This window comes from Gadus chalcogrammus, chromosome 19 (assembly GCF_026213295.1).
Source record: "Gadus chalcogrammus isolate NIFS_2021 chromosome 19, NIFS_Gcha_1.0, whole genome shotgun sequence".
NCBI lineage: Eukaryota > Metazoa > Chordata > Actinopteri > Gadiformes > Gadidae > Gadus > Gadus chalcogrammus.
Window position 1 is genome coordinate 14,201,574 of NC_079430.1, and position 70,206 is coordinate 14,271,779.

Sequence of the window (70,206 nt, forward strand, 5' to 3'; positions counted from 1 at the left end):
CATTTTGTCTTTTTCGTAAGGTTTTTCTTTTCTCTCTCCAAACAATAAAATGGCACACAAGGAAAATAACAAAGTATAGAAAATAAAATAAAATCTGGGCAGCAACTTTTTTGGTTTTGGTTTTTCGCGTTCTGATCGCACATTAGTCCTTTTAGTATGAGCATTACAGACGTACATATATATTCAATCATATAAATATGTATGAACAAAAATATACTAAAACTATTTTTGTTCCGATTACAAAAAAGATTAATGCCAAATGGAAGCTTACGCATATAAACTTCAATAACTTATAAAATAGATAATATATAAAAATGAAAAGGGAAAACTTTCATTCTTTCAGCGTCGTGGCTTTTTTTGTCCATTTTGATTTTTTTCAGCACTCCTATTTTTTAACTGCAAAATTTTTCATGACGATTCCTCGCTTGTCGGTTTCATGATTGCGTAGCACGGCTTTGTGCCAACAATCTAACGTATAAATACTAAGAAAATGTCATGTACAGTACCCGGTAACGCTCAAAACTACAAAATAAGTTAGTGTCAGGCAATTTTACAGGATATTTACAGTCTTGTTGAAGAGGAAGGTGTGTTAAGATGTATAAAGTGTGAGAGAGCACGAGCTTCGCTTTAGCAATGCGTTGATCCAGCTAGCTGAGAAGGGCGGCAAAGCGTGTCATTGTGTATGCTAACGACTAGCATAACTAGACTATTTTTACAGAAACGGGGCCCACAAAATAAAAATAAAAATCACATTTAGGTAGCTGTCGACGTGATTGACAGCATAAATTAATTGAGATGAAACTGTAAAAGAAAAAACTGAAAAAACACCCGAAGCTGGGACTGAAAAACAAAATGGCGCCCGCGGGCCGGGCGAGTTGTCAATGGCAACACAGCAAAATCCTGTCGGTCGAAGCGTCACTCATAGTGTGTTTTCCCTGGAATAGAGGATGGTCGAGGAGAGGTTAGGGGTGCCGGCGGGGGGGGGGGGGGGGGGGGGAGCAGAGGTACAGAGGTCGAGAGGTCAGATACAGTGGAGGCGGGGTTTGGGGGGGGGGGGGGGGGAGGGGGGGCAGTCTTTCGGCACAGTCGACAGTAAGGAAGTTGGTGGACACATTCGTTTAAGCAGCAGCCGAGGTCGGCGAGTGGTCGCAGTGCGTTTCTTTAGGAGTGTGTTCGGGTCGGAATGGCGGAGGGGGGGGGGGGGGGTCATATAAAACGCGTCGGTAAACATTTCATTATTAAAAGTCTTCTGTTGGGGGGGGTGGGGGTGGGGGGGGGGTAACAAGGAGCCGACACAAACGCCGGAAACCAAACCAACACCCCGCCCCTGTCTGATGACGTCACACAGTGACATCACCGGGCGCCGGGGCGATTGCATAACCTCTGGGGGGGTCTTGGTGGTCCGCTTCTAGAGTCCGGTCCTCAGAGTCCGGTTTCCCTGGTAGCCGATCCAGCTGTGCGTGCCGAGGGGGTCAACACGTGTGTGTGTGTGTGTGTGTCTGTGTCTGTGTCTGTGTGTGTGTGTGTGTCTGTGTGTCTGTGTGTGTGTGTGTGTGTGTGTGTTAGTCCACGTCACTCAGGTCGCTGGGGGGCGGGTCCTGGGTGATGTTCAGGTGGCTCATGGCCCGGCTGAACGCCACCTGCACCGCCTTGCGCACGCCGGAGCTCCGCCCCTCCATCAGCTTGATCTTGTCCACCGTCTTGTCCACGCCCAGCGGCACCATCTTGGATCTAGGAAGCCACTGCCTGCACACCACAACACACACGGGCCAATCAGAGGCCTTAGTCGACATGTTGGGCCTTGGCCAATCAGAGACCTCAGCCTACATGTTGGGCCTTTTAGTCTGATTACTGTCCTGTACTTTCACTGTGATACACACACTGGGATTACTAGTACATTTTACCAGAAATTACATGTAACCAAAAGCTGGTAAGGTTTACAGTGAATACAGAGACAGGTCATTAAGGAGCAGGTAGGGGTTAGGCTGTGAATACAGAGACAGGTCATTAAGGAGCAGGTAGGGGTTAGACAGTCAGTACAGAGACGGGTCATTAAGGGGCAGGTAGGGGTTAGACAGTCAGTACAGGGACCCCCCAGGAGAGAGAGGGAGAGAGAGAGCTCCATGCAAGGTCACCCACCAGCTGCGCTTGTTGTCGAAGAAGAGGACCAGGAAGAGCTTCTCCTCCGCCTTGTACTGCATCTGCTCCCCCACCCGCAGCACGTCCAGGGGGGGCGCTGGGATGGAGGCCCCGTTGTGCTGGCACGCCACCCGGGGCATGTGGGGGTCTATGATCTGAGAGAGGGCGAGAGAGAGGGGCGAGAGAGAGAGAGGGCGAGAGAGAGAGCGAGAGAGGCGAGGGCGAGGGCGAGGGCGAGGGCGAGGGCGAGGGCGAGAGAGAGAGCGAGAGCGAGAGCGCGAGAGAGAGAAAGCGCGCGAGAGAGCGCGAGAGAGAGAGCGCGAGAGAGGGGGGGGTAGAGAGAGAGAGAGAGAGAAAGAGAGCGAGAGCGAGAGAGCGCGAGAGCGCGAGAGGTAGTGGTAAAGAGAGGTAGAGGTAGAGAGAGGGAGAGGTAGAGAGAGAGAGAGAGGGGAGAAGAGAAAGAGAGGAGTTAGATGTCGGGTTGGGATGTCGTGGCTCATGTAATTCTCCTGAGCAACAGCTTGTGTCTCAGCCACATGAAAAGGCGTCGCACTTCGACATGAGGAAATCTAGCACCGCCATCTAGTGGTTATTTCAGCACACTGCATGGCCTCAGACCAACAAACTCCCTCCAGCGCTGTCACTCTGACAATTGATAGCTTGTGCTCATCTCAGACGGTAACAAGACGCTACGGTGGTCCTGTGTGCTAAAGTGGGGACGCTAGCTTCAGTTGGCCGGGCAAACAGCTTCTGGAGAATTCCGGTCGCGGCCAATCGCACGGGTCCAAAGGTCGGTGCAATAAAGGCGGCGCAAAAAGGTGGTGAAAAAAAGATGGTGCAAAAGAGATGGTGCAAACCGAAGAGGACAAATAGGTGGAGTTGAAGGGGGCGGGACGAAGCCTGTGAAGGAAGACGGTGAGTCAGGTTCTGGTCGGTGTGGGGTGACTCCATGAACAGGCTAGGGTATCATACCCTAGCCACGCTATGGGCTCACGGCAGAGGTTCAAGTGGCGTCAAGGTTGACGGAGGAAACACAGCGTCCGTTTCATGAGAGCAGCCTGCAGATGAGGGGGTTGGACATCTGGATCAGAGGACGCGGCGGGCCGTACTGCAGAAACATCAGCCCTGCTGTATCTGACTCTGATCCCACGTCAGGACGGGAAGGACCAGAACCCACGGGGCGAGTGCTGCTCACACCGCCCTGGAGAACATCGGCGTGGTCGCTGCTGCTATGGGGGGGGGGTCAGTACGGCTAGGAGGGTAGGAGGTAGGACACAAGGGTAGGGAGGTTAGTAGAGTAGGAGGTAGGACACAAGGGTAGGGAGGTTAGTAGAGTAGGAGGTAGGACACAAGGGTAGGGAGGTTAGTAGAGTAGGAGGTAGGACACAAGGGTAGGGAGGTTAGTAGAGTAGGAGGTAGGACACAAGGGTAGGGAGGTTAGTAGAGTAGGAGGTAGGACACAAGGGTAGGGAGGTTAGTAGAGTAGGAGGTAGGACACAAGGGTAGGGAGGTTAGTAGAGTAGGAGGTAGGACACAACAGGGTAGGGAGGTTAGTAGAGTAGGAGGTAGGACACGACATGGTAGGGAAGGAGGTAGGACTCAAGGGTAGGGAGGTTAGTGGAGTAGGAGGTAGGGCACAACAGGGTATGGAAGGAGGTAGGACTCACCAGGGGAGGGTAGGAGGTAGGACACGACAGGGTAGGGGGTTATTAGGGTAGGAGGTAGGACTCAAGGGTAGGGAGGTGAGTAGAGTAGTAGGTAGGAGACGACAGGGTAGGGAAGGAGGTAGGACTCACCAGGGCAGGCGGAAGGACACAAGGGTAGGGAGGTTAGTATATTAGGAGGTAGGACTCAAGGGTAGGGAGGTTAGTAGAGTAGGAGGTAGGACACCAGGGGGTAGGACACCAGGGGGTAGGAGGTAGGACACCAGAGGGCAGTAGGGTAGGAGGTAGGACACCAGGGGGTAGTAGGGTAGGAGGTAGGACACCAGGGGGTAGTAGGGTAGGAGGTAGGACACCAGGGGGTAGAAGGGTAGGACACCAGGGGGGGGTAGGGTAGGAGGTAGGACACCAGGGGGTAGGAGGTAGGACACCAGGGGGTGAGTAGGGCTAGGGCTGTAGGGCTGCAACAATTAGTCAACAATTAGTAATTGGTCGACTAATCAATTAATCGTTTAATTAAGTCATTCGTTGGAGTCCTTCATCAAGTGGGAACACCAACTGTTGGATGCTCGCTGCTTCACGGACTCAAACCCTCGACCCCGGGTCCATTCTTAAAATGAATACTTACAATTGATCGGGCCGCTGGTCAAGCTAAACCCGATAAACGTGCTAGTGCGCTGCAGCCCCAGGGGGTGGGGGGGTCGGGGGGTCGGGGTCGGGGTCAGGGGGGGGGGACTCACCAGGGCGGGGTAGGAGGGGTACCCGCTACACTTGGCCCACACTAGCGTCAGGGGCTCCAGCGCTACCGTGGCCGCGCTGGCGGGCATCCAGATACTGCTGTTCCCCACCTCTGGAGGACACACACACACACACACACACACACACACAGACACACACAGAGACAGACAGACAGACACACCTGTTAGGACGGCCACGCGCACACACAGGCACACACACGGCGGACTCTGAGCCCTAGGGGGGGGGAAGGCGGGCTGCGTCGGGAGGTTGCTAGTTCGATCCCCGGCTCGTCCAGGCTGAGTGTCGGGGTGTCTCTGAGCCAGGCGCCTTCGTGGTTGACTCCGCCTTCGGTGGGTGGATGTGTGCGTGAGTGGGTGGATGTTAGGCGATGGTGTAAAGCGCTTTGAGCGGCCGCTGGGTAGAAAAGCGTGGTGTAAATGCAGACCGTTTATATCATCTGTCCCTCCCTCCGAGAGGGAGGGGCAGGGTGGTCTCTGCGTGGGCGCGGGTTCAGCGCCCCTGGGTCCCATCAGCCCCTAGCAGGCATGCTGCCGCCGAGGACGTGTTGTGACTGAGGCTGGAGGTGTGTGTGTGTGTGTGTGTGTGTGTGTGTGTGTGTGTGTGTGTGTGTGTGTGTGTGTGTGTGTGTGTGTGTGTGTGTGTGTGTGTGTGTGTGTGTGTGTGTGTGTGTGTGTGTGAGACTGGAGGTGTGTGTGTGTGTGTGAGACTGGAGGTGTGTGTGTGTGTGTGAGACTGGAGGTGTGTGTGTGTGTGTGAGACTGGAGGTGTGTGTGTGTGTGTGTGACTGGAGGTGTGTGACTGGAGGTGTGTGTGTGTGTGTGTGTGTGACTGGAGGTGTGTGTGTGTGTGTGTGTGTGTGTGTGTGTGTGTGTGTGTGTGTGTGTGTGTGTGTGCGCGCGCGTGCGTGTCTGAGGCCAGAGGTGTGTGTGTGTGTGTGTGTGTGTGTGTGTGTGTGTGTGTGTGTGTGTGTGTGTGTGTGTGTGTGTGTGTGTGTGTGTGTGTGTGTGTGTGTGTGTGTGTGTGTGTGTGTGTGTGTGTGTGTGTGTGTGTGTGTGTGTCTGTGCACGTGTCAGGCCGGGCTGCGGGCGCCGCTCTACCTGCGGCGATGCGGGCAGCGCGGGCGTAGTTCCCCGTCTCGATGCAGGCGATCATCTGGCTCTTGTCGTCCAGCGTGTTGCGCCGCACCAGCGCCGGCTTGCCCTTCCCACACTGGGGGAGGGTCAGGGTGCCGCTGCAGAGCGGGGGGGGGGAGAGGAGGAGGTTATACCCTTGTAACTTATCTCATGTGTAACGACAGGGTTTATTCTCGGAGAGCAACATCACTTGTCCACAGGGGGGCGGTGTTGCACCAGTGGAGAAAGATAAACATAAACTAGGGATTTTAATAACTCAAATTTTTTCATGGTCGAATAATCAGTGGGTGGTATGAACGAAAAATCGATCATTCACAAAGGCAGCCATGGATCATCAGCAAGAAATCACTTAATATCTTAAACGCAAAAAAACAACTAGATGCTTAGTAGTTCCTGTCAAATCGTCTTTTGTGAAAAATGCGTTAAACTGTAATCAGAAAACGCGGTTATATGCTATATACCCTATAATATCTGTGGTATAAAGGCTGGGATGAATTTCAAATTATAAATATGTACACTTTGTGTTGAAATTATAGACCGTTGATAATCCCATTGAAACGAATGGCGCAGGGTCTTCAAAACGAGAGATGGTAAATTGTGAAAAATGAATTAAACTGTAATCAGACAACGCGGTTATATGCTATAGACCCTAGAGTATCTGTTGTATAAAGGCTGGGACGAATTTCGAATTATAAATATGTACAATGCATTACGTTAGCTCTCTGGCTCATAGCTGAGCGGACTAGAATACCTCCCGTTGCCAAGTCGTAGCTAAGGTCTGTCCTATTTGCTGGAGGAGTGAACAACGTTTCCGTTGCATAAGAAAGAACGTTATGGGAAGGTAATGATAGAGTACTAAAGTGTGACGTCACGTTTCCATAGCAACCAATTTTCGGTTCTACACAAACCAAATTAACAAGAGGAAATCTTGTTAATCTTGGTTTGTTTTACCAATGATGCAAGTAATATCGAGAATAGATTGTCTTCATATAAAAAAAAAAAAACGAAAGTAACGTCATCAAACTTTTCCTTTAATACCCCAGGGGAATACATGAAAGCCTCAACATGTCGATTGGCAGTGATTTTCACCTCTTGAAATTGATTTTCATTTTGAAAGAAACAACACATGGCAGCAATTGGAAACGCCATCTCTCGTTCTGTTGTTCAGAACTGAAAATCCGGTTGCCAGGACAACGTGAAGTTTTCACTTTAGTACTCTATTGTTCCAGGTATTAGTCAAACCCTCAGGCGTTACCAGGGAAACAAAGTTATGGCTTGGGAAAAATGTTAAAAATCAATTTTGACCATCGGGAACGAATAATCGAACATTCCGACCCATCCCTAACATAAACAGACTTACATGGAGGCTTGATGCAAACAGACAGACAGATAGGCCGAAATACAAGACAGATATACAGACCCTGGGGTGGACAGGAATAGACAGGAAGACAGACAGACAGGTAGACAGGCATGCATGCCGACAGGTACCTGGTGTATGACGACAGACAGGTACCGTATGCAGGCAGACAGACGGGCAGACAGGCATGTAGGCTTACAGAGAGATAAAGAGGCAGGTACCTGGTGCAGGCAGACAGGCTGCTACTAGAGGAGATGGACGACTCGGACGCCCAGCGTCTCCGTGGTTCCAGAGTCCTGGGGTTCCCCAGCTCCTTCTGTACCCCCTCCTGCTCCTCCACCTCCTCCTCCAGGAAACCGTTCGACAGACCTGAAGGAGAAACACCCACGGGTTAAAACACGCCCTGGAGTGAATACAACGGCAACAACATAAATATAAATCAATGTCCCATTGAGCATTTGATATCAATGTCCCAGTGAAAATAGCCATATTAAAATGAATGTCCCAGTGAACATATTAATATCAATGTCCCAGTGACCATAGCAATAACAATGTCCATGTGAACATAGTAATATCAATGTCCCAGTGACCATAGTGATATCAATTTCCCAGTGAACACAGTGATATCAACGTCCCAGTGAACACAGTGAGATCAACGTCCCAGTGAACACAGTGATATCAACGTCCCAGTGAACACAGTGATATCAACGTCCCAGTGAACACAGTGATATCAACGTCCCAGTGAACACAGTGATATCAACGTCCCAGTGAACACAGTGATATCAACGTCCCAGTGAACACAGTGATATCAACGTCCCAGTGAACACAGTGATATCAACGTCCCAGTGAACACAGTGATATCAACGTCCCAGTGAACACAGTGATATCAACGTCCCAGTGAACACAGTGATATCAACGTCCCAGTGAACACAGTGATATCAACGTCCCAGTGAACACAGTGATATCAACGTCCCAGTGAACACAGTGATATCAACGTCCCAGTGAACACAGTGATATCAACGTCCCAGTGAACACAGTGATATCAACGTCCCAGTGAACACAGTGATATCAACGTCCCAGTGAACACAGTGATATCAACGTCCCAGTGAACACAGTGATATCAACGTCCCAGTGAACACAGTGATATCAACGTCCCAGTGAACACAGTGATATCAACGTCCCAGTGAACACAGTGATATCAACGTCCCAGTGAACACAGTGATATCAACGTCCCAGTGAACACAGTGATATCAACGTCCCAGTGAACACAGTGATATCAACGTCCCAGTGAACACAGTGATATCACCGTCCCAGTGAACACAGTGATATCAACGTCCCAGTGAACACAGTGATATCAACGTCCCAGTGAACACAGTGATATCAACGTCCCAGTGAACACAGTGATATCAACGTCCCAGTGAACACAGTGATATCAACGTCCCAGTGAACACAGTGATATCAACGTCCCAGTGAACACAGTGATATCAACGTCCCAGTGAACACAGTGATATCAACGTCCCAGTGAACAGTGATATCAACGTCCCAGTGAACACACAGTGTTCTGTATCCAGGGACTTGGATATCTTTGTACAGAAGAACACATCAAACATCCCCATGGCCGTCTGCTTCTTACCTCTGTCGAGCCGTTTGACCGGCGACACCCCCTCTCCCTCATCGGCCGCCGTCGAGTCTTCCTCGCTCAGACGCCCGTCGACGCTCCTCCTCATCCTCCTCTTCCTCCCTTGCAGCAGGTTCTCCAGCCGCGGGATCACCACTGACAGGAAGGACTTGGCCCCAAGCTCCTCCCCTTCCACCACCTCCTCCTCCCCGATCCGCGGTACCCGCCCTGCCCCCTCTGCCGCCATCCCCCCTGGCCCCGCCTCCTTCCCTCCGTCGGCTCCTCCCCCTCCCCTTGCCACGCCCACCACAGCCACTCCCCTCTTGGACTTCCTGAAGAGGATGGCGGTGCGGCGACCGACCGCGCCGACGGGCTCGGCCAGCGTGGACGTCGCCACCACGCTGACCTCGCCCTCCAGCAAGGCATTCTGGGAGCCGGGCGAGGGCCGCGCGTGGCCGTTGAGGTGAGGAGCCTCGCCGTCGGGCTTTCCGCGTCTGATGTCGGGTACCCGGTCGTCGAGGGGACGGGGGGGCTCGCAGTTGAGGCGGGGCGCCTGGTCGTGGGGGAGGCTCTTGTGGGGGAGGGGGTTGGCCTTGTGTTTCAGAATGGGGGGGTCCTCGTTATGGAGGTGGTTGGCCTTGTGTTTCAGAATGGGGGGGTCCTCGTGGTGGAGGTGGTTGGCCTTGTTTCTGAGGTTGTGGGGTTCCACCTTGTAGAGGTGGTGGGCCTTGAGGTGGTGGGGGTCCTCGTGTTGGAGGTGGTGGGCCTTGTGTCTGAGGTTGTGGGGGTCCGCCGGGTGGAGGTGATGGGGGTCCTTGTGGTGGAGGTGGTCCGCCTTGTGTCTGAGGTTGTGGGGGTCCACCTGGTGGAGGTGGTGGGGGTCCTCTTGGTGGAGGTGGTGGGCCTTGTGTCTGAGGTGGTGGGGGTCCTCCGGGTGGAGGTGGTCCGCCTTGTGTCTGAGGTGGTGGGGGTCCTCGTGGTGGAGGTGGTGGGGGTCCTCTTGGTGGAGGTGGTGGGCCTTGTGTCTGAGGTGGTGGGGGTCCTCCGGGTGGAGGTGGTGGGCCTTGTGTCTGAGGTGGTGGGGGTCCTCCGGGTGGAGGTGGTGGGCCTTGTGTCTGAGGTGGTGGGGGTCCTCCGGGTGGGGGTGGTGGGCCTTGTGTCTGAGGTGGTGGGGGTCCTCCGGGTGGAGGTGGTGGGCCTTGTGTCTGAGGTTGTGGGGGTCCGCCTGGGGGAGGTGGTTGGAGCTGTGTTTGAGGCTGGGGGGGTCTTCGTGGTGGAGGCCGCAGGGGGCGGTGTGTTTAAGGCTGGGGGGGTCCTGCAGGTGGTTGGCGTTGTGTTTGAGGCTGGGGGCCTCCAGGTGACTGAGGTCACGGGGGCCGTCGTGGTTAAGGCTGGGCGCGTCCTCGGGTTGGAGGCCCGGAGCGCCCTTGTGTTTCAGCTTGGGGGGGTTCTTGCTGGGGTTCAGTTTGGGGGGGTCCTTGCGGTGGTGGTGGTGGTGGTGGAGGTGGTTGGCCTTGTGGTGGAGGAGGGGTCCGTCGTGGATGGATCTGAGGGTGGGGGGCCCGGGGTCTCCGTCCGGGTGGACCGGGGGGGGGCTGGAGTCCAGAGGCTCCAGCTTGGGGGGGAGAGACTTGTCCCCTGGAGACGAAGGAGGAAGCCGTCAGAGTCAGACCCAGAACACACAGCTCCTTTCACTGTTACAGTAGGAATCAGTCACTTGTGTTCATATTTAGGGGATTTAGCAGACGCTTTTATCCAAAGACTTACATCAAGTACATTTGTCAGAAGAAAGAGCAACAACAACATATCTGTCTGTGCAGTGCCATGCTTTAACAGTCCCTAGGTTAACCCATTCCCCGTACTCAACAAAGATAGCTAGGATAAGATGCTACACAATTCTAAGTACTATTTTTAAGGGTACGTACGCACAACATACAATACATGTTTAAGAGGGGCTTCGGGGCTCAGTTCCCAACAAGACAAGGTGGACCTCCAAGATGATTCTGACCCCAACACCATGTGATAACCGATTTAGTCAGAGTCTAACCTTGCCAGTAAAAAAGCATCAGATCATTTTTATGCCAAGAAAGTTTTTCAATAGTACAATGTCTTTGTCCAAGGCATGTATGCGTCTCATCTGCGGGTATAATGTGAGTACTATGGAGGCTGGGAGAGGACAGAAGTCGTCTTGTCCCTGATTTGACGTCCATCACATGACCACACGGACAGAACACACCCCGTCATGTGACTCTGCTAGCCTGCAGGCTAAATGCGGACTGAGCTCCAGCATGGCACATGGGACCTCAGGCATCATGTGACTACTGGAGTTTTTTAAAGGAAAAAAGGAGACATAAAATGTCTTCTGTGGCTGATGGCCGGTTTGAGTCTGCGTTTGGCTGTTACTCCGTAGAAATGAGAAACGTCAATGAATAATAACAGGTTAGTCGTTAAATAAACTAATAATTTAGTTTTTTCCTTTTTATCGGGATTGGTCATTCAGAACAGTGCCTCGGAGTACGCTCTCCTGCATGAGAGGCATCGCCGTGTTCCCCTTCTTAAAGAACCGCCGTTACCATGGTTACCTGAGGTTGTCTCATTGTTTGTGTTTCAGCAACTGATTCCTCAACCAGCCATGTTTCGGTAAGCGAGTCGGGCGTGTACCAAACTGATCCGAAAGCCAAAGACAGGTCGCCCAACCAGCTTAACGTGGCATTTGATTCAATAATTAATTAAACATTTGTTTTAATGAATCTGAACCGTTTTAGGAATGAAAAGGAAAATAATGTCCATCTAATTAAAAAATATATAAAAAAAGAATAACAACAGCGTAAGGGTTTTAAACGGAAATTGACAATCCAAAAAATGTACCAACTGTATTCGAGCCGGCTGAAACCAGAAGCCTGGATGGCTATCCATCTTATTAATCTCACCCAGGGTGGTTACTGTTGCTGGGTGACAGTATAGCTTCAATAAAGCAGGTCGCAGACCAGATGAGCCACCTCGCCTGGAGATGCGATCTGGGGTCTTGTTTTGTGTTTAATGTCACGGGTCGCAATGGATGGCGCCGCAATAATTGCCAAGGTTTGAACCATTGCAGTCAATCATAGAGTTGCTGTTAGGTGGTACCGGTGTGAGTGCTTTTTTGAAACACGACTCATTCTCGTTGTGATTTTGTACTACCAATTAGAATTAAACCAAAAAAGGTTGTTTTTAAATTTGGCAGTTTCAATGAAATTGCACCGCAGCAATAGCACTAGTGTACAGCAACCGAAGGAAGATCTGCACACTAATCTGGCTGACGGATTAGCAGATATATTACCATTTCACAGCCCGTTTGTTTTTGTTGACCCATGTGTTTTTAGAACACCTTTTGCTTTGACATGTTTTGAATCCACTTCAATGCGTTTTCGATAACGCTATCACCCTATGATGCAGCCAGGAAATGCAACATGCACAATTACGCAGGCAAGGCAAATAAATAAAAGAATGGTCCCTATTCAGTACCGCGCACTGCCAATGATGACCGCAGGCCAAATCCAACAGAAAAAAAACATTCCCTACTTTAATACCACCAGGTCTACGTTGACATTACAGACCACATGACCAAGGGCTATATGGTTGGACCAAACACGTGTATTATACTGCTTTTTTTAAGTCTTAAAACGGCTTGAAACCTTGTTTTTCCGATAACGTTTAAATGGTCAAACATGTGTTTGACCATGTGTAAAAATCCAAATGACCCATCTCACAACGTTTCCAGTGTGAAGTCTACACTTTAACGAGTACTCTTCTACAGAAAATCCCTTTAATCAGTTTGAACTCTTCAAAAATAAGGGCGAGGTTTGGCAACACGTCACTGACCAACAAGAACAGACTTGAAAGGCTGTGTAAGGTGGCCAGGCAAGTATGTGGTGGAAGTTCGGCCCAACTTTAAGATTAGCAGGTTTTCGCAAATGCTACCAGTATTCTGAACTGTCTTAACTTAACTGTCTTAACTTAACTGTCAGGGTCTTCCTAAGGAGTTGGAGCTACTACCCTCAGGTCGTCATTTGAAGGATCCGGCGAGGAGGAGCCAACTCTATACGTTCCTCCTTTTGTCCCAACTGCCATTTCTACCTTAAGTAGTAAATAATTTAATCCTATTAGGCCAAGGTCGTTGCACTACAAAAGTCATGTAGTCTGAACTACCGCCGTGTATTGCTGTTGATGTTATGGTGTTAGTATTCGAGGGCCAAATACAAAATCGGTAGACAGACACCCTATCGTAATTACTACTTATATTATTTCCCCAGAAGCCCCTAGCCAGCCATATCTTTCCAGTCCCAATTGATAGAACTTCACACCATGGTAGAGGGTGAACGAAAATGGCCCAGTAAAAAATTGGGCAATGGCTCTGTGCAGTGGAAATGTGAACTTTGAACAAGCATATCTCCTTAGCCCTTTGAGCTTCAGTTGGGAAACTTTGCCAACATGCGTCTCCTTATAATGAACACATTCGTCTCGAGAACATATGACTTCTTTCTGGATAGATTTTCCACCTTTTAGATTTTTGTGAAAAAAAGAAAACAATCATCATCAATGGTGGTGTTGTGAAAGGCACACGGGTCAAGATTCATTTCTCCAAAGATTTTCCACATTGGGCATAAGATATAGTGATCTACTCCAAAAAGGTAAAGCTTGGTGCTACCGTCATGGTAGAGAACACACGGTACGTACCATCGTCGTGGAGACAGTGGCCGTTGGTCTGCGCGGCTCTCAGGTGAGTCTTCCCCGCCTCGGGCTGAGGCGACGTCAACGACAAAGAGGTCGACGACGAAGACGAGGAGGACGAAGCAGAGGACGAGGACGAGGAGGCGTGGTGTTGGTGATGGTGATGGTGGGGGTGGTGGTGATGGTGGGGGTGGTGGTGGTGGTCGGGGAGCCCCCGGTGGAGGCTGGCCTCGCTGCGCACGTCGTTGATGGTCTTCTTCAGCAGCTTCAGCCGCTTGCTGCGCGACGGGCTGGACTTCATGGAGCAGGTGAGGTCCAGCTTCTCCAGCAGCTGCTGCAGCTGCTGCTCGGGGGACAGGCGAGCCCGGTTGGCCGGCACCAGAAGGCGATCCACTGGGGGGGAGGGGGGGGCAAAGAGAGGTCAAAGGTCGACATCGGACTGAACATGAGGTTACTAAACACTACTCTTCTGCGTTGACTTGGTGGAGCGCTGTTCAGGAACATCTTGTCTAGGTAAGATGTTCACCTGTCTCGTTTTACTCTTAGTGTTTGAGTTAAATCACCATTATGCATCTTCTTCATTAGATAATATCTAATGGTAAAGCACGCATGGAAGGTACTTAATAAATAGAGTTTCAAAATCTAGGAATTGATGGAGTCTAGAGCCATCTCTTTCTTCTCCACGGCGGAAGGATCCCAGATCCAGACAATCACAGTTTTACCCACAACAATCTATGGGCGTATGCTGATCTGCTGTAGTTACTAAATTAGCAGTAGTCTGCATTTCAAGCATGCACTTGACTGGATGCCTGGCATATCGTAGTGACTACAACTGAATGCCTGGACTCTCCTTAAGGTTAACCGACCAGCCTCCCATCAACAATTGAAATTTTTTTAACTGTATGAATGTATGCCAATTATGGCACCCATTGCACACACAGCGTTCCTTCTCAAGATTCTTTCCTTGCTGATTAAGGGAGATATTTTTCTTGCCCTCTGGAGGGCTAGGGTCATGGTGGTGTCCTAACTATATGGCCTGTTAAGCTTTACCTGTGACTAAGGAACACACAAATAAAATATAATTGACTTGAATTGGTGACTGCCTCCCAAACCCGGGAAACGGACTCTCAAATCTCCCGGACCGGGACGTGGCCTCACCTTCGTCCCAGGAGAAGGGTGGCGCCGGCTCCAGCTTGGGCGCCTCCGGCAGGTGGATCCCGGCGAGGGGGTCGAAGCCGATGCGCTCGGCGTCGCGTCGGGCCTTGCGGATCAGCACGCCGCCCTGGTCGCGCATGCGTACCGCGGCGCGGTGGAAGTACGAGTCCCGGGGGTTGTACTGCAGGCAGTTGGCCACCATGAGGTCGAAGTCGGCCTGAAAGTGGTCCAGGCCGCCGTACGCCTGCGCCTCCACGCGCCGGGCCATGGTGGAGAAGTCCATGGGGTGCTTGATGTGGTCCAGGTAGTCCGGGACCTGGAGGCGGAGACAGAGGGGGGAGGGGGGGGGCATTGGAGACGCTGAGCTAGGGCTTGACAAATCTTGATGTTGGTTATTAGCCACCACATAAACCAGTTCAAATGTAATATTACTAAAAAAGTACAAACGACCAAAACCCTTCCTGATCATTCACAAGAAAAGCACCTGCATTGTGTTAGGTTAAAGTTCAAACGTGCTGCAAGATGTGTGCACGAGAACGCACAGGCGTGCGGGAAGCAAGGTAATAAGAAAATAATTTACCCTATCAAATTTGCTTTTCAAAAGTCCAGCTACAAAGCATTTCGGCGTCTATACGACCAAGTTATTTCTGTGTTAAATGACTACATGGTTTTTACCCTTCTCATGGGGAGAGAGAGAAAGGAGGGGAGTTTGCGGTAGCATGCGTGCGTGTGTGGTTGCCGACCAAACACAAAAGGTGTCTGAGGCAAGGTGGGGGGAGAAGGAGGGAGAATGTCCTATTTGTGGAAATTCTCTTTACGCCCCAGTCGCAAACAATAAAATCATATTCTCGAGCAAAAACATTACCTGTGGCGGATGCAGGCCTGTAATGGGCCTTTCAGTATACCTACCAAGCTAGCTGCACATACTCGGCCCTGAACTTATTGCGCATGACCTGAGCTTGACCAAAAGGCTAGTAGGCAAATATGTTGCTAAGCTAGCAAGCTCGTCCCGTTGGACTTTGGAGAGAGGCACCGAAGGGAGGGGTGGGATTTATTCGGATGGCTGATTTTAAAAGCTAGCTAACTCAAAACCACCTGCCCTAGTTTTAAATCAAGGCTGAAGAAAATATACATCACATATTTTACAAAGTTATATAATTATGAAAGAGTGGTTGGCCATTTTGTCGTCAGTTTTTAAAAGCGTTCCTGGTTAATGAGCCTGTCTCTCTCCTCTTCCAAGTGTCTCTGCTGGGACGAGTGCTCCAGGGGTCGGCCATGTGTCTTATGACAACTGTCAGTTGGAAAAGATCATCGCCCAACGTGGGGCTCGAACCCACGACCCTGAGATTAAGAGTCTCATGCTCTACCGACTGAGCTAGCCGGGCTGAATGTCCAAGAACACACCCACGTTTAAGAGGAAGCAACATAGCCCTTCGGTTACTCGCATGACGCATACCAGGAAGTGCTCACTTTTCAAACGACTGTCAGCAACAAGCTAGACTAGCAGCTAGCAGACGCAAAGCAAACAATGGAGGAAGTCCACACTTGGCTAGCCAACGTGGGTTAGCCTAGCCAGCCAACACTATGGCAACAGCTAGCTAGCCTACACTGCAGCTAACCACTAGCAAACTAGCCAACAGCTAGCACTGAACTAGTGAGTATCCTGACAAGCCAATTACTCTAACACTCCCATTATTGTGATAATTATAACATGGCCACAAGGGATGCAGAGGTTTATCGCATAGGCCGATATTCCCAGTATTGACTGCCATCGGCCGATCAGGGAATAAGATTACATAGTTGCACAGGTAAATCACACTTCTTTCCCCGTTTGAACTTCAGAAAAGAGAAGTCAGCTTATCAGAGGCATCGGCTTCTGACGTGATCTCCCAAACGTCGGAATCGGCTGCTGACGTTATCCCCCAAACATCGGAACCAGCTGCTGTCGTTAACTCCCAAACATCGGAATCGGCTGCTGACGTTACCCCCCCCCCCAAACATCGGTATCGAACCTTCAGCCTTTACAGCGATAGCCTATGCACAGTGCGGTTATACACCAAAGTATAAATATCACCCATTAGGCTTGTATGTTGCCGATCACCTTAACATCAACCATCCAGATGCAGTCAAATCAGTTCAGCCATTTATTCCATTAACACACATGCAATACAATAAGGAGAATGGAACGCTCCGACTCATTTGTTATCCAAAGCTTACCGACCACACAGACATATGGTTACACTGCTTTCAAGTAGAGGCAGAGAACAATGTAGTTGTGCTTTTAGATCAGGCCGAGCGTATAACAGGCAACACCATTAACTCTGATTACATGTTGGGTAAACTCTGTGTTGGATGTGTTTGATCCATACAGTTTATGTCGTTATCTGTTGCAGCTCCTTGAAGCTAGTGAGAGTGTGTTTGCCTGATTCATTCCAATTAACTGTAATCCAACTGATTCCTTGTTCTTTGTCAAAGGGATGTTTCATTTACTCCAAGATCGTATTCTAAATTAAAGACACTGTGTGGATCCACTCATAACTCGTCCAAACTAAACTCTGGTGTTCAGAGTAGCCTCTTTCCTTAACGCATCTCTGACGCCGCCACAAAATAACACTAACTATGTAGGTATGTATGACATCTGACCTACAAGCATGAGATATTAGCTGGATAAGAGCAACTAAAACAAGTGCTGCAGGACTCATTTGCTAAATTCCATAAATATGATTAAAACCACTGGAGAGGGCAGCCATAGGAATCAGAGCGAGTGATTGACAGTCACTATTGTTATAGATGTCACGAGGAGGCCGGTGGGGGTCTGGGACTCCTACACCCAGTCGGGGGCCAATAGGGTGTGAACCCACAACCTTTTGTCCCCGAGTCACCAGACACCCTCCCCAAGCACCGTCCCCATATCCGTGTCAGGTGAATGGGTGTAGGGCAGTGTGTAGTAGAGATGTTCCGATACCATTTACTCCTTCCCGATTGTAACGACTAATAGCACGTGTTTGTGATGTTCTTTGCCTGTGTAGTAAAGGAGCTATTCAGGTGATGGTATCGGATCAGCGCATAGACATGTGAACCCGCCGATACCTCCGATACAAAATTGTAGGCAGCATCAGAGGAATTTCCGGTACTTCCATCGTATCGGAACAACTCCAGGGTGTAGCAGTGTGTCGCAGTGTGTCGCCTCACCTCGCCGACGTCCACGGGCTGGGCGAACACCCGGGCTTGGTCCTTCTCCTGCAGCTGCTCCAGCAGGGCCCCGAGCAGCAGGCTGAAGGGCGTCAGCTGCAGCTCAAACAGAGTCTGCTGCAGCTTCATCTGATGGAGGGACACGGGCGATCAGGGGGGGGGGGGGGGGGGGGGGGGAGGAGTCGTAGGCCGCGGTCACACCGCAGCGCTGACCACCCTCCACCACGAGAAAGGGTTGTGCTCTGTGATGCATGCTCATTCACTCACCTACCACGCCAATTCACTCACTCACTCACACGTGCAGTCGTTCACTCACTCAGGCACACACAGTCACTCGCTCCTTCACTAACACGCGCATCCCATTCACTCAGGGCACTCAAACCCATTCGCAAGACCGCAGTTGTTCACTCCGGGACTCACACATTCACCGCCCACACCCATTCACTCACATGCCCAAACCATTCACTCACAAGCACAATAGTTCACTCATGCACACGCACGTTCATTCACCCGCCCACTAACACCCATTCATACAGGCGCGCAGATGTTCACACAGACGCGCGCACACAAATTCACTAACTCGTGCATTAATTCCCAGTGTGATTAATTCTCCCACTGACATTAACACACATACTGACACGCGTGTCAGATAGCCGCCATAGCTATGCCGTGGGTCTCTAGGTCTGCGTTCCACCCATGGTATTCCACGGCCTTTTACCTCCTCCCTCTTCAGCTTCTCCCGCTTGCGGATGAGCTCCAGCAGTAGCCTGGCTCGCTCCAGGTCGTGGCGCAGGCGATGCCACTCCTTCAGCTGCTCCTTGAGGGCCCGGCTCTCCTCCTCGCACTGCTTCTGGTGGCCCTGGGCACAAGAAGACACCACGTCATGAAACACCTTTTTGTTTCCAGTGACCTTGAACACAACACAGTCTTGAAACCTCCCACGGTTTCTCTCCACCTTGAACACATCCCATTAGAGCCTCCCACTGACTTTAGTGACCATGAAGACCACACGATGTAACAGAGCTTTCCAACCACTTCTGATTAACCTGAAGTGAACACAAGAAAAAATATTTACACATTTATAGCGCTCCTGAACACAACAAAATGTCGTGAAAAAAACCACTCTCAGGTGACCTTGAACATACCACCATGTAAGGAAACTAAGGGGCCAGGCGTCTAATTGAAGACTGTTTTTATTTCCCTGCTGGTTTTTGCATGAAATGCCTCTTGGGTGCAACCATAAAGTCTTGAAACGTCCCACAGCTTCTGTTGATCTTGAACGCAACACAACCCTCAACGAAACCGCATGCACAGATACTTTACGAGTCCCGTAACGGTATACGTAGGCAATGCATCACAATTGAATAAGAAGTAGAATCTAGAAAATAAGAGCAGCATTTTCAGCAGAGCCTTGGGTTGCAAACCAGCAGTGAGGGGTACCTGCTGAACCGTCTTCGGGGACTGAGTGCTGGTCTTCAGCCGGCGGATGAGAGGCAACCCGTTCCTCGCCTGCCTCTTTAGGGTCCAGTAGTTCAGCACCAGCTGCACAAACGCCTTCTTCTTCTGGATGGACACCTGGTTCAGGATGCTCTGTAGCCTGGAGGTCAGACGGACGGGTCCGGGGGGGGGGGGGGTTAGGGAGACGGCCTCATACAAGCCGCAGGCCGGGGATGAACACACAGTATGCGTACACTCAAGTTGTCAGACAGCTATACTGCTGTTGCATGTTGGGTTTACAGATGTTGATGATTTAAGGTGAATAAAATTGCCCTTGCTAAATCTGTTGATAGTTTTCCACGTTCCTGATGATGAAGCAGCACATGATTCGCTGTATGAACCGTATGAACACGGCGAGTTATAGGAGGCAAATTCTAATGCCGTACAAACGGGAACAAAACTACATTCGCTGTTTTATCTACTTTCAATTTAGTGTTGGATGTTTGAAATTCCCCCAGTAGTCTTCAGACGAATGTGGCGTCCTTATGAATTAAGCACAGATACTTTGTTTTATCTCTCATTGTGTTCATTCCAAGCACAGGAGCACGTATGGATGATTAAAGGATATTGTATTCTGATGCTTCATAATTAAATGGGGACCGGCTTGTGGAATCTGCCTCCATGTCCCCCCCCTCAGATGTAAATAGAACCCTATACGTGTGTATTGGAGAGCCGGCTGCATTAACACTCCTGCTCGACACAGTACCATGTGGTAGCGAGAACACAATGTGGTGGTTGGACAGAGCCGATCACACATGTGTCTCTGATGCAATAAGATCTGGATTCCATGTGCATTGTATCCATCGCCTAAACACATGTTAAAGTTGGGCTATTATGCCACCAGGTGTGAGTGTGATTAGCCATCTCAAGCTGTGGGAAAAAAAAATCGTCCTTTTCCTGTGTCTTAGTGATATCACAAGTGGGCGTGTCCACTTAGATGTGTGTTGACAGATCAGATTACCAGCCTACCCGATGGACTGTAGCAAATGTTGCTGGTCCATCCATCATACATCTAGATGGACACGCCCACTTGTGATGTCACTAAACCACAGGAAAAGGCCAATTTGCAAACGATAATCTTCTTGCTTTTCCAATGGGGCAGTGTAACTAATTACGTACTCACAAAACCTTCCAAACCTGTCATTCAGTGATGTGTCTACAAAGCCCGTCTATGTTTACTACCTAGTTACACCATCCTTCTTCAAATACAAATAACTTTGAATATGAAGTGAATATTAGTATTCCATGTATATAGGACCAAAGCCAACAGATTGGTCGCATATCTGTTTGCATTGAACAAAACACACAGTTCCACTCAAAAAAGTGAAACAGATCAGAGTCACGTGGAAGTTGGAACAACAGTCAGGAACAAAACACAGCTTTGAGGAGGGACGTTTTAGTGACATCACAAGTGGGAGTGTCCACCCAGAGGTATGCTGGATAGCTCGGTCTACCAGCCTACCCAGTGGACTGCGTGTCAGGACTAATGCTACGTTTTTATTATCCATCCGTCTCGGAGGTCCGAGGACGTTGCCTAGCGACACGCACAAACACACCCCATTTCCTCCGACGGCGAACTCGCCATCTCGGTTGAACTCAGTGGTGACCGAGCAAAATTCCGAGACAGAATTCAAGATGGCTGCGCCCAGTGTGACTTGAAGCATTAACTGTTTTCATTGTGCTTGGATCGCTTTGGTGGTTTAAATGGCAATTTCAATCACTCGTATTACTGCAATACCTTACTGCGTCCGTATCTCTGCCTATGGCCTATAGCCTACCTATTTTGGAGCGCCTGGTACTCTGCCAATGCTACCGCGACAACAACTTTCTGGATGGCATCCATGTTTTCCTACAACGACCGAGCGAAATAATTAAACGCTTTAAGTGTGGGCGTGGCGTCAGATCCGAGATCCGAGTCGGTTCGCAGAGAATACTAAATAGCACCATAACTATCAAGCATTCATCTAGGCGGACACACCCAAATTGGATGACACTGAAACACAGAAAAGGGCCAATTTTCAAATGGCTTGCAATGCCACATCACACAGACACCTGGTGGCATAATATCACCCCTTTAATGCCAGGCGTAAGTGGATAGTGGCAAAAAGGATGACCCTTTAGAACTCCGTACACACCAGATACCTGGTCCCTTTAATCCATGCACCCCGTTTCAAATGTTGCACTGTTAACCAGTCCAAATCTGAACCTTGGAAATGGACACATCCAACCTCTGATAAGAGAACTGACTGGAGCAGTCAGGATCAAAAACGCACCTTTGGAGAGGGAAACTAGGCGCGTTGGCAGGAGTGGCGACCTCCCCCTCCACCTCCTCCACCTTCACGTCCGGCTTTTTACTCTTCTTGCTCTTCCTCTGCTGCTGCTGCTGCTGCTGCTGCGGCTGCGGCCGCTTCCCTTTCGACCGCCGGCTCCGTCTAGCCCCCTGCTCCTCCTTCTTACACAGTCCGTTCCGGGGCGCCGTGACCGCGTCGTACACCGTCAGGGGCTTCCGGGCGCCGCCGCTGGGCGTGTGCGCGCCGCAGTACGCCACCTTCTTCACCGAGAAGGCCGGCTCGCCGCTCTCCGTCACCTCCTTCACCGGCTCCATCTTCATGAAGAGCCCCGCCTTCTGGGCGCAGCTGACGTGGAAGGCGGCGTAGCAGTTGGCGCGGTGGCACTGGATGCACGCCCCGGCGCCCTTGCGCTTGCAGAGGTGGCACGTCAGCTTCCAGCGGGCCGCCGGGATGTGGCGCACGCCGTCGATGGGCTCGATGAAGGTGGTGTTGGAGAAGCCCACCTCGGGCACCCAGAGGGCGCACGCCACGTGGCCCCAGCGCTCGTCGTCCGTGCGCTTGACGGCGCCGCCCGTGTTGGGGCAGAGCACGCAGGCCGCCGGCGTGCCAGGCGCCAGCAGGCAGTGGCGGCACAGCCACTGGCCCTCGGGGATGTAGGGCACGCCGTAGCACTCCTGGTGCACCGCCAGGTTGCAGGCGTCGCAGAAGAGGATGGCGTTGCCGTTGTGGCACTCGCCGTCGGCGCACACGCAGCACACGGCGTCCTCGTCGACGGGCGCCTGCTCCTGGCCCTGGCTCTCCTGGTGCGCCTCCTTCTCGAAGCGGTCCACCAGGAACTCGAACACGTTGTAGGAGACGCAGCTGGCGCCCTCGCCGCGGCGCCTGTCGTTGACCAGGTCCAGCCAGGCGTAGTCCTCCTCGTCCATGTCGTACTCGGTCTCCTCGTCCAGCTCCTCCTCCGTCTTCTCCTCGAAGGCGTAGAAGGCGGAGGGGCGCCGGGGCACCGCCGGCAGGTTGTACTCCACCGTGCGGAACTTGGGCTCCGGGAGCTTCTTGGGGCAGGCCCCGCTGTGGGGGCCGTGGTTCCCGGGCTTGTCCCCATGGGAGGCCACCGCCGCCGCCGCCGCCGTGGCGGTGACGCCCAGAGCGGCGTTCTTCTTCTCTTGGCTGTTCTTGAGACGGACCGAGCGCAGCGGGGCCTGCGGCGGGGGCTTGTCCGCGTTCTCCTTGTTGCTCGTGCACTCCAGCATCTCCTGGGCCGTGGGGTCGTCGTCCGAAAGCACGCCCATCTTGTCGTAGATGCTTATGCGGTGCACCCGCCCGTCAATCTCCATCTCCACCATTCGCTGTGCCTGGGCGTAGGTGAGGATCTGCTTGTTGGGCGAGGGCATGATGGGAGACGGCGGCCGCTGGGGTACGGGGACCCGGTGGTACCGAGCTTTCTTCCTCATGGTGGCGATCCGTGTTGCTATGGGGACACAGAGTGGAGCACAGAGTCAAGATCGGTTGTTGTGACAATAGGGTGAGCAGGACGGAGGAATGAATACCTGACTGACTAGATCTACAGAGTTGTCACAAATGCAAAACAACTGCATGTTGTAAATGTTAAAAGATTGTCGGGTTACTGGTAGTCCTGAGACAAAGTTTAACTCACAACAACAAGAGTGAGCTTTGTTGTGAAGAAATACCCATTTAACATCAATTCTTTAAAACGATACTGTTTACACAACCTTTTTTGTCAGTGCTAAAAGATTCCCTTCAAATAAGAGAGGTTTGACTAACATAAATCGAAATATTTTACCCGTAAACATTTACTTGTACATGCCGATGTTCAAATGCTAACGGCAGTAACTATTATGGTGACTTTCGTGTGAAGCTGACATTTACTTTGACAAATGTGGTTTCATCAACATAGTCAACATCTCACATTTATAGTGTAAGCACCTATTTGGGACGAACGCGTATTTATCTTGTTTTAAAGTTTCAGTTCATCGAAACACAAGAACAGCTCTCTCACTATGACACGATACAATGCAGCATTTAAATTGCAGACGAGGAATCGAGATACCAAAAAGAACAGGATTTATGCATGATGTTATGGTTGCACCCAAGAGGCATTTCATGCAAAAACCAGCAGGGAAATAATGAATAGTGGAGTGCATACCACAGACAGGGATCAAAAACCACTAGCTTGTTCGTGTTAATGATGGTGCAACAGAGTACAGTAACAAATATGATAACACTAGTCATCCTGGCCGTCCAGGAGCCCTGCCAGCCAGGACTTCATAATGACCATTGACAGAGGCATTTAAATGCAGTGGGAGGTGGCCCTGCACTGCTCTGCTGTTAGACCCGAGTTAGTAATGTCCTATTTGGTGCAGGGGTGTGCAGTTAACCATCCTAATGCGAGTGTACTGTGCCAAAGTGGCCTGGATGCTAACAATAACATTAGCCAGCTAGCCAGTGAAGCTAGCCCCCTGCTAACAAGAGCAAATGGCGTCAAACAAAACAAAAACGGCTCTTCTTTATTTTCCCCTAACCACCACCCCCTCTTTTAAATTCCGCCATTCACACAGCGAAACACTGCAGATAACGTACACGTCTCGTGGTCTTGGGCGTATCGCGGCCTGTATCGTGTTGCAAATAAGAAGGAAAAACACACATACCTCGGATTTGTAAGCACTTATGCTAGTGGGGGAAAGACAGTAGCTGCAAAAGGCGACGGTGGTACGGCCTGAACCGAACACAATGTTCTCATCCGACGGGCGATTCCGCGATCTTTTCGGAGATTAACGAAAAACGGAGGCTCCCAGAGCGGCTTGTACGACCGCAAAGTTCCGCATTCAAACATTCAAATCCGTGCGTGTAAGCAGGGGATCTGACGGTAGGGGTTTAACGGCTCGTTCACGGGTTTGTTGTGGTGGGGAGTCGCCGTGGTGCCTCCGCGGAGAGCAGGAGCTGAATGAGCGGCGTAGCTCTAGCGTAGCTCGACCCCCAACACAACAATGCACGAGACCGCCGCACCACGCAAGGCACGACGTGGTGACGTTGTGACGCAGCGGGGATCACGTCCGTGCGTGATAATGTACAAACAAACAAACAAATAAAGACATGATTTTTTTTTAATAATTTATTTGTCTTTAGTTTGTTTGAACAAGCCTGATTTATCTAGTTTATTGTATAGATCGGGCAATAAGGCTGATTATCTAACAAACTAAACACAAATCAATATCTTCTTTTTTTTTTTACTTTTTTAAGCTCATTGTATGAGGTATCCTTATTACCTTACGTTAGATATTATTTTTGTGCATGTAATTATTTTTCCCTGATATTTATTATTTTTCCTTGGAATTAATGCAGTTACTTTTTTGGTATTAGGGAAGGGTTTCCATTCATTGTGTGAATTATTGTATTTTTGTATGCTGTTCATTGGAATAGGGTTTATAAATAAAGAAAATGAGGGGCCCATCTGTCTCAGACACGCACAAACACACGCGCGCGCACAGACGTAAGCGTGCACGTACACATACACGAGCAGGATCAATGGTTTTTATCGCGGCTCCTGGGCCGTCCCGTTAAGATCCAAACAAAGCGGCGACACAACAATAGATAATCCTTCTCTAACGCTACAGTTTACCGACAGATGTGAGCTGCAAACGTATTTCAATATTTGGGTGTATGACAAATATTTAAATAAAAATAGTTTTTGATAAAAAAATCCTAAATATATATATGTATAGAGATATATAGATAAATATAGCCCATCAATATATATATATATATATATATATATATATATATATATATATATATATATATATATTCTCTCTATACATTAATAAGATACACACACACACACACACACACACACACACACACACACACACACACACACACACACACACACACACACACACACACACACACACACACACACAGTCACCCCTCTCTCACGTTCACCTTCACATTAACCTCACTTTACTATTGACTTCCAATAATCTAAATATATATTCACTGGCTTTTCCCATGCTTAATGCACTACCAGTGTAAACATTGCCTCTTTTTTTATCTGTAATTAGGCGCGTATCTGCAAATTTCCTTAGTTTTCTTACTCATCCTTCATATTCTGCTCAACCAATAATACATGAAAGTTTGTGTTTTAGTCTACACTACAGCATTAAGCACTTCATTTCAATGTGCGTGAACCCGTGTCCCCGACGGCTCCATGAGGGGCCGCGGTGACATCACCAGAGCGCAGCGCTCCTCCGGTCGCTGTGTGGAGCTGCAGTCCGGTCGCCCCGCCGCAGACAAAGCAGCCCGGGACCCACCAGACGGTCTCCGCGTTAACCGGTTCAGAGCCGAGCCCGACCCGGTCCCACCGTCACGTCGCATCGGTGCGTATACCTCATCTGGGGGGGGATTCCGGTTTAGGGGACGAGCGTTTAGGGGTCGGCACGTCGTCGTCGTGCCGAATCCTGATCCAACCCGGATCTCGAGTGGTGATCCACAGCACAGGGGGTTGGTTCTGCACCGCCAGGTTGGCTTACTACGTCCCGTGTGTGTGTGTGTGTGTGTGTCTCTCTGTGTATGTGTGTGTGTGTGGCCTAACTGGTTGTGGTTCTGAGACCACTTCATGTGGGGGGTCAAGGTGGACCTTCTGACTCTGGACCCGGGTGTGTCGGTCGGACTGCGTCCGAATCGCTCCGATCGATTCCTGTCGGGGGTTCGTGTGACAGAAGGGTTAACACCACGCGCCTTGTTTGTGTTCACTCCTAGCCTAGGCTAGCGGGCTAAGCTAGTTAGCTCTGGTGGCTAAGCTAAGTGAACAGCAGGAGAGCCACCCTGTTATTGAGGGGAAGATGTTGTTTCACCACCCTGGGTGTCGGGGAGCGAACCGTCCCTGCGGGTCGCGACCCGAAACCCTCGCGAAGCAACGGTTGTTTACGCCAAACACGTGACTTTAAAGCGTACAATTACACGATGTAAATCGGCGACGTTACGAAATTGGCCAATATTATTATGTTTAACGTCCGTTGAATTGTTTTATTATTATACCTTTTATATACCTTGGTTGCTTATATTTATTATTATTTATCGTTATTGGTGTCTTACTGGGGAAGTGTGGTAAGACGGAGGATTGAGGAAGGACCTGGGTTCGGGTATTGCTTCGCGACCAAACCCGGAAAAGCGGGTTTGACGCGCTAAGGAGACGTCCGTGTTGTTTTCTCGGTTCTTTGTGTGTTTCCCAATCCGGATCAGTTCAGGAGCGGTTCGGGAGAACGCGACTCAAGAGTTTTGGTTCATGGTTCAGGGATCGAGGATCGGATCAAAGTAATCAAGTAAGGGTTTGGTGTTTTTGGTTGGACTGGTCGGTCCGGTGTGGGGTGTTGGTGGTTGTACTGGTTTGTAGGTTGTTTGAGGTTACACTTTCTACTTTATTTATTTGTATTTGTGGGGTGATGGGGCTGGTATTGGTTTGAAAGGTGGTTTAATGGTACACTTTCTACTTTATTTCATTTTAATTGATTTTATTTAAACACACACTAATGATTAACATTTGAATGAATGTACTATGATGGCTATTGCAGGCATTGATCCATCGTTGGGGTATTGTTTTAGAAAAAAAAGCTTTGTATTTTCTTTCTCACAATTCAGAGATCTAATGGTATCATTGTGATGATGAAATACTAGTTTAACACTCAAGGCTACACTTTTGCTGTGGTTCAATTTGCTTTATTTATTTTTTTAGATTGGAGGGTTTTAAACATGTTAATATTTTGGAAAGGTCAATATTTTGTTAACCAAAAACCTTCTTATCGTGCATGCATTTGAATATGTTATCGTTTCTATAAGTTTGTTCACCACACTAAAGATGGATTAAGATTCATTCATTCATGAGCTTCATTTTACTCCAAGTGGTTGTAAAATGTATTGCAAAATAAAAAGACAAGACTTCATATTGCAGACTAGAAAGTGACAGAAAAACCCACTAATCTGTTATTGAAAAGGGCACTTGTATCCAAAGATTTAGAAAGTGTACTACAGAAATTAGATGCCACACACACAAAGACACAGTTTGATAGTAGATTCCTGCCCTTTCCTTTGCCACGTTATGTCATTGAGTTTGTTTACTGAGGGCATGTGACTGCTGGTCAACTGGTCAGGGCTACATGCTAACAGCTACTCACCTGTCAGTGCTACCGCTTAGCTGCTGGTTACCTGGTCAGTGGTATGAGCTACATTCGTCAGCTTGTTGCAGTACTTGGTCATCGAGGGCAAACTGATCTTTATAAGGTTTACAAGCATCCCCCTCCCATCCAAAGGCCCAGCATACTTTATCGTCAGCTAATGCGTGAGTCTAGGCTAAGCTATTTCGATACTAACTTTGCAGTCCTTTGTTTATTTGGTCACTTAGCCTGTAACCTTGTTACGCTTGTTCATAAAAACAAATGCAGGTCAGTCCTCTTTTCACTCAGGGGGGTGGGGGTGTTAAGGGTCATAGGTTGGGTGGTTTGGTCTTGGTGCTAGGGGGTAGATGTCGTTGGGGGTTGGTTTGTTGATTAACTGGACCATCCAGTTGGTGCTAGGCCTCAGGCCTGGAGGCTGAACTACCATCCTACTGTTACAGCTTGATGGAAAGGCTTATAAAACATGCTTTGGTTAATTTAAGCATTCAGTGGTATTGGTATTTGAATATAAAGCAGTCAGTGATATTACAGTTTTAGTTTGAGTAAAAAGCATTCAGTGATATTAGTTTTACTTTGAATGTAAATAATTTACTGATATTACAGTTTTAATTTAAATAAAAAGCATTCAGTGATATTAGTTTTTTGTTCAATATCATGAATGTATATATTTTTTAGTTGGAACATGAAGCACTCAGTGTCCAAATATTTAACCTGCTCTTTTACGAAATATGTATATCCAAATATTAATTTTACGTTCAAATATAAAGCATTCACTATTCCCCCCCCCCCCCTCCACAAACCCATTTATTATGTAAGGATGCAAATTTAATGCAATTAATTCTGAATTTTCCGTAAATGATTCCTAATTGCATTAAGCTTATCGGTCAGTGAAATATGTCTCGAGAAGGGGAGGATATATTAATGTGTGTTTAAGCTCCACCCTTTCTCAGAGGTGTGTAAACACCTCTGATGTCTCTTGTCTCAAACCCAGTATACCTGGATGACCTTTAACCTCCTGGAAGGTCATTATAGTTTGGTTTTGGAGTGTCTGAAATTAATGTGACCTTCCCCCCTCTGCCCATCTCTCTCTCTCTCTCTCTCTCCAGGTGTTTGAGGTGAAAACGTTTTAAATGGAGGAGGACAGAAGGGGTTCCTGTGTTCCTGGCAGCCAGACGTCAACAACAACATCAACAAAAACGATAGCTTGAGAGCCAAACACACATGACTACTCCAGCTTATATCACCGCCCCTGTTTGAAGACGCTAGTGTGTCCCCCCCCCGTCCCCCCCCAGAGAGAAGTTGCCGTGGTGAGATGGAGGGGGAGGAGCAGTCTGTGAGGGGGGAGGAGAACACAGCGTCTGACCTCAGCGGCGCCATCGAGAGGAAGAAAAGGGAAGCAAAAGGCAGCTGTCTGAGGATCGAGGGCCAGGAGGGTTACGTGTTCAAGTCCTACAGCATGAGCCTCAACGAAGTACCGGACGCAAAGCCCACCGCGGGTTTCTCGTCGACGCCGGCGAAACCTTCGCCTTCTCCTCAAGAGGAGGGGGAGGAAGAAGTATCTCCCCAGGTCCATAAGCAGTCCGATCCCGAGAAGACGAAGGAGTTGCCTCCGGCCTCGCCGACACTTTCGGACAAAAGTATAGACACTGACCACGGAGAGCTGGCCATGGAGGTCGAGCCCAAACCCGAGACGGATAATTGCGACCCAGCAGCTAAACGTATCAAAGTAGAGGAGGAAGAAGTCAACGAGATGGAGGAGGAGGAGCTGCAGGAAGATGAGAGGTCTTCACTGGATAGCTCGACGGGTCCTTACCTCCCCCGGGATGACGACTACAGCAGCTTGTTCAGCGGCTACACCAGCACGCTGTACGACGTCGCCATGGACGCCGTCACACAGAGCCTCCTGTCGTCCATCCGAAGCAACGCCAACCCCCGCAAGAAGTCTCCCGCCTGGAACCACTTCTGCATCTCGCCGCGCGACAGCACCAAAGCCATCTGCTTGTACTGCATGAAGGAGTTCAGCCGCGGGAAGAACGAGAAGGACCTCAGCACCAGCTGCCTGATGAGGCACGTCCGCAGGGCTCACCCCACGGTGCTGTTACAAGAGGGGGCCGACGCACCCTCCAACCCCACGTCTCTGGTCTCCCACCCTTCCTCCCTGATACCTCCCTCTCCAAACTCGCCAAAAAACGGAGACCTGTCGATGCTCGCCCTCAGTCCTGCCTCAAACAAGACGTCGCCGTCCACCTCGTCCGCCGACAACCAAGATCCTTCGTCCAAAGAAGTGTTTCCCAAAGTTGAACCCAAAATCGAGCCCGGCATCGATGGCGATCTCTCGCTCGCCATCGGCACACCCCAATTCTCACATTCCACCGAAAGCGGAGCCGAAGACGCGTTGGACGGAGGTCTCGAGCGCTTTCACGGAACCCCGAAGAGCTCGAGTTCCCGCCGGCGATCCGCTGTGTGGAAACACTTTTACCTCTCCCCCGCCGACAGCTCCAAAGCAGTCTGCATCCACTGCATGAACGAGTTCAGCCGCGGAAAGAACGGGAAAGACCTGGGAACGAGCTGCCTCATCCGACACATGTGGAGGGCCCACAAGGAAGTGGTCATCGAGGAGAACGGACAGGGCAACCACATCCCGCCGCCCTACACCAACCCGCCCTCGCTCCTGCCTCGTTCCCAACTACAGGAAGTGCTGGAAATAAAAAAGGAATTCCCAGGTCCCCACTCCCCTCCTGAGTTCATGTCCGACGACACAGCCCTACAACTGGACGACAGCATGGAGATGAAGGTGGATCCGGACAAGGCCCTGAACCTGTCTGGGCAGGAGAGTTCCCTCAACCTCTCCATGGCGGTCCACGGGGACGAGGCCTCGGTCCTGGACTCCTCCCCCGGGGGGGAACCACCGCCTGGGGGCACCAGCCTCGGTCACGATCACTCCGTGTTCCAGCAGAACAAGAAGATCATGAAGCGGGTGAAGTCGGAGGTGTGGCACCACTTCATCGTGTCCCCGGTGGACCAGCTCAAGGCGCTGTGCCGCTACTGCCCCTGCGTCATCAGTCGGGGCAAGCGGGGCGACTTTGGCACCAGCTGTCTGATGAGGCACCTCATGCGGCGCCACCCGGACTTCCTCAAAAACCAAAAAGCCCCCGACGACAAAGACCTCTCGCCCCTGCCGTACACGGCCCTCGTGGAACCGGAACCGGACTCAACCAAAGCACCCGACGAACGAGTCCCGGAGAAGAAGCCCCACACCCTGCCCGTTTTCAGCAAAAAGACTTCAAAACTGTGGAACCATTTCTCCATCTCCCCCACCGACCCCACCAAGGTGGTCTGTTTGCACTGTAGCCGCACCATAAGCCGGGGCAAGAAGACCACCAACCTCGGCACCAGTTGCCTATTCAGGCACATGCAGCGGTTTCATGGACATGTCCTCGACAGTAACAACACTATCTCAGGTAACAAGCCGTCTGTGGAAGTCCAAGTGAAACAGGAACTCGCCGAGACCTCGACGTACGAGGAGACCGGCGAGAAGTTTGACGAAAACCACTCTGTTGCCAAAAAGATCACCAAACTCATCGCAGAGATGCTCGCACTGGATCTGCAGCCATCGGCGCTGGTGGAAAACTCCGGGCTCACCCGACTACTAGAGTACCTCCAACCCCAGTACTCCCCACCGTCCTCCTCCTACTTCACCAGCACCGCCATCCCGGACATGTACGAGCGGGTGAAGGACGCCGTCCTCTCACATCTCAAAGAAGCCGAGAGTGGCGTGGTCCACTTCACCACCAGCATCTGGGTCAGCTCCCAGACCAGGGAGTACCTGACACTCACGGCCCACTGGGCCTCGTACGAGTCCAACCTCAGGCCTCAGGGCCAGGACTACCACTGCTCCGCGCTGCTCAGCGTCTCGCAGATCGACTGCGACCACGACATGATCACCATCCAGAAGCAGCTGGAGTACCTGTGGGAGTCCTGGGTGACCGCGTCGGGGCTCAAGCTCGGCTTCACGGTCACGGACAGCGCCGCCATTCAGGGCGCCCTTGAGGACAGCGACCGTGCCACGGTGCTGTGCTTCGGCCACACGGTGGACCTCATTGTCACCGAAGCCATAAAGAGCCAGCGGATGGTGCAGAACCTGCTGAGCATCGCGCGAAAGATCTCCGAGCGTGTGCAGCGCTCGGCCAAGGCCAAGGAGAAGCTGGCCGAGCTACAGGCGCTGCACCAGCTGCCGGAGAATCAGCTGGTGCAGGACGTCCCGTCCAAGTGGCGGACGTCCTTCTCGATGCTGGAGCGTCTGGTGGAGCAGAAGAAGGCCATCGACGAGCTGTCCATCGAGTGCAACTTCAGGGAAATGATCAGCTGCGACCAGTGGGAGGTGATGCTGTCTGTCTGCAATGCACTGAAGCCCTTCGAGGTGGCCTGCCAGGAGATGAGCTCCCGCACGGCCACCCTGGGCCAGATCATACCACTCGTCCACATCCTCAACCGGAAGGTGGACCTGCTGTTCGACGAGACGGTGGGCATCGACAACATGCTTAAGTCCCTCAAGGAGGCCATGGTCGGCCGGATGTCGGCGAACCTCCGCGACCCGCGGTACACCTGGGCCACCATGCTGGACCCGCGCTACAAGACCTCACTGTTCACCGAGGACGAGGCCGAGCAGTGCAAGCAAGACCTCGTCCGAGAACTGAACCTGTCCTCTTCTACCTCAGCCCTCGAGGATACACCCCTGCTGCCCAACGGCCGTGGCGGAGACCCCTCGGCGGCGACTGCCGTCGGCTCCAGCGGAGACAACCTGTGGTCCCTCATGGACGACATCAGACACAAGATCAAGCAGGAGGAGAAGCCCCGGTCCTCGGAGCTGGCCGTGCTGGAGTACCTGGAGGAAGACATACTCGATCAAAGCTGTGACCCCCTGGACTACTGGAACTTGAAGAAGTTCCAGTGGCCGGACCTTGCCAAAGTAGCCGCCAGATACGTCGGCTGTCCGCCGAGCGTGGTGCCGGCCGAGAGCCTGTTCAGCACGGCCAGCGGCAGCTCGGTGCCCGGCCAGCCGCGACCGTCATTGGAGAACATCGAGGGTCTGCTGTTCCTCAAGGTTAACCTGCCCTTGATCTACTTTCAATACTGATCGCGAGAGAGCAGTCACTTGTTAAACCCTTTATCAGGGACCAAGATGCATAGCTGTGAAATGGGGGTTTGTTTGTTTGGGGGGGGGGGGGGGGGGGGGGGTGTAATGAAAGAATATATCAATTTAAACACTGATTCGTTTTTTGTTCCCAAATGCAGAGGCTAGACTGTGGAGGTTGTGATGAGTTTGATGTGTACTACTGTTTTTAACTAGCTGATGTGATGGAAAGCTCTTTGTTCAGAGTATCAGGGAGGGGTTTAGTGTAGACGTAGGGGTTACGTGTTTTGCTGTAAATTGATGTGTGTTCAGTTTCTTTTTTAAATATTTTTATTTGTGCGTGTCTGCTCTCTCCTTGTGCCTTATCCAAAACTACTTCAGGTCAAAATGCTGTACATACTTCATAAGTTTCGCAAAAATCAAGTCAGGGCTTTTTTTTGATTATCATAGTTGAGTAAAGGTTGCTTTGTTTTCTAAAGTGGAAACATTGACTCCAAAAATAAATGCTGTGACTGAAAGATATTTTATTTAATTCTTTAATTGTGAATTTGTGGCTTATGGTACCGTCATTTAGAGAGATCTTTTTTACTTGCTCAAATGTTTTTAATATGCTGATGTAAAATATTGCTGTATTTTCAGAATAAGGATTTTGTGTGGATAATACTTGTCTCTTAGCACAATTTTTAAGTATTTGTTTTTCAAGGGATTAAATTATGGGTTCATTGTTATTTTTTCTTAATGATTGAGTAATGTAATTTTTATATAATTAATGACTGGAGCTAATTTCTTACACATTTTAGCTTTGAAACTGGAGCCATGCAGATCTTGTGGTTGACTGTAAATAAAGGGTTTCCCTACATAAAAAGTGTATTATTCTCTTTTATTGCATCAAATATCTAGATTATTGCATGTATAGATTATATTCATTAAGCAGAAGAAAATTCAGAAAGCACAATTGTACTTAATGAACACGAAGTCAGGAGGTTTTATGATTACTATTTTATTCTTTAAAATAATATATAAGAGCTGATCCCAACCACACCAATGTATCCACACTACATGATAACTTTGTTGATTTTGAAACTGATTGGGCAACTCCGTTGTCCTTCTCGGCTACGTATCTGGATTCGAACACCAAGATGGTAGATTTGCATAGGAACAATGTTATCCTTATAGCTCGGAGCGGGAATCAAACCGGTTCCGCGGGTCCAACAGGACTTTGAGGATCCTTGACGTCTGTCCTGGCAAACCCCTGAAATCTCCTACAGTCACGTCCCGTAATGTTATGACTAATACTCCACCTTTCATCATACACCACACTATCAACAGAACTCTGTGTCTCCAACAGAAAAATCGTATTTTCTCGACTAAGTGCCAACTTCGCTCATAGTATTCCGATGCTTCCCATGAACCGCTCAACGTCCGCGGTCATCTCCCGCCGCTAGGAGTGGCCCTGAAGTCCTTCCTCTGCAGGATCACCACCTTGTCTACTAGCTGCACCCTGAAGGGGGGCAGCTGGGTGGGGGTGAGCACCACCCGGTCGTACCCCTGGATGAAGGCCAGGGGCGGGTGGGTGTCCTGGAGCAGGCGCAGGCTGGTGGTGTTGACCTCCATGATGATGTGGGAGTAGGTGTTCATCTCCGCGTGGCCGGGACGCACGTCCTCGCGTTTGTCATATCTGGCGAACGACACGCCTTGTTAATATTATGGATGAAGGGACACGCCATTTTTTATATTATGAATGACGTGACACGCCATATTAATATTAGGAATGAAACGAGACGCCATCTTAATGTTAAATGAAATTAGGAAAGTAATAAGATGTCAGTTGTATGGAATTGTTTTGGTTTTAGAAAAAGCGACATGGACCAAAATTAGGTACTTCGAGACTGCCTTGCAATTGTTTATTTTCCCATTTAATTCGCAAGCATTAAGGTCTGTATAACCAGTGTATAACGCTACTAAATCACCCCAACCATAACACAATGATTAATTATTTATTCTAAGATTTATTTCATTTTTTCACTATTATTATTATTATTTATTTTTCCATGTCCATTTTCTGTCCGCAATACGATGTTCTCCCAATATGGTGCAGCCCTGGCAGGTAGGAGGTGGAGGGTGGACTCACCTCCAGATGCTGCTCTGCTGCAGGAAACGTGAGACCCCAGTCTCAGCCACGTAGGGGTCCATGTGGACCCAGACGTCTGTTTAGGTCGGGGGTCAAGTGAGGATGTGTTCGGACGATGTTTCATAAACAAGGAGACAAGAACACCACATTAATAATACTCATAGTACCATTTTTCACTATTGGACATTTATTTTAGTAATGATCTTTTATTGTATCATGTCTGTATTTTATTTACATTATTGAATTGCAAATGATCAATAAACTTGAAACTCCTACCAAAGGAAATCAATAAAGTCCAAGGTCATTGAAGAGCAGACAGGGGTTAGGTTATCAACTTACACGTAAACATTGAGACCCAGAACCCTTAGGCTGAGAGCCTTGAATACTTTTATCTAGATTCTTATTCTTTATTCTAATATATTCTTTAGACACCCTATAGTCAATTCTTAATTCTGGTATAGTCTATATTAATTTGTTGTCAATCAACAATATGAAAATATTATTCAGACTAACGTTAGTCTATTTAAAAGTTAAATTAATCTATGAGATGTATGTATTTGATGAACAAAACTAAACCGTTCTTCATCGACCAACAGCCTGACTAGTGAAACCACCCAGAGCCCTCACTGACCGCGGTTCCACGGAACAGGAAGTCATGTGAGCCTACGAGGTGACCTGAAAGTGAGACCAACCTGCGGTGGCTGGGACCCGCCGGTCTAGTTCCTGTAGCGCTCGGCCTCCTGGGTAATTGTAGTGCGAGACGTAGAGAGAGACGCCCGAGAACACGGCGTTGGCCAGCAGCTGACCAATCACGAGCAGCGAACCCAGCTTGTAGAGCCAGGACTTGTGATAGTTGCTCAGGCTGTGTGGTGAAGACAAGGCAGACGACCACAGAGTCAACAAAAACAGTGGAGCGCTGTATGAATCACTTACAACACACACCTCATTGCATCAACCGGTCATTCAGTACTGTTCAGTACTTTCTGCTGTGACAACTACATTTCCCGTGCCATGGCCATCTGTCATTAGTGAGTGAACTGCTCCGTGAGAATCGGTTCTGGTTCACTGCGTTCTCGTCTCTGTTTTACTGACTGATTTGGGGAATCCACCTTGCCTGGCAAAAACAGCTGCATGATGACTTCTCAGTGAAAACTGAGAAGTTTAACAATAAACACTGGTGCAGAGAAGCTTTAACTTCCACCAGAAAATACCCTTTAAAAGGACGCAACAGGAACCATAAATAAGCACTAAGCTCTTTCCCAATATAATAATGTGGACACGTTGTCTGGCAGTGCACCTCAGTGTGTTCTCACTGTTAAAAGATGAGAAACCCCCTCCACACACACACACACACACCTCTAACCACCGCGCACGTACGGATCGAGGATGATTGGTGTGGCGTGTTGTGAAACCAGCGCCTGTGGTTAAAAGTGTGAGAGGCAGTTCTCTGTTCTGGAGAGAAGACACAACCCAGAGAAACTCTGCAGCAACGCTAGAGAGGATGTTTAGCATTCACCTGGGGCCTTCCTCGTGCTAGGAGCTTGGCTCTGCATAGTAGTAGTATTAGTAGTAGTAGTAGTAGTAATACTCAAAATAGAATGTACTTTATTCTGATTGTTGGCAAAGATTAAAAAAATACAATAGATATAGACCAATAGGACAATGAAATAAACAAGATAAAATGTAAACCAAAAATTAATTTGCATTATTTCTGGCCCATCCTGCCCCAGAGTTCAACAGTCTGACGGACGTGCACTGCTGTTTATCCTGCTTGTATTTCTCTTCACGTTAAAAAGCAAAACACAGTGGCTGCGGCCACGGCCACAGCGGCCTCGCTGGAACATCACCAAGCAGAACCTCACTTAGCAGAACATCCCCCCCCCCCCCCCCCCCCCGTTCCCCACCATCACGGGGGATGGGAAGGTAGAGCGGGTTACCGCAACCGGAAGGTCACTGGTTTGATCTCCGGCTCCCCCTAGCTCGAGCACGGTTCACACACACAGCCGGTGTGTGAACGTGTGCATGAATGGGTGAATGTTAGGCGACATTGTAAAGCGCTTTGAGCCGCTGGTGAGAAAAAAGGGATTTTTTGATGGTTTATAGAAAGGGCAGAACAGCTGGATACATATCTTTATATCGTTTTGAGACTGGATCATTTTCTTTTTCTACATTTTGTGTATTCTTTTTAAGGCGAAATTTCAAAGTTCTGTTACAAAAAAAAAAGATCGGAGAGACATGCTGAATAAAAACAACATGTTTTCAAACTCAAAAATAACCGTTTGAATAATCCTGATTTCAATAATGACCAAAATAATCGTGATTATGATTTTTCCCATAATCAGGCGGCCCAAAGAGAAGGTGTCCTACGCGCGCCAGCGTGCGTACTCACATGTAGGAGGCGCCCCGGGCCGCCACCAGGTTGAGGAGCGGGAAGGCGTAGATGATGAAGCGCAGCTCCTTGTGAGGCAGCAGGGAGAAGAGCAGCACGAAGCCCAGCGAGGGCAGCAGGACGGCCCGCGTCCGGGGGTCACGCAGCCCCAGGGGCACCAGGGGCAGGGTGCAGCCCAGCGCCCGGGGCAGGGCGGAGTAGAAGTACCACAGGAAGGGCGAGGTTTACTGCGGGGAGTCAAGGAGAGGGCCGGGGTGCAGGGGGGACGGCGCACCGGGAGGCTTTGCTCTATCATTATTTGTATTTGTGTCTAAGTAATTTTATAACTTTCCCCTTGTTCGTTTCTTTTTTCCAACTCATATTGGTATATTTATATTTTATATTGTTGTATAGTTTTTATTCATTTACAGTATATAGATTTATTAGGGTCTCAATTTATTGATGCATACATATATATATGGGAAATGCGAGCGCAACAGAAGAATGTAAAGGGTGGGAGTAGAAAAAAAAAAGAAAAAAAAAAAGTATATACATATATATATTTTTTTCTTTTTTTCAACTACCACCCTCTACATTCTCCTGCTATGCTCGCATTTCCCATCTGATCAATGACGTGCTATCTCATAATTTCATTGACAATGCAGCCATTCATTTTTTATTGGAAAGCTGTAGCAAGGAACGCCCATCTCCATTCCAACCAATCACCCAATCAGCTGCTTGCCAAGCTGACCGGTGAATGAGTGCACGCACTAATGGACGAGCGAACATACTCATTCATTAGTGAACACACAAATTCACCAGACCGGGGAGTTTCTTGGGACAAAACCATGCGACCAAACAACTCAGTGTTCCGCCTGAAGCGTCATGGTAAAGACAGCCTGCCGGAGTGTGTGAGTCTGGGACGGTTCCGGGCGGTGGTAAAGAAGGATATTCCCCAGTTGGAGCTCTTGTTGAGGGCGGTGTTGTACCACAGCACCTGGCCCTCGGGCCAGATGAGCCTGCGCCAGAAGAACGAGTCCACCCCCACGCTGAGAGCTGCAGACACATGGGGAGAGGTTCAGCGGAGGACACTCTCTGTGTGTGTGTGTGTGTGTGTGTGTGTGTGTTTTTGTGTGTTTTTGTGTGTGTGTGTGTTTTTGTGTGTGTGTGTGTGTGTGTGTGTGTGTGTGTGTGTGTGTGTGTGTGTGTGTGTGTGTGTGTGTGTGTGTGTGTGTGTGTGTGTGTGTGTGTGTGTGTGTGTCTCTCTACCCAGTGCTAGTATCCCGGCGGGCACGGCACAGCAGAAGAGCTCAGACAGACTCAGCCTCCTCCAGACCAGTGACATCATCAACATGAGCCCCAGCAGGAGGCAGAGCTCCGCCCGGAACACGATGATGACGAAGGCTGAGAGGGCGATAAAGGGGCGGTGCCTCTGGGCCATCCATGCCGTGCACGCCATCACAACTGGAGGGCAGCAACGAGCGGAGTTAAAGAGGAACAGAAACACACAACGCATGAAGTTTCCTTATTTTCTATCCATTCAACTTTTACCGCTATTGATACAAGCATGGAAACTTTCTTTCTCCCTCCCAATCTCCCACCTTCACTCTCTGAAAGACTGTTTACTCAAACTATCTGCTTATGAGAAAGATCCACTTTTGGAATATAATAGGAGAGTCAGTAACGACAATGTTCTTAAAAAACACAGAAATTGTAACAGCTTGTACTTTGCGGGGGCTCTCACCTAAGGGCAGGGCGAACACATTGGGCAGCGTGCGCGTGCAGTAGAACATGAGGTGGAACTGCGACGCACACGTCAGGCAGAAGAGCGCGGCCACTGTCGACCCAAACTGTTTCCTCACCTCCTTCTGCATGAGCCAGAGGGCTGCGACAACACACGCTCCTAGGCAGCCACGCACTGCACACACAACACAACACAACACAGCAGGGTGGGTCAGGGGACGCAAACACATGATGGGATGGATGGCTTGTTATCAGGGTATAGCATTATTATAGCATTATTAATGAAGAGTTGTGTCCGGTTTATAGGCTATTTTATATAATAATAATAACTCTGGCTCAAACTCTGAGCCAGAGTTTGAGCTTACATTAATTAACCATGTATTAACATTAGTCAATGCAGTTATAATCATTATTATATCACATTAGAAAGGCGGTCGTGGATAGGGTTAACCTTAACCCTATTAAATAATGTATAAATTACCTTAGTTAAAATGAACACCATTAATAAATTATTACTAGACCATTCATTCATATAGATGTATCTGTCAGTTGAGGATTATTACCGCATTAACTAATGTTAATGAATGTTTGATTAATTTATACTTATTGTAGTGTTACTTATTATCGTAAAAATGATGACTACAATGATTAAATAAAGGTCATAACAATTATATTGACAACGGTGCACCATACGTGAAGATGAGAATGACTATTATGGTATGGATGAGCTACCCATCAGCTGCGTGTAGATCTTGGGTACATCCAGCAGGGAGGACAGCGCCACCAGGGGGGAGACCAGGGCGGATATGAAGAGCGGCCCGAGGAACGTCCGTGGAACCACGCCGGGGAACTCATGATGGTCGTACTGGAGGAACCACAATCAGTGCTCATTGTATGCCTCTTATATAAGATACAAATGAATAACTGTAAATGGTTACTAAATACATCAGCTTTGATAACGTCTACTTTCAGTTTAATGTCTTATCATTTCTGAGACTCTAATTGTGTATATTGTCTGTGTATTATCTGTAATTATTCCTTTTCCTATTTTCTTTCCGTGTCACCTGAATTTCCAGTGTGGTATCCATAACGGACAATTTTCCTTGTATAGAACTTAATAATTTAAATATATGCAATATAAACCAACTCCCCAAAATAAAGTAAGTCCTTGGATACACATTCATAATATGAATGTATGCAATACAAAACAAACCTCAAATATAAAGGTAAAGTACTCAAGTCCTTGGATATAAATTGATAATTTAAATATATGCAATATAAAACAAATCAAACACATAAAGTTTAAGTTAATCCTCTCTGCAGAGCTCTGCACCAGAGACAACCATGACCACACCAGACTCTTACCCGGTCAAAGTCGAGTCTGTGGTACAGAATATCATGTGCTGCCTGCAGATTGAAGCTCTCTTCTACTTTGGAGAAGGGGCATATGAATAAATGTAACAGAGACACAGAAATCAGTAACAACAGCAGCAGTAGCCCAGAATCTGTCCTCTTTTCTGCCATGACAGCGGCATTGAAATCAACTTCCTGTTTAGCCGGATGTCCAAATACGTTCGGTGGACGGATATACCTACGTTGGTTTTTATATGTTATTATTTATGAATTTATTTTTATTTTACACTTTATATTTTCACGTATTTCTTTATTGTAACCGAGAAAATAAAAAGCTAATCCGGTTTAGTCAGATGTCCAAATACAGCACATTATTTTCGTTGGCTGATATACTTATGTTGGTTTTTATATGTAATTATTAATACGTTTATTTTTTATTTTACACTTTATTTTTGCACATATTTTTCAAATGTAATCGATGAAATAAAAAGTTACAATTGTTTTATTTTTTAACGTTCATGGTTTTTCCACGTGTAGCGAGCCAGAGAGCGACGACGCCCCACGCGTGGCGCCATGTGATTGCTCCACGACGTTATTGACGCTTCAAAAGGACCAATCAGCGCAGGCCACAATCCCACAAGCAGTTCTGACGCGGAAACGCAAGGGGTACCGTTTTTGAGCCACACTAGCCGGCATGTAAATAACATAAAACGGTTCTTTGCATATGTACATACACCTTCAACTTTAGATTGAATGATTAAAACGGCCCATTAAGTGAGCTGGCAGAGCCGTGCACGGGGTTATGTTTTCATTCTGAGGGGTGACTTTGTGCATGAGATCTCTCCCAGCTTGTGAAGATGCGGTCCATCCGTCCATCGCTGCTGCTGCTGCCCTGTCTGCTGCTGCTGCTTGGGATCTCCCGGACGGCTGATGCCAAGAGAGATCTGAAAAGCGCGTGCACTACCTGTCGACAGGTGACGGATAACTTCAAAAAGGTAGGTTGTATATGCCGTAATCCCTACATGCATAGGACATGTGTGGTGGGCTTCGTCTGGTCTGCTCATGTTGGATGATACTTTATTTCTTATTATTATTGTGTGTGTGTGTGTGTGTGTGTGTGTGTGTGTGTGTGTGTGTGTGTGTGTGTGTGTGTGTGTGTGTGTGTGTGTGTGTGTGTGTGTGTGTGTGTGTGTGTGTGTGTGTGTGTGTGTGTGTGTGTGTGTGTGTGTGTGTGTCTTCTAAGGGGATTGAAAGAACTGCAAAGCAGGGCTTTGGTGGTGGGAACACTGCCTGGGAGGAGAGAACGCTGTCAAAATATGAAACCAGGTGAGGATTCACATTAGATGCTTGTGCTCTCTCTATGGGTTCGTCTTGCAGTACTAGACCAGTTTTAGATAAAGTGTCCCTCCTGGACGGAATATAGTATCTGCAGATGTAATGTTGACTCTTGCAGCACTGTTAAAAGTCATGATGTAGTAGTAGTAGTAGTAGTAGTAGTAGTAGTAGTAGTCGTAAATTTAGTTTCTATGGACACTGTCTTAGGGGTATTATAACCACTAGTATTTAATGTAGTTTATATTTCAACTGTTGTAGAAGTGGTATTACCATTGTAACTATTGTTAGTGCTGGTAGTGGAGGCTTCGATCTATAGTGTTGGGTTACCCGAGTTGTATGACTTGTAGTATGACGTCGTTGTTCTGCCCAGTGAGATCCGTCTGACGGAGATCTTGGAGGCGGTGTGCGACAGCAGCAGCTTCGAGTGCAACCGCATGGTGGAGGAGCATGAGGACCTGTTTGAGACCTGGTGGTTCAAGAGGTAGGCGCGTGCGTCCGGATGAGTGGATGAACGTTCCCCCGCTGCTCTGGTCCTGCCAGGGGGAGTCACGTTGCCGTCTTGTTTTCCAGGAAGACCAAACACCCGGACCTCCATAAGTGGTTCTGTGTGGAGTCCGTTAAGGTGTGCTGTCCTAAGGGGGCGTATGGACCACAGTGCAAAGGTACCCAGAGCTCATGTAGCACTTAGATTAATGCATGTCCCACGGCACGGACTGAAACTGTACCTAACTGTACCTGATGGTAAAACCGATGCTCAAAGTCTTCACACATATCATCTATAATGTCATGAAGATGCATATCATCATAGACAGCAACAGCAGAGGCAATGCCCTTACACTTAGCTAGATGTATGTCACAGACTGATACTGTACCTGATGGTAAGACTTCACATGTATTCATCATCTATAAGGTCATAAATTATACATATCTACATAGACAGAGACAGTATCCTGCATCACGTCCTTGACCACATCCTATATAGTAGGATGTCAGGCTGATACTGAGAACACACTAGAAGATTAACATCCCATAAGTGCTTAAGAGCGATGTAGATGGAGGGGGGGGTTGTGTGTGATAGTTAGGATTTTCAAAACATGGAAGTCCTTGTTGGGACGTATCGAATGTTCCGAGTCTCGGGTCAAACCGCTGAAAGTTCCTTTTTAGACCAGACGGTCTTCATACCCTGCTATCGGGTTAACCTTCCGTCTCATCGTCCAATCACAGACTGCGTGGGGGGCTCGGACCGCCCCTGCCATGGCAACGGGGCATGCGATGGCGACGCGACCCGGGGCGGCGACGGCCGCTGCAGCTGTAACCACGGTTACGAGGGGGAGTCCTGCCTGGAGTGCATCGACGGCTACTTCGGCGAGGTGAAGAACGACACCTTCACCCTCTGCTCAGGTGAGCTGGAAGCCTCTTCCTTAGTGCTGCACTGTGTACGGCTTCCCTTTAGCAGCCTCTAGTGGCCAGTGATGGAGCTACAGTTACAGCTCTATCACGTGTAGAGGGCATTCGCTATCGTCTGAGATTAGGGGGATGTGGAGGGGCAGAAGGGGTCAAGGATAAGACAATTTGTTGGGAATTATTCCGCGGATTGATTTGTCGGCCGAAGAGGGCATTTAGTTCTTGGGAAATTGCTGTGTTTCCATTTAGTTTGTCTAAACACAACTTTATTGTTTGTTTTGTGTTTCAGAATGCCACGCCTCCTGTCAGTCTTGTTCTGGGGGAACCAATCAGGACTGTGACGAGTGCAAGGCAGGCTGGGAAGAAGACGAGCAGGACGCCTGTGTCGGTAAGACGTCGGCCATGTCAGCCAATGTAGCCGCTGCTGGTAGTAGTTATCTCTCAGTCTCCCTCCCTTAGTAAATACTGTGATTCTTCTTGATACCTTGAAGAGACACTGAACAATTTGAAGACCCTTCTACTTCTAAACATTGATGAATGACAGAATTGGTCTGCAGGGTTTATTGAACTGTGTTTTGTTTTAGCATCCACAACCGTTTCCCAAAGTCAAGGTAGAAGTTTGAGCAAACCTTAATCTTGAAAACGGCTGTGTCATGCTTTAGGAGTGTGTTTGCTTGACCTTGAGAGGGTAGATTGTTCAGGTTAATGCAGGTTGTGGAAGCAGTCGGTACTTTACACAGAGATCAGATAAGTCTGTTGGGTGGTGTAGGTGACCTGGAGATATGATATCTCCTGTTTCTTTCAGTCTGCGACTCAAAGGGGTTTCCATGTAGTTCTGAGTATTAATGTATCAAAGAAAAGTGCTTAATCGTTTTACTGATAACTGATCAAATAATGCTCATGGCTATGCGGAATACAGTTTCTTTAATTCAGAAGAATGATGGATATTAACGATGATTAACGACGAATGCAGATATTTTGTCTGATAAATTAGCTTTGTCGATTTTTCAGCTCACTTATTGCTTTAACTGTATTGTGTATATGATGTTAATTGTTAATGTACAATCAAATAATTAATATCGATCTCATAAGTCAAGAGAAAAACACTGTTGCAAAATAAATGGTCAGTCCGACTCAGGCGCCCCGCGTATCGAGCTTATCTATCTTATCTGACCTTTCCCTTGATGCTGATTTCCTTCCACAGATGTGAATGAGTGTTCCAAGGACCCGGCCCCCTGTGGTGAAGAGGAGTACTGCATCAACAACGACGGTTCCTTCTCCTGCAAGGGTGAGAGATGGAACCCAACTGAAGGATTGTATTTCAGTTATAATATTACGTATTACTATTTTTAATGTATTCTATCTGGTTACTCAAACCAAGGGAAGGATTGTATTTCAGCTGTACAGTCTGGGTCTCATGATGAGCTCTTCCATCCCATAATGTGTGTCAGGGTGTGACAAGGTGTGTTCCGGTTGTACGGGCGCCGGGGCGAACGGGTGTCGGGACTGCGCCGCCGGTTACCATGACGTCGAGGGCACCTGCACAGGTGAGGCCCGGATCACGTGACGTCCTGCAGAACATCACTTCCTTGTTCCTTCTTGTATGAAACACTGCTGCTTTTATCCAGAGGGACTTACAATCCCATGACTGCATCCATTCTCAGCGTGGGTGGGCCCCCGATTGGGAATCTACCTCTAGAGTCTCTACCCTAACAGTTGAGCTAGAAAGGGAATCAAACCCTCCATCCTGGCTGTGCTAACGCCTTGCTCAACCAGTTGGGCGAGACAGGGAATCAAACCCTCCATCCTGGCAGTGCAAACGCCTTGCTCAACCAGACAGGGAATCAAACCCTCCATCCTGGCAGTGCTAACGCCTTGTTCAACCAGACAGGGAATCAAACCCTCCATCCTGGCAGTGCTAACGCCTTGCTCAACCAGACAGGGAATCAAACCCTCCATCCTGGCAGTGCTAACGCCTTGCTCAACCAGTTGGGCTGGACAGGGAATCAAACCCTCCATCCTGGCAGTGCTAACGCCTTGCTCAACCAGTTGGGCTGGACAGGGAATCAAACCCTCCATCCTGGCAGTGCTAACGCCTTGCTCAACCAGCTGGGCTGGACAGGGAATCAAACCCCCAACCCTGACGGTCCTATGCCTTGCTCCACCTGAAGCAGTGGACTCTAACCCCCCTCCTCTCCCCCCCCCCCCCCCCTCCCCCCAGACGTGGACGAGTGCTCCGGCGGCGGGGGGGCGGCGGCGGTGTGGGCGGCGGACCACCAGCAGTGTGTCAACACCCCGGGGGCTCACCTGTGTGTGTGCGCCGAGGGCCACGAGGAGGGGGACGGGGGGTGCGTCCCCCGCGCCCTGTCGGGTAAGACGAGGGTACAGGGGGGGGGGGGGTCTGGTTGCTATGGAGATACGGGGATGGTCTGGTTTCCGTGGGGATACAGGGAGGGTCAGGTTTCTGTGGGGATGCAGGTCTGGTTGCTATGGAGATACGGGGACGGTCTGGTTGCAAGGGCGATGACGGGGACAGTCTGGTTGCCATAGCGATGCACCAGTCTGTGGGCCAGCTGCAGGAAGTGTCTGGTGTCTCGGCTGATACAGCCGTGGTTACCAGGAACTGGTAACCACGATACACAACACAACCCCTGGGTTAGTCATCCAATCTGAACTAGAACCTGACATTAACCTTCACGAAATTAGTGGAAGTCATGTCTTTGTGGAACGTTTACCAGTTATATAAGAAGCAGTAGTTACAGTGTACTAATGTGTACAATAATTTATTTTAACGGCAACTGTAAGATGCATTGAACGTAAACAAAATGACGTTCATGATGATAAGTATTGTTTATTTTACCTTCATCTTCTTCAGAAGAGCCGGATGAGGAAGAGCCGGCGACTGAGCCTCCACAAGCACATGATGACCTTTGACTTCAGCACACGGACCAATAGGAACCGTTCCGGATGAGAAGTGGTGCTTCCTATTGGCTGAGAGCCTTCGGACAGCGGTTCTCCTCCCGCCCCCCCCCCCCCCCTCGACACCCTGCTGTCTGGGGGGGGGGGGGACTTTTAAAAATACTTTGAACAATGCAGCACTTATCACGTCCAGACGGACAGACGTCCTTCTCCGGCCAGGAGGACTTTTCTACCTGTGGATTGGAGGAGGCCGAAGATCTCGTCGGCCTATCACGCGCTCGTTTTCTGCTTGTCATGCGATGTATTTCCTTTGTTACCGTCTTTAAACTGTTGCATTACGACGCTGGTATCAATAAAGATGTAATGTTAAATTAATGTGGTTCCGATTTGTTGAAATGGATTAAGATTTATGCATAAAAATAAACTAACATTTTGCTTAAAATAATTAGTTCAACATGCCTGTTTACTATTAATATAGGCCAATAAGTGGCAATTTAGTGAATATTCAATCTTTCCTGCAGTGTCAGCCACTGGCCACCAGGCGGCCCTACTCTCCCGTGGAATAACTGTTGAGCTCCACAGAAAACGGTGTGAAGGTTCTGGGTTTGACCCCCTATGTCGGCAGTCAATCTGTAGGCCTCCTTGAGCAAGCTTTCTAGCCCCTAACTCTTAATGACGTTGATCTGAATTCACTACGTCGCATTGGATAGAAGTGCCCCATGTTTACTGCTGTTAGGATTTAAGCAGAAAGCCTGATATATTGTGGGTGCCGATGTACTGGTTTGGATCTCTAAGCTGAGTAATGAGCTTGTTTTGGAGCGATGTCACCATTTCTGAGCAACAGACAAGACTTGTCTCGACCTGCCTGCACCGGTAAACACACCAAAGAAACCCCTTTTACCCACGGATGCAACGCACACACAATCAACACACCAAACAACGTACCAAACACACACCTCCAAACCACTCGGATATACACACAAACACTCCAACGAAACCCATTTGTATACACATGCATGTAACACACACAAACAACACACCAAAGACACGCACATACAAACCAGTCAGATACACACACAAACAAAACACACACACCTACAAACCACTTTGCTATACACCTGCACTCATTGACACAAACACAGATAAGCACACTCTTGTGCCCGACTGTCGAGTCTGACTCAAGTGAAGACCCCCCCCCCCCACACACACACACACACACACACCTTTAGCGATAGGCGTTATACGGTCGACATATTCATCAGAACCCAGTCCGGTTCTCACTGCTTCCTCATCACCTGGTCGGGATTCAAACTACCAACCGGAAGCCCCCCGACGGGTCGACCTGCAGATCGACTCCCGGCCTGCGGGGCGGCGACACTGCGTTCTCCAGCGGGGAGGACCGCGGGGGCGTGTGGCGGCTGAACACCCGAGCACAAGGAGGACATTGTGGTGAGCGCTGGGCAATTAGCATGGGGTCAAAGGTCAAGTGTCAGGAGCTCAGAGTCGTGTTGATGGGACCAGTGGGTTTGGACGGGGGCATTAGAGGCGTTGAAGTACTGGGATTATGTGGGCTCGCCTTGGGCACTAGGGCAGCCCAGTCCTCAGGACACTGGTTGGACTGGGATGGGATGGACGGGGATTGATACGGACCCAGCAGTCCTACTGTGTTGAAGCAGAACTGATGGGGGGGGGGAGACGGCGCAGATGACATCATGAATGAACACATCTTATCCCCCTGACATCATAGAGGGGAGGGGAGAGGGAGGAGAGAGGGAGGAGTGAGATGAAGGAGAGACAAGAGACACAGCCAGAGAGAAGGGGGGGGGGGCTTAGATGAGAGAAGGGGGAGATAGAGAGGGGTGAGATGAGAAAGGAGTAAGATGAGGAAAAGGTTAGAAAGGGGTGAGATGAGAGAGGGGTGAGATGAGGGAGAGAGGGAGGGGTGAGATGAGGGAGAGAGGGAGGGGTGAGATGAGAGAGGGGTGAGATGAGGGAGAGGGAGGGGTGAGATGAGGGAGAGAGGGAGGGGTGAGATGAGCGATGAGAGAGATGCAGTAAAGGTTAGAAAGGGGTGAGATGAGGGACAGACAGAGAGAGAGAGGGGGGAGGGGTGAGAGAGAGAGAGAGAGGGAGGGGGGAGGGTTGTGAGAGGCAGAGAGATATACTGGAGAGCACTCCATTGTCTAGGAGAGATCAGCACCCAGGCAGACGTTACCTCACTCCGCTTTGATCTCTCCGCTTGTGCCCGTGTGTGTGGTTCTCCGAGAATTACGCTCGCACGCACATTTTTCTCTATTTAGTCTTCTCTTCTGGGTGTGTGTGTGTGTGTGTGTGTGTGTGTGTGTGTGTGTGTGTGTGTGTGTGTGTGTGTGTGTGTGTGTGAATAACTAAAGCTGTTTTTTATGTGCCTGCATGTGCATGTTTTTTGTTCATACATGTATGTGTGTGTGTGTTTGTCTGTGTGTGTGTTCTACTCTGTGATGTGTCCCATCAGGAATGAAAGAAGAAGAGACAGACTGCTTTGATCTTGTAAAGAATGAGCTGTTGTAGTCAGTTCTCAGTTTCTGTTTTTGACACCCAAACCCCAAGAACACCCATATCTCCTGCCCTTGGTTCACCCCGTAGGAAACCCCAAACGCAGTCTTCTCGCCCATCCACGACATATCCTGAGAGTTATCGCCGGCACCAACAACAGAGAGATGACGAGCGCCAACATAGCTTAGCGTGTCTGGCTTACTGTATGCTTCGATGTTATGGTGATGTGTAGTCAAAATAATCTACATCTTCCGCCCTGGAAATCGAAACGAGGAAACAGCTTTGTCTTATCGTGAGTCAGACAGCGATGATAAGCCTCGATTGTTCTCGGTCTCTCTTTTAAGTCGATTCTGGATGCAATCAGCGACCAAAAGCACTTCTGTGGTGGAAAAAACGTGTTCGGACACAAACACAAGTCTGTGTTCAAACACTGGTGGTGGGAGGGTTGGAGCCGGTCTGAGTTGTGCGTCTGTTACACACCAAACACACAAACAACACACCAAACACACACGCACACACACCTACATACCACTGGGATATACACCTGCACACATTAACACACACAAAAAAACACAACACGCTGACACACACAGATACACACACCCTTATGCGTGTGTCGCGACACACAGACACAAGGTGGTGTTCAGACACTGGGTGGGAGGCTGAGGGTGGGGGCTGGGAGGGGTGGTAGGGCTGTACTGAGGGGCTGTCTTTGGGTGGGTGCTGGCCTGGGTTGTAACTCCGTTAACCTTCTCCCTTCCACACCTGCGGTAACCTCATCTGCGGGCCGCCACACATCAAAGCACTGTGCTCTTAACCCCGCTGGCCGCTGCTTCAAAGCTGTCTAATATTTTCTGAATGTTTTTGGCTTTGCTGTAAAAAAAAAAAAAAAAAAAAAAAAAAGCCTGGCCGTCTGTTGATCGCGGCGTTACCATGACGATGACATTGTTTTACACAGCCCGACGCCGTTTAGAGACGCCGTCATGAGGAGAGAGCGCAGGAGGAGGGGGGGGGGTTGGTATGCAGCCTGTGTGTGCCTGGAGGGCCCGGGGTCATGGGGTTCGATTCCCGACTCCTCGTTGTTTTTGGGCTGTTATGTGAGTTTATTAAACAACGTGTTAAGTTGTTCCATCGAGAGACGGAGAGCAGTGGAGTTTCACTCACATCTTTGTTTCTGGCTCCCGGCTCCAGTATACTAGCTCTCTGATTGGCTGACAGGTTGGCTCCTACAGTATACTAGCGCTCTGATTGGCTGACAGGTTGTGTCCCACAATGAACCGGCACTCTGATTGGCTGAAAGCTTGGCTCCTACAGTATACCAGCTCTCTGATTGGCTTTCTGATTGGTTCCTACAGTATACCGGACCTCTGATTGGCTGACAGGTTTGTTCCAACAGTAAACCAGCCCTCTGATTGGTTTACAGGGTGTGGGACTACCAGACATTCATCCAATCACAGCAGCCGTCCAAGCCGCCGGGTTCTGAACCTGCTGAACCCCGCAGTGAGCGGAGGAATGTGCGTCGACGGCGCAACGTTATGAAGGAAACAGATGTTACGCATTCCTGAAGAAAAGATGATAGAGGACCTGGCTATGAGAGAAGCCCAGAGGTTCTGGGGTTCCTTCACAGTTCCTGGGGAGCTTCTGTGCTCAAGCACTTAGCATGTGTCAGACAAACATGGGGGTTTGAGGAACCTTCATGAGAACCCATCTTCATGAGGACTTTGTGACATTTCGGTCAGCCATTGGTTCGGGAGATTATTTTTTGATAGATGGGATATTGTTTTTCTCGGAGTGTTATCTACTCTCTACTCTCTCCTAACCCTCACTTTACATCCTCTCTTCTCCCCTTCTGTACTCTCCTTTCCTTTTGTCTCTCCGCTCTTCTCTCCTCTCTCCTCTCCTCACCTCTCTCTTTTCCTCTCTCCTCTCTTCACCCTTCTCTCCTCTCTCCTCTCTCCTCTCTTCCACCTCCTCTCTCCTCTCCATCTCTCTTCGCTCCTCCTCTCCCCTCACTGCTGGATGAAAGACCTTGAATGAGGTGGAGAGGGAGGTGGAGAGGGAGGGAGAGAGAGAGGGAGAGTGAGAGGGAGAGGGAGAGTGAGAGGGAGGCAGATCTACCAATTTGTAACCTGGTCTTGTCTTGTCATGTCAGACTGGTTGACAGTCCGACATGACATTCTTTCACCACTAAAGTCTCTTTTGGAGGGTCAGGCTGACACAGTTCCCCAGCTCACACGCCGTCCTCGTGCCAAAACTAAAATGTCATGTATACACAAAAACATCAGTAAATGGCGCTTATGTCAAGCCAACCGGGACCGGTTCAAAACAGAGACGGCCTGCATGGGGACAACTCCCCAGGGTCTTGCTGGTCTCTCAAGATGTGCTGACCCTGGGAGTGCAAAGGGACCCTGTTCGATCCAGCTCTGAGTGATCAGCCAGAGCCTTTGGTTCCACAAGGTCATCCTGTGGTTGGCTGGATGCTTAAGGTCCTCATACATTACAGAAGTCGCTTGGCATCGGCAGCCAATATGCGACTTACGATAAGTACATTTGTTGAAAGAAAGAGAAAAAACAATATATATCGCTGTCGGTACAGTAAGGATGTTCATAGAATCAAGTGCCATGCACTTACAATCACTAGGTTAACCCATTCCCCATATAAAACAAAGATAGCTAGGATAAGATGCTACACAATGCTCAGTACTGTATTTAAGTAGATAGATGTCTCTGCTTTGAGGTGTACTCATGCAGTCAGTCTCTGTTTTGAACATGTCCCCGTTAGTTTGACATGAATGCCGTTCACTGCTGTTTCTGTGTACACATGACAATCTCTGTTTGGCACAAGGATCATGGGAGCTGGAGAATTGTGTGTCACCGTGACTTGTCGTGTCGTGTCGTGTTGTGTCGTGACACACACACACAAACACACACACACACACACACACACACACACACACACACACACACACACACACACACACACACACACACACACACACACACACACACACACACACACACACACACACACACACACACACACCCCATGCTATGTGGTAGCTCTTGTTATGTAATCAGTTTGTCAACAAATTGGCAGATAAGCTCATAATTCATGTTCTCTCATCCAACACCAAGAATAGAGGAGGAGAGTCGAGGTGAGCAGAGGCAGGAGGAAAGGAGAGAGTAGGGAGAAGAGGAGGAGAGAGGAGAGGAGAGAAAGAAGGGTAGGAGAGAGGAGAGGAGAGACAGAAGGAAAGGGGAGAGTAGAGATAAGGGGAGGAGAGAGGAGAGGTGAGACAAAAGGAAAGGAGAGGGTAGAGAGAAGGGTAGGAAAGAGAGGAAAGGAGAGAGTAGTGAGGAGAAGGAACCAGCAGGTTATGCAACGCTGGCTCTTTGGAGCGATGGCAGATCCGACTTGGCCAACTTCCTCTTCCTGTGTCTCTCTCTCTCTCTCTCGAACTCCCACTCACCACCCTGCTACAGCCCTCTCCCCCCCCCCCCCCCCCCCTTCCCCCACCTGGCCAGCAGAACCATGCCCTATAGATCAGAGGGTCCGGTACATTCTCAGGGTCATTGAGTACTCCGTCCATTATTGACTCTGTGATTGGTCGTTATTGTTTTGTTCTTCATTCAATTGATCTGAATGGAGGTTGATGGGATTCAGCGATGGCTGCCAAACACACATACACACACACACACACACACACACACACACACTACACACGCCAACTTTCTCCCACACACACCCACACACACCCATCCTGTTTGTTGCTCAGAGAATCCCAGATGGAGAACTGCACACACACACACACACACACACACACACACACACACACACACACACACACACACACACACACACACACACACACACACACACACACACACACACACACACACCAACATTACAACTGCTACTACTATTACTACACACGTGTGCGCGCACACTCCCACACAAACAAACCAACATCTTACTACAACTACACAAACGCCAACATATCACACACACACACACACACACACACACACACACACACACACACACACACACACACACACACACACACACACACACACACACACACACACACACACACACACACACACACACACACACACACCGCTCCATTCATGATCAACTTATTCATCTCCCGACTGTGATTCTTAAAATAAGGGTGTTTGTATAAGCCCGGTCGATAAAGGAGGAACATGAACAGAATGAAAGGCACACATTAACCGAACATACAAAAGGACTAAAATACATCAGGAACTCAACACAAAGTCCATTCTAAAATCACTTGCTTTTCAAGGTTTCACTGGGATGCTGAAGAGTTTACTGGGTGCTCTAAAATTCTCTGTTTATTCTCAATAGATTTATAGGGAATTTATATAGGGAAATAGACGTCAAAGTGAGAAGGGCACTGGACAATGCGGAGCCAGTCATTGGTCGGTATACGCGGTGATGGTTGAGTTGCTGAGGCAGTGTGTCGTGAGCGTCCTCGTTGGACCCGGTGACCGACCGAACCACAGCGGGCCTCTCTGCGCCCGCGTGGCGGTGGCGTTTGTGTTCAGTCGAGGACGGTCGCTGCTTTCAGCTTCTTGGCCTCGCGAGTCGAGTTACCCCTTAAGACAAAAAGCTTGTAGTAGCTCTAAAGTGAAGCGGTGAACGCCAAAGAGAGGCAGTCAGTTCTCTCTCTCTCTCTCTCTCTCTCTCTCTCTCTCTCTCTCTCTCTCTCTCTCTCTCTCTCTCTCTCTCTCTCTCTCTCTCTCTCTCTCTCTCTCTCTCTCTCTCTCTCTCTCTCTCTCTCTCTCTCTCTCTCTCTCTCTCTCTCTCTCTCTCTCTCTCTCTCGCTCTCTTGCCCCCCCCCCCCCCCTCCCTCCCACTCGGGGTCCGCTCAGGTAACAAAACAGCCTTGTTGCAGGAATGCGCTGGGTGCGCTCCGAGTCGTGAAAGCCAGCATGCCGCTCATCATTGGGTTCTTTCAGACGCTAGGCTCCGCCCCCTTCGCCCCCCCAGCCAATGAGAAAAGGCCCCCTTCGCACGCGCTCATTGAGCCCCCAAACAAACGCCGGCGAGGGACACAATACAAGACCAGCGCATCCCCCATTCCTCCCTGTTGATGCCCCCCAGGTCACATGGGTTCACGGGAGTACGTGTGTGGGTGTGTTTGTGTGTACATGAGCGAGGGAGATTGGTGTGTGTGGTGTGTACGAGAGTGAGAGAGGGACAGAGACACAGAAAGAGAGAGACCCTGTGTGTGTGTGTGTGTGTGTGTGTGTGTGTGTGTGTGTGTGTGTGTGTGTGTGTGTGTGTGTGTGTGTGTGTTGTGGCCCTGGTGACCTCCATAAACCTGTCTACTCAGCAGTTTGGTGAGCCCAGTCAGGCCTGCTATGCGATGGGTCCCGGCTGGGCGTTGGATCTGATCGCCGTATTGATCACGATCAATACAGCTCAGATGTATTGATTGCAATCAATACAGCAATCAGAGACACCATGTTGGCTGATTTCAAATGAACTGGATATACAAGATGTTTAACACAAAAGATCATAGTTTTACTCAGATTATAATGCAGGTAGTCAAGTACATTCACACACAGAGCACACGCACACACATAGCAAACACACACACACACACACACACACACACACACACACACACACACACACACACACACACACACACACACACACACACACACACACACACACACACACACACACACACACACACACACACACAGATACCATTTAGAATCATACTCATGTGCTACTATAATCATTTAGTTATACATTTAATGTTTATTTGGACCTTTTGGGACTACAAACTGCCATGATTGTGTAGTGGTTATCGTGTGAGTTTGTAGTGGTTATTGCGTGAGTGTGTGTGTGCATAAGCATCACCATGAGAGTGGAGTGGTTATTGTGTGAGTGTGTAGTGGTTTTTGCGTGAGAGTGTGTTAGCATCACCATGAGTGTGTTGACGTTATTGCAGGAGTGTGTAGTGGTTATTGCGTGAGTGTGTAGTGGTTATTGCGTGAGAGTGTGGCAGCATCACCATGAGTGTGTAGTGGTTATTGCATACTGGTTATTGTGTGAGTGTGTAGTGGTTATTGCGTGTGTGTGTAGTGGATATTGCGTGAGAGTGTGTGTGCGTCAGCATCAGCAACATGCGGTACATTATTTTCCAATAACAGGCTGGCCCAGAGGGCTTTAGCTCGCTGCACTGATCAGACATCACCTACTCTCCTATATCACAGTACTGTTGTTTCATATTATTCTGCAGGGCTTTGGCCATCTTACGTTGTCAAGGAAACATCAAGGTGACAGTTGTAATCCGACTGTGGGATTTGTAGATCATTGATTCTGGAACTATTGGAGGTTTCACTGTTGAAAAACTACCTTGGACCGCGATCGACCAATCAGAATGAAGGATTATGTGCACGTTGCGGTGCACATATATAACCGCAGTGCCGCGCGCTGTGTGTTCTGGCCTCTTCGTCACCTCACCTTTCTCAATGCATGCTGGGTAGTGCTGCTCTCTGGCCTGTGATTGGCTGGTTCCGGGCGGTACGTGTGTAGAATGTTCCCAGCAACAGAACACATTTATGAACCTTCCCATGGTGCATTGGGGTTTGTCCTCTGGGTCGACGCTGTCAGTTCCTCTCACTTCAGAACGCTCGGGAAGAGCGAGAGAGAGCGAGAGAGAGCGAGAGAGAGCGAGAGAGAGCGAGGGCAAGAGCAAGAGAGTTTTCATGTTTGAAAACTCTTCTTCCAACTAGAGATCACATATTTACATTTTAGCTTTTAGCAGACACCTTTATCCACAACCTACAATAAGTACATTTGTCAGAAGAAAGAGAATCAACAATGGATGTTACAACAGCTGAGTTTGTAGATATCAAGGGAGTGCAGGAACACAGACCTTAACATCTATGGTATGGTTTTGGTTTCCAACACACACACACACACACACACACACACACACACACACACACACACACACACACACACACACACACACACACACACACACACACACACACACACACACACACACACACACACACACGTTCCATGACATCACCTCAGACGTCTACAGGTCTCAGCGGCCGGTTTCAACCGGCCCGGAATTCCTACCTCACCATGTCCACCGCGCGATGATGTCATCAGCCCCGAATTCGACCTCAGCCTCCCCCAAACATCTGGAGTCCTACCTGGGTCGCCGTGGCAACGCTCCACGGACGACTGATGTTTTTCACAGAAGTCTGTTGGAGCGAGCAAACGAAAACGGTCGACTCTGACGAGACACTTTCTACATGGAAACTTACAATCGACATAAATGAGATAACTACTATTTATTTACTATTCCCTAATTTTCCCTTCTGGAATTAATATTAAGTATATATAGTTATTTGTTATCATCATTTCAGTGATGCTTTTGTCCAAATGAACCAACAGTGAATTGAGACACACGGCATTAAAGAGGAAGTTGGGGGGGGGTCTCACTTAAGATCCCATGGCCCTCGTCACCCTGGTTCCAGTACCAACATGTCCGCCTAGACCTCCCCTGGTTTTCCGATTGGATAGCATCGCTCCACACCTCTCTCCTGAGCCAGTCTGTATACACACACACACACACACACACACACACACACACACACACACACACACACACACACACACACACACACACACACACACACACACACACACACACACACACACACACACACACACACACACACACACAGTCCTGTTGTCTTGAGAAGCATTATCTGAATACAATTAAATTATTATTATTTTACTATAATTATATCATATTATTTTATTAAATATGATTCTCATTATTTGTAATAATACATTGTTTTAATGGAAGCACAGAGAGTGAACATTGAATGGTTTGCTGTGTCGTTTACTTCAAACAGGACTTAAGGCTACTATGGAGGGAACATTTCTAAAACGTTATTTGCGTGTCACGACTGAACACCCTGAGAACCAGAAGGACTATCCTGTGTCCTACAGACAGAGCTTAGCTTTTTACCATCGAAAACCCTTCATTCACTTAAGGAGACATTTTAAGAAATGGAAACATGAAACCAAAAGAGATGATCAGGGTGTAGACCAGGTGCATTCTGGGTAGGTTCACCCACGGCCTATTTGCGACACAGGATGTAAACAACAGGTAGGACTTTGTTGAGTAGCCCGGGATATTTCCAGGGGAGCGTTCTATAAATAGCTGTGGACAGGTGGTGCACCTGATACGCTCGCCTTTGACGTGGGTGCATGAAGTGGGCGAACACAACCAGCCACCATGGAGATAACCACCAGCAAACAGAGACCATGCGCGCACAATTACACAAACAGACACACACAGGCAAACAATTAACTCGATTTTGTCACACACACACACACACACACACACACACACACACACACACACACACACACACACACACACACACACACACACACACACACACACACACACACACACACACACACACACACACACACACACACACAACCTTTGCCTTCTGCTTTTGACTTTGAGGCATGCATAAAACATTGTAATAAATACAAAAAACAGACTGAAAAAGGTCACTGCCCAGTGCCCTTTATATGCATTGTTGAGTACAAAGCTTCGGAAAACAGGAGAGAGAAGAAGTAGGTCATCATCAACGCACTTCCTGCTTTCCACTGAGCGTGTGGATGCAGTGTCCCACTTCTGCACTAGCACTCTCCGGTCACGCTCAGTCGCTCTCTGACTTTTACTAGCGGCTCGGTGTCGCACGCCCAGCTCATCTTCCCCTGCCAGGCTGTGTTCACACAGAGAACAAACAGCCGTGGGAAGCTGGGCCGCGGCGGCACCACAGAAGAAGAGAGAGAAAGAGGATCCGGCGAAACTGTCTGACACGGACGAAACTGTTTCCCATGGAAGAGGCTGTTTCTCATGACGAAACTGTTTCTCATGGACAAACTGTATCTCATGGACAAAACTGTTTCTCATGGACCAAGCTGTTTCCCATGGAAGAGGCTGTTTCTCATGACGAAACTGTTTCTCATGGACAAACTAATTCCCATGAACCAAACAGTTTCTCATCCTGACCACTAGACAATCCTTCCCGTACCCCTTAGATAACTGCGATAGATGAAACCCCTACATTTGTCAAAAAAAAGCCTCTACACTGCAGCCTCACCTGGCCCGTGTCAGACTGAGCAATCAGTGTGCAACAGGTACGACCAGCCGTCACCACACACACTCTTGGAGAGATGAGACGATGAAAGTGTTTTCTTCTATGGCCTTCCCTGCGTGCCTGTGTGTGTGCCTGTGCGTGTGCGTGTGCGTGTGCGTGTGCGTGTACCTTGTCCGGTGTTTCTGGGAACCTTCCCCTCCCCCCTCACCCATCCTCGTAACATGATCAGCGCTGTCGCCGTGGCAACCAGGTCACCACAGCTGTAGGTGCTTGACAGGTAAACAAGCTCGCTCCTGGCACACACACACACACACACACACACACACACACACACACACACACACACACACACACACACACACACACACACACACACACACACACACACACACACACACACACACACACACACACACACACACACACACACACACACACATTTGTATTGCTATTTAGGAACTGCAGTACTATAAATAGTAAGACCCACAACAGTATAAATAGAGGACTATGGAGTACAAGTCGTGGATTGATCAGAAGACGTAAAAGAACCGGACACTAAGTACATGCAAAGGTAGAAGCCGGTTCATCGTCTCTGGTGCACACGGTGTAACATCTACAGGAGTCTTTATATCATGTGATAGCACGGTATGTACCTGTGAACTGCCTGCAGCCCCGCCGGGGCCTGAAGGCCTGCCACTGGAGCTGACATCACACCGTGTCCTAACACAACAACACAACACAACAACAACCACCGCCTCCCACACCCACAGCCACACCCACAGCCACTGTCGGCGCCACCTCCTCCACAACCACCTCCACTACCACCACCCCCACCTCCCACACCCACTGTCGCCACCACCTACACAACCACCCCCTCCACTACGACCACCTCCCACACCAACACCACCACCACCGCCACGGTCACCGCCTCCACAACCACCTCCACCTCCTTTACCCCCACCCCCACTACCTCAACCACCACCTCCACAACCGCCACCTCCACAACTACCGCCGCCTCCACCTCCACCTCCCACGCCACCGCCACCTCCCCCACACCACTATCTGCTCCACCAGCTCCACAACCACCACTACCACCAACAACACCACCGCCACCACCTCCTCCACAACCACAATTTCCACAACCGCTTCCACTTCCACCTTCTGAAGAAGGCTGGAGGGAACGGGCTGGATTCTAGTCAAAACGGTTCAATAGTTGCAGAGAGAGAGAGTGAGAGTGAGAGAGAGAGAGAGAGAACAAGAGAGGGATGTGGGAAAACAGGGAGGGGGAGAGAGAGAGAGAGAGAGCGAGAGAGAGCGGGAAGGGGGTGAGTTTCACTCTCAACGTTCACGGATAGAGACGGCCCGGTAACAAAGACATTCCAGGTAAACAGCACAATACCTCACGCCCGGGCCGGGAGCGATGGAACAGAACGGGCCCTTTGTTCAGCGCCAGTATCAGCCTCCAACCTTTTCCCCATGTCCCCACCAACAACAACAACACTATCACCAACCTCCCCAACCTACTCCACCTCCACCACCACCACCACCACCACCACCTCGACCCGCTCCACTCAGGGAGGGAGTCGTTTCAGGTGAGCACCTCCATCACCAACAGCTCAGCCAATATCATCTTCCCTTTACCACTACCTCCATGGAGACCACCACAACTGACCCCACCATCATCCCCAACACCGCCACCTCAACCAATATCATCAGCCCCCTACACAAGAGAGAGAGAGGGAGTGAGAGCCATAGTCAGAGCGAGAGAGAGAGCGATAGTCAGAGCGAGAGAGAGAGCGAGAGAGCGAGAGAGACAGAGAGCGAGAGCGAGAGAGCGAGAGAGCGAGAGAGCGAGAGCGAGAGAGCGAGAGAGCACGAGAGCGAGCAAGCTTTAGTTAAAGCAAATGAATGAGCCTTTTGCTCTGACACAACCATCTGTAAGAATAAGGCCTGGCGAAGTGGGTCACTCTTTTTCCCCCTCCCTTCCTTCCTGCCTCCCTTAATTAATCTCTCTCTCTGTCTGTCTTCCTCTTCCATTTCTTACTCCCCCTTCCTCTCTCCCCCCACCGTGAAAAGCCCATCCTCCCTTTAAGATCTTCACTACCTCTCCAGGAAATCCCGAAGTTTGTTTTTCATCGATACCAGGAGCCAATCACACGCTCCGGTTCAACTCACTCGTCCCTAGCAGCAGTCTGGGAGAATTACAAAAGCTTGAAAAACTATTTTCTGCTTGAATAATAACAGTGAACAGCGTCTAAAGAGATATGGCGCTTTGCACACAAGTGAACAAGTTGAATAAAAAAAAGCATGATTCAGTGCTTCTATCGAGTTATGGATCAATCGCTGTTATTCTACTGAGATTTTGTTGATTAACATTTGAACCAACTCAGAAACGTGGCGTGAAAGGTTACGTAGGACCACAGCTCCTTAAAATTATTAATTGATATGTCTAATCCTCCATTTCCTTATTTAGAAACAGTATCATGATTCCAGGGCTGCTGTTGCAGATTCAAGACTGGCTTTTTTTTAACATGTGCAGATTTTGTTCAAAGCATTTAGGGGGAAATTTTCGACTCCCATGAAATGTCATATTTCTTTAATAAATCATTTTTACAAAATTCTTTGCGATTTTAACCAAAAAGGAGGAGCCTGCATATTTACACTGAAACCCCCATAACCATAAACACACACTCAAATCATTTTCACTGGGCAGGCCCTACCAACATGTCTCCCGCACATTCCTGACGGTGGTGGTGTGGTGTGTGGGGGGGGCGTAGCTGTGGTTCCCAGTGGCCCCCTGGTAATCACAGTGATGGGGAGGACCGACCAACTGGGAACGGGAGCGGCTTGTAATCAGCGAGCGCTGCGCCGCCGAGTGAACGGCGGGAAACCGCGGCCAGGTTCTGACGCTTTGTGCGGCGCAAACTTCCGAGGGAAAAACTTTCGTTTTTATTCTATCTGGTCGGGAAAAAAGTGGGCCAGGGCAGCTCTGTAAAGGGTTTGGAAAGGCTCTAATTTCGGGGATACTCTTACTTACTTACGCTGAGCTAGCCAGAGACAACGAGGTCTGGCTTAAAACAGAAAGTTACAAGCTGGAAATGCAGTTTTAGATAAAGCAACAACTGCTTATGAAAAGGTGTTTGATTGGTCGCATTTATAAATTGAATGATAAACACTGGAGAAGGTAGCATTGAACTCAGCACGTAGCACTATTACATTAAGGGCCTTTAGCAGACGCTTTTATCCGAAGCCACTTACAATAAGTCCATTTGTCAGAAGGAGATAACCAAGATATAATAATAATAATTGATTACATAACTATTATTATCATGTATATCATCATAGCATCAGCTCCACTCATAATCATCGATTGATTCCCAGTACCCTTCTCCTCCAAAGTCAAGAGCCTCCGCGTCATCCTTAACAACACCCTCTCATTCGCACCCCATATTCACAACATCACCCGGACTGCATTCTTCCACCTCCGCAACATCGCCAGACTCATCGCCCATCACTGACCCAATCCAGCACTGAAATCCTGGTTCACTCATTTGTCACATCACGCATAGACTACTGCAACGCCCTCCTCACCGGACTCCCCACCATACTCATCAACAGACTGCAGATCATTCAGAACTCAGCCGCCCGGATCATCACCCGCACCAAATCATCTGACCACATCACCCCTGTCCTCATCCATCTTCACTGGCTCCCAGTACACTACCGCATCCAATACAAAACCCTACTCTCCCCAACCTAGCCCCCAGTTACCTCTGCGATCTCCTCCAAGAATACACTGCTGGACTACTATGTATCCCCACATCATGACTCATTACAATGGGTGCCCGGTCATTCAGCTGTTCAGCACCCAGGCTCTGGAATTCCCTCCCCCCACACATAAAACAGTCAGACACCATTACAACCTTCCAGTCCCAACTCAAAACTCACCTGTTCAAACTCGCACAAAACGTCAAACTGATCACTGTCTTGATTGTTTTTTTTTGTTTTGTTTTGTTTTTGTTGTTTTTCCACAATGTCTTGATTTATGATGATTTTATGCTCTGTAAGGTGACCTTGGGGCCATGAAAGGCGCCTCTAAATTAAATGTATTATTAGTATTATTATGTGGTGTGTGTGTCACACTGTGTCACAGTGTGCGTGTTGCCAGAAGAATACATTTAGTTTGTTGTTGTCGTTTGTCGATGACACGTGTTAATAAAGGTCAGAAAACATGACTCCACGTTGCGTTGTTTGCGCTCCATGTCTTAATGTAAAAAAGGGGCTATTGTACGACAGCAGCAAAATAACGGTGGTTACGCCGAGGAGAAAGACAGCTGAAGGCGAGAGTTGTTCTGAGAGAAAGGCCTTGGAAGAAAACACTTTCTCCGGCGTCTTTGACACACTCATGACCATATGAACAGACGCGCACGCACACGCAAGGGAAACTTGTTGACTCTTTTGTAGAACTTTCTGGCTTCTACCTCCGTCAATAAGTCCTACATTCTCTCACACACACACACACACACACACACACACACACACACACACACACACACACACACACACACACACACACACACACACACACACACACACACACACACACACACACACACACACACACTCGATCTTAGTACATCATATACACACGTACAGAGAGACTCAGACACACACACACACACACACACAAAAACACTCAATCTCAGTACATCATGAACACATGTCAAGCCAGACACACCCCCACACACACGCACACATTCTCAGTACATCATATACACACAAACAGCGAGACACACACACACACACACACACACACAAGCACACCCTCTCATATACATTCCATCTCAGTGCATCATATACACGTACAGCGACACACACACACACACACACACACACACACACACACACACACACACACACACACACACACACACACACACACACACACACACACACACACACACACACACACACACACACCCCCTCCCAGTGACGACCCGTCTGGCGCTCTCTACGGTTCATTCCTGGTTTCTTCCCGTCGGTGTGAAGTCTCCGGTCTGTGAGGCCCGCGTGCCGCCCACCACCTCATCTGTCCCCCCGGCGCCATCTGCCCCCCCCCGCCCCCTCCCCCTGACTCCCCCGTGTCTGTCGCTAAACCCCGGGCTCCTGGGAGCCGTCAGCCGACTTAGACGGAGCCTCATGATGACTGACTGAGGTTCCCGTATGCGACGGAGAGCCGGAACTGTTCTCGCTGTGTTTAGACCATGTGTTGTGTTTCAGGGAAATACTCTTCATCATTAAGTGAGAGGAAGGCTACAAACATCCACTTAACAGACATTAAACAGATTTACAAAGAGGTCAGGAAACCTTTTTTTTTAAAAACGGGTGGTATTATGCTACCGGGTTTGAGTGTGATTAGCCATTACAAGCCGTTTGAAAATCTGCCTCTTCCTGTGTTTGAGTGACATCACAAGTGGGGGTGTCCACCTAGTTGCATGCTGGAAAGATAAGCAACATTTTCTACAGTCCACTGGTTAGGTTGGTAGACTGATCTATCCAGCGTACATCTAGGTGGACAACCCCCCGTGTGATGTCATTAAAAACAGGAAAAGGCAGATTCTCAAACGGCTTCTAACGGCTAATCATATCTGGTGGCATAATAGCACGCCTTTAAACTCAATTGTATAGTATATAGTATAGTTCTTATCCCAGGGTTTGAGTCCCGTGAGGTTGGTATTGGGTGATTGAGTGAATGAATACTCTAGTGGTTAAGTCTTGTTTATTCTACCGTTAACATCAAGTGTAACAACTAGGCGACTCAATGCCTTCGGCAAAAGGTGCAATGGAGACGGTCCATGTGACCAGCGCTCATGTCCCCGACCCAGCCGACATGGTGTTGTGAGTCCGGCTGAGGGTGGTATTGGGTGAATGAGTGGCAGTGTCTCGTTCGCCATAGAATCCTCTTGTTCTTAAGTTACGTCTGTTCTAACGTCAACTACTAAGTATAAGTTCCGAACATCTTGTGTGTCAGTGGCGCGACAGCGATAGCAAATGTTACCTGGGGTGGGGACAACTTAACAATGTCACCTGAGATCTGGAGACCGGTGTTCAAGTCCTGCCAACCCCACTCTCCGAGGAATCCTGATTTCACTTTTTGAAACAAAGGCATTGAACGTAACGTAAAGTCCAAACTGGGACCAATTCATAGTCAGTCTCATGTGGCGCAAGTGAATGAGCTGTTGGTCGGTGAGGTGAAATCCAAGAAGAAAAGCCCTCCCCTGGTGCAGAGGTGAGCTGGGCCTACCGTGTCTCACATCAGGTGTCGCTTGAGGTCGCTGCGAGTCCCGAACCAACAGTCTCTAAACATCTAAAGGTTGACTCGCACAGCAGCAAAAGACTTTGATGACATGAGGTGTTTTGGCGTCAGCCTGAAGCAATGATTGTTCCAACCCTTGCCTGTCTTCAACGACCATTCAACACCCGAGCAAAACACACCTGCCTCCCTTTGTCTCCTCCCATTTAAGTTTTCCCTCCATTGCAATCACCTGACTGTAGCTCCGCCCACAGCCAATTGACTCCCCAACCTGCCCTCCTTTTTCCTTGGAGGGCAACCAGTGCCCACCAGAAGGTGGCGCTCTCTAGGAGACCCCTTCTGCATGGCCTACGCCTTAAGCTTTTAGCCTGGGAGCTGTTAAGTGGCATGCCTCTTCTCTGCTAATATTTACTTTTGGAATGCACGTTTAAATTCGTCAATGCTAGACGTGTACTTAGAATGTAAATAAGCTGTTTGGGTGTATAAAGATCAGATCAATATAGCGCTTTTTTATGACAGATATTCTGGACTAGGCACCGTGTCCATAAACAGCCTAGCGATGCCCACTTGTGCCCAATAAAGTGCACTATTTAAGGTACAACCATTTCATGGAGTGGTCTGAAATGTACAGATGTGTACGAATCGGGAGGCCTATATGGAACACTTATTTTACCCATGGTGCATTGCAAAATAACTATGGAACAACTCCTGGTATATAATTTTCAGGGGTGACCTGATTTGATATTGCAAAGCAATTTCGTATTGGTTGTTGGGGTTTTGGTTCAGAATCCCTTTTTGCTATGAAGAGGATAAGTGGACATGTGGAACTAGTTTCATATTCCTAAAAGTTTGTGAAGAAGACAGTCGACCACACAGGAAACAGACGCAGAGAGATCGTGTACAAAAGAAAGGGATTTTTAATCTGAATTTCTGTATCAAAAAATAGCCATTATCAACCCTCCCACTCCGCTCGGCCAATCAGCACCCCCCCAGCAGACGGCATGACACGCCCTCACCCCTCCACACAACACACAGACGGGGGAGGGGCTTAAAATATAACCCACAGGTGGATTTGCATCACAATGAGTTCATTCCAACGGTACGATAGATACACAGACTCGCGACGAGGTGTTGACATTCAGACGCTCCCCCCACCCTCGACCCCACCCACGGTATCCGTTCCCCCGCTCCACTGATTCAGTGTTTCCCCGGCTTTAAAGGACACGTGAAAATGCCAGAAAAACGCAAAGATATACACAGTTGCGGAAGGTTGAAACAAACATACTGGAAAATTCTGAAGTATGCAAAATATTGAGCCTGTCATTGTTGGGGGGGGGGGGGGGGGGGGGGGGGGTGTAAGTAAATAAATAAATAAATAGCCACAGGGTGTGGAATGTCTACATGTGTACAAATAAATTAAATGCAAATGGGAGGGATATATATATATATATATATATATACACACACACACGCACACATGAAAAAGAAAAGAAAAATCACTCTGTACATTAAAAATAAAAATACATAACCAAGTCTATCGATATTGCATTGATTGTGCACCTCCCTCCCCCGGCCCGAGAGACCGTGGGGGAGGGAGGATGGGGAGGGAGGGAAGGAGGGAGGGAGAGAGAGGAAAGGGGGGAGAATGTGTGTCAAGCAGCAAGTTAAAAGAGAAAAGAGAGCACGGTTTGTTGACATTCAGAAGAGACTAGATCCAGTTGCCACATGTTGAGTACGTGGCATGAGAGAGCAGCAGGTTGTAAGACAGAGAGAGATAGAGACAGAGAGAGTGGGAGAGAGAGAGAGAGAGCAGCAGGTTGTAAGACAGAGAGAGAGATCAGGTTGTGAGAGAGAGAGAGAGAGAGAGAGAGAGAGAGAGATCAGGTTGTGTGAGAGAGAGAGAGAGAGAGAGAGAGAGAGAGAGAGAGAGAGAGAGAGAGAGAGAGCAGCAGGTTGTAAGACAGAGAGAGTCAGAGATAGAGACAGAGAGAAAGAGGCCAAGTTGATTGTAATTTCAAGTAATTTCCACGGTCAGAAAGGGTCCCACACCTCTTCCTCCTCCTCAAATTTCACCCTTTCTTAGCCCCGCCTCGGCGGCTGCCCGACCAATAGGGATGAAGGGATGCAAGAAGAAGAAGAAAAAAACTTTTCACCCCTCCTCCCACTGTGGTACGGGCAAGATGGCCGCCCGGCCGAGCAAAATCGCAAAAAAGGCACTCCAAATCAAAATTAAACATTTTGAACGATGATAATAATAATGATAATAAACAGTGTCCAAGCTCTATGAGAGCAGCTATGTTCGAACCAGGGATGGGGGCTGGGGAATCTCGCAGCCTGGTAACAAAAAAAGGATTTAATTTAAAATTAAAATAAAAAGTATAAATAAACAGAACTGCACTGCTTTCTCGCCAAAAAAAAAAAGAAAAAAAAAAAAGAATTTAAATGTTCCTCGTCAGGAAAATAAAAAAAGTTAACGGCATAAATAACAAAAAATAATAATTTAGAAACGCTCCCTAAGAGAAACGAAGGGAAATAAGGAACACTTTTCTCTCCGGTTCAACAGAGTTCAACAGAAACACACAGTCGAGTCGGCTCACGGCCCCCCCCAAGACCAGGGCCCTCAGAGGTCCCCCCCCCCCCCCCCCAAGACTGGGACCAACGGCCGGCTGCCGTTGGTCGGCCGTTGGTCGACCGACGTCCTCTAAGGGGGGGCCCTCAGGGGGGGGGGGGGGGGGGGGGCTCAGAGGCTTTCGTTGCTGGAGCTGGTGCTGGAGGAACAGTCTTTGTCGAGGGTCCTGAGGCAGATGTCCACGGGGCCGGAGGGCCCGATGGGGGCCTCGGGGGAAGGGCCGGGGGCCCGCATCCAGGGGTGGTCGCAGATCTGCTCCAGGGTGGGCCGGTCCGAGGGCCTCAGGGCCAGACACCACTTGATGAGCTGCTGGCAGTCTGAGGAGGAAGAGGAGGAAGGGGGGGCTAAAGTTAGCCATCATCATCACCATCATCATCATCACCATCATCATCATCACCACCACCATCATCATCACCATGATGATCATCATCAAGCCACCATCATCATCATCATCACCACCATCATCATCACCATCATCATCATCATCATCACCATTATCATCATCATCATCATCATCATCATCATCATCATCATCAGCCTAGTAGATATGGATGCACAGTATAACCACACCTGTAACCAAGGGGTAACCAGGGCAGCCAATGGCACGGGTTCAAGGTTATACTGGTTATACTGAACTTTAGATTACAATTGATTTCTGGTTAAACTGTTATGCTCTATCATTATAAAAACCCGTATCCAGAAGGGTAACTCTATAATGAACACGCCTTGTGGGCGGGTGAGTGAGTGAGTGAGTGAGTGAGTAAGTGAGTGTGAACGAGTGAGTGTGTGAGAGTGAGTAAATGCGTGAGTGTGAACGAGTGAGTGAGTGAGTGTCGTACCGGCAGACAGCCTCCGTCTGAAGCACAGCTTGCCCCTCAGGATCTCGTCATCCTGCTCGAAGGGGATGTCCCCGCACACCATGTCGAACAGCAGCACGCCTAGCGACCACACCGTTGCCGAGCGACCGTGGTATCTATGGAAGCGCACCCACTCGGGGGGGCTGTAGACTCGGGTGCCTGTGGGGGACGAGGAGGTACTGGGGGTTAGGAGGTACTGGGGGTTAGGAGGTAGGCCTACCATGAATGAAACAAATGGATGCTTGAGTTTAGGTAAATAAACAAATTAATGCTTGAGTTTAGGTTAATAAAAACGTGAATGCTTGAGTTTAGGTTCATAAAAACAATAAATGCTTGAGATTAGGTTGATAAAAACAATGTGTAGCCTTATGTTGCTTTCAGAGATTTACAAGTTCTAAGTTGCCTTCTGACTTCGGTCTGAAAGCAAGGCATTGTGGGGATCGGGGGAATAGTGATTGTTTGTGCAGGGCAGGAAAACAGAGCACATTAAACGGGTTTAAAATGTCAACGTCTCCGCCGCATAAGAGCTTTCTGTTCTCGCAGGGGCCTACGGGGACCGAGTAAACTAGCTGACCTGCGCAGGCTCCTCCCTTCCTCTCCCTCTCTCTCTCCCCCCTCCCCCTCGCATCCTCCTCCTCCCTGGAAGGAGGAGTAGCTCGGATACCAAACACACACACAAAAAAGTGCAACGTGAGCGCGCGTCACATGACCACCAGCCGTCTCGGGTTTCACAACAAACAGATGTTACGTGGCGGCACGTGACCCCGAGGAGGGCAGCCAACACCAACACCGTCGTGAGCGCGTGACTCACGACAGCAAAAGATCAAAGTCACCGGAAAGGACAATAAACAGTCCACGCGCTCGGAGGAAAGGGAAAAAAGATAGTTCCGCCTGGAGCGGAGTCACATCCGTGTTAAAATGCGTCACGGGTTAAAAAATGACGCAGAAAGAAGGCCAATCAGCGAGCATTAATAAAAGATAAAGACTGGAGACCCTCGACCACAACGCCACCATTGTCTGCGCGCGCGCGCCCGCCCGCTCCCCCCCACCCACCCTGGCGCGCGTCTCATTACAGCGGAAAGGGTAACCGGGGACATGCGACCGAATCACAACTCACACGCCTCCGCGCAACGGAATATACACGCACACTCCATGTAATAATAAACCATCAAATCTGATAACCGAATATCGTTAACATTTATGTTGCATTGACATCGTTAAACACATGCGTATGACTAAGCTTCAACTCGTTCAGAAAATATTTATTTTATAAGCCACACATGCCCGGTTAATGCCCGTCTGCTGACCACCAGAAACCACCGCATCGGGGATCAATACAGCGCGTCGTAACCCGGTGTGCGTGACCGCGGGGGCGGCGACGTACCGTCAAAGTCGGTGTACACCGTGTCCTTGAGCAGCGCGCCCGAGCCGAAGTCGATGAGCTTGAGCTCCCCGGTGCGCAGATCCACCAGCAGGTTCTCGTCCTTGATGTCGCGGTGCACCACCCCGCAGCCGTAGCAGTGGCGCACCGCCTCCAGCACCTGGCGGAAGAAGCCCCGGGCGGTGTCCTCGTCCAGGGCGCCCTTCTCCGTGATGAAGTCGAACAGGTCCTTGACCAGCTCGGGTCGCTCCATCACCAGCAGCCAGCCGTCCGCACGCTCGTAGTAGTCCAGGAGCTTGATGACCCCGCGGAACGACGAGCTGCTGACCTTCTTCAGGAGCAGGATCTCCAGAGGCACCAGGCTGCCGTTCTGAAGGGGGAACGGATCCGAATTAAATAAGGTTTAGATGTTAAGGTCGCGTTTGGTTTGAATGTGGTCCACGTTTGACGGGACTACACTAGTGTTGCGTTGTTTGGGTTGGTTTTCCCCGGGCGTGCGGGTCTTACCAGGGTTCCCCATTCTGTGACTCGGTCCTTCGCGACGTGTTTCACCGCCACCTGGAATAACGGCAAAACGTCAATAAACACAGCCAGAAATCTCAACACACACGCGAAACACACTTGCTTCAAAACACACACACGCTTCACAACACACGCTTACCGGGGCGCCGTCGGTGATCCTGCTGCCGGCGTACACGGTGCCGAAGCCGCCGCTGCCGAGCACGGAGCCCACCTGGTAGACCTTCTCGAAGGGCTCCTTCTCTGATTTAACTGCGAAAATAAACACCACCGTTAGAGATGTGCCTAACTGCATCACAAACACACACGTTGTGTGTGTCCGGACGTTTGTTATATAGGTCCGGTTATTCCCCTGGAGAAGCCCCAATGTTATGGCCCCAGATGCGGGCTCCACACACGGCGGAAGACGCACCTGGTATCTGTATCTTCACCGGTAAATGATCCATACTGGAGGGGTTGCAGATGTGTGAAAACGATCCAAACTTTGACCGCAACATATTCACTCACACCAGAGTGTATTCCGTGTGTTTCGGGATCAATGGAAGGCCAATGAAGAAGCAGTGGTGAAGAATAATTGTTTATTATTATGGGTCTCTTAGTGCAATGCGCCAGTGCGCCAGTGCGCCGCGCCCGTCCGTCACCGCCGCCGCGTCACGACGGCTGGAGTAGTCGTCCAGATTCCCCAAGAAA

At 49.2% G+C, this 70,206-nt stretch overlaps 5 protein-coding genes and 1 non-coding gene across 9 annotated transcripts in view; 2 read left to right on the top strand and 4 right to left on the bottom strand.

Annotated features, from left to right (window-relative positions):
* Window positions 1-1,252: 1,252 nt before the first annotated feature.
* Window positions 1,253-24,499, bottom strand: LOC130372859 (bromodomain-containing protein 1-like). The gene is made up of 15 exons (XM_056579020.1): window positions 24,179-24,499; window positions 21,495-22,980; window positions 19,165-19,321; window positions 18,443-18,583; window positions 17,725-17,853; window positions 14,536-14,848; window positions 13,384-13,770; window positions 10,181-10,305; window positions 9,866-10,105; window positions 8,683-9,529; window positions 7,271-7,418; window positions 5,657-5,790; window positions 4,541-4,650; window positions 2,140-2,294; window positions 1,253-1,746 (listed from the first exon to the last, which is right to left on the bottom strand). Exons 2-15 carry the CDS (start codon window positions 22,961-22,963, stop codon window positions 1,563-1,565), a joined length of 4,539 nt encoding a protein of 1,512 aa, XP_056434995.1. The 5' UTR covers window positions 22,964-22,980; window positions 24,179-24,499; the 3' UTR covers window positions 1,253-1,562.
* On the bottom strand, window positions 15,845-15,917 carry trnak-cuu (transfer RNA lysine (anticodon CUU)). Its single transcript has one exon. It is a non-coding gene; the product is annotated as a tRNA-Lys (tRNA).
* A 1,281-nt stretch (window positions 24,500-25,780) lies between the features above and the next one.
* Window positions 25,781-32,897, top strand: zbed4 (zinc finger, BED-type containing 4). Of its 3 annotated transcripts, none has more exons than XM_056578774.1 (2): window positions 25,781-25,906; window positions 28,807-32,897. In XM_056578774.1, the coding sequence occupies exon 2, from the start codon at window positions 29,013-29,015 to the stop codon at window positions 32,835-32,837; it is 3,825 nt and encodes a 1,274-aa protein (XP_056434749.1). In that variant the 5' UTR covers window positions 25,781-25,906; window positions 28,807-29,012; the 3' UTR covers window positions 32,838-32,897. The 3 variants fall into 3 exon arrangements, with proteins under 3 accessions (XP_056434749.1, XP_056434751.1, XP_056434750.1); XM_056578776.1 differs by lacking the exon at window positions 25,781-25,906 and adding an exon at window positions 25,916-26,049; XM_056578775.1 differs by lacking the exon at window positions 25,781-25,906 and adding an exon at window positions 26,058-26,851.
* A 77-nt stretch (window positions 32,898-32,974) lies between these two features.
* Window positions 32,975-40,603, bottom strand: alg12 (ALG12 alpha-1,6-mannosyltransferase). Its single transcript, XM_056578818.1, has 9 exons — window positions 40,442-40,603; window positions 39,809-39,941; window positions 39,078-39,251; window positions 38,603-38,797; window positions 38,285-38,389; window positions 37,355-37,577; window positions 35,658-35,827; window positions 34,966-35,041; window positions 32,975-34,512 (listed from the first exon to the last, which is right to left on the bottom strand). Exons 1-9 carry the CDS (start codon window positions 40,598-40,600, stop codon window positions 34,263-34,265), a joined length of 1,485 nt encoding a protein of 494 aa, XP_056434793.1. The 5' UTR covers window positions 40,601-40,603; the 3' UTR covers window positions 32,975-34,262.
* A 461-nt stretch (window positions 40,604-41,064) lies between these two features.
* Window positions 41,065-46,516, top strand: creld2 (cysteine-rich with EGF-like domains 2). 2 transcript variants are annotated; one of them, XM_056578471.1, is made up of 10 exons: window positions 41,065-41,424; window positions 41,673-41,755; window positions 42,135-42,245; window positions 42,335-42,426; window positions 42,989-43,165; window positions 43,458-43,556; window positions 44,373-44,456; window positions 44,620-44,715; window positions 45,390-45,539; window positions 46,044-46,516. In XM_056578471.1, exons 1-10 carry the CDS (start codon window positions 41,287-41,289, stop codon window positions 46,100-46,102), a joined length of 1,089 nt encoding a protein of 362 aa, XP_056434446.1. In that variant the 5' UTR covers window positions 41,065-41,286; the 3' UTR covers window positions 46,103-46,516. The 2 variants fall into 2 exon arrangements, with proteins under 2 accessions (XP_056434446.1, XP_056434447.1); XM_056578472.1 differs by having other exon boundaries at window positions 41,079-41,424; window positions 46,047-46,510.
* A 20,354-nt stretch (window positions 46,517-66,870) lies between these two features.
* pim3 (Pim-3 proto-oncogene, serine/threonine kinase) overlaps window positions 66,871-70,206 on the bottom strand; it is a 3,599-nt gene continuing 263 nt past the window's right edge. Inside the window, exons 1-6 of the mRNA XM_056578402.1 lie at window positions 69,929-70,206; window positions 69,659-69,768; window positions 69,505-69,555; window positions 69,001-69,367; window positions 67,599-67,775; window positions 66,871-67,076 (exon numbers count right to left, since the gene is read on the bottom strand). The exon at window positions 69,929-70,206 is cut by the window's right edge and continues 263 nt beyond it. Of these exons, the coding sequence (XP_056434377.1) occupies window positions 66,871-67,076; window positions 67,599-67,775; window positions 69,001-69,367; window positions 69,505-69,555; window positions 69,659-69,768; window positions 69,929-70,013 (996 nt within the window). The 5' untranslated portion in view covers window positions 70,014-70,206. The remainder of the gene's footprint in view (window positions 67,077-67,598; window positions 67,776-69,000; window positions 69,368-69,504; window positions 69,556-69,658; window positions 69,769-69,928) is intronic.

Excerpts from the sequence above, each read along its gene's own strand:
- zbed4 (XM_056578774.1), top strand. The coding sequence starts at position 29,013 with ATGGAGGGGGAGGAGCAGTCTGTGAGGGGGGAGGAGAACACAGCGTCT.
- alg12 (XM_056578818.1), bottom strand. The coding sequence starts at position 40,600 with ATGGCAGAAAAGAGGACAGATTCTGGGCTACTGCTGCTGTTGTTACTG. Across the intron at positions 38,390-38,602 it reads CGCCGGGATACTAGCACTGG|CTCTCAGCGTGGGGGTGGAC; the intron begins GTAGAGAGACAC and ends ATGTGTCTGCAG. Across the intron at positions 37,578-38,284 it reads CAAGAGCTCCAACTGGGGAA|CCTCGCCCTTCCTGTGGTAC; the intron begins TATCCTTCTTTA and ends CCCCGCAGTAAA.
- LOC130372859 (XM_056579020.1), bottom strand. The coding sequence starts at position 22,963 with ATGAGGAAGAAAGCTCGGTACCACCGGGTCCCCGTACCCCAGCGGCCG. Across the intron at positions 18,584-19,164 it reads CCCCGAAGACGGTTCAGCAG|GGCCACCAGAAGCAGTGCGA; the intron begins GTACCCCTCACT and ends TCTTGTGCCCAG. Across the intron at positions 2,295-4,540 it reads ACCCCTCCTACCCCGCCCTG|ATCATAGACCCCCACATGCC; the intron begins GTGAGTCCCCCC and ends GCCCTCTCTCAG.
- creld2 (XM_056578471.1), top strand. The coding sequence starts at position 41,287 with ATGCGGTCCATCCGTCCATCGCTGCTGCTGCTGCCCTGTCTGCTGCTG. Across the intron at positions 43,166-43,457 it reads CACCTTCACCCTCTGCTCAG|AATGCCACGCCTCCTGTCAG; the intron begins GTGAGCTGGAAG and ends TTTGTGTTTCAG. Across the intron at positions 44,716-45,389 it reads CGTCGAGGGCACCTGCACAG|ACGTGGACGAGTGCTCCGGC; the intron begins GTGAGGCCCGGA and ends CCCTCCCCCCAG.